The sequence below is a fragment of the Aulostomus chinensis genome, chromosome 1 (genome assembly GCF_037954235.1).
Source record: "Aulostomus chinensis isolate RoL2024-O1b breed Wild chromosome 1, RoL_Achi_v1.0, whole genome shotgun sequence".
In the NCBI taxonomy this organism is placed as follows: domain Eukaryota; kingdom Metazoa; phylum Chordata; class Actinopteri; order Syngnathiformes; family Aulostomidae; genus Aulostomus; species Aulostomus chinensis.
Window position 1 is genome coordinate 41,123,054 of NC_141320.1, and position 72,089 is coordinate 41,195,142.

Consider the following 72,089-nt stretch of genomic DNA (forward strand, 5'->3'; position numbering starts at 1 on the left):
AGTCCACCTGGTGCCTAAAGACCAGTTCAGCATGGACTACGTTGAACCTTCAGTCCGCTGCATCAGCACCCATGGACGGTTCCCCCCTGACAGGAGGATTCTGGTGAAGAACATTAGTGGGACAGCGCTCTTGTTAGAACGGTTCTGATCCACCTTCCCTACCCCTGTAGCTCCTCCTGTGTCCCCTCAGCGCTCTTGTTAGAACGGTTCTGATCCACCTTCCCTCCCCCTGTAGCTCCTCCTGTGTCCCCTCACGTTTCCAAACTCCCTCCCACGTTTGACACTTTTGAACTCCTTCATGATGTTCAAATCTCATGACTGAGATTCGTGATTGGAAACATCGGCGGTTCAGGAAAGAAAACATGTAGCATTGAACATCGCTCTCATCCTTCTACTCAGAACGCTGCGGTGGACTCCACCGTGTCCAGGCTTTGGGCAGATAGGTCTTCATCCTCCACCACCACCAGCCGCTCCACCCCACCCACCCTGTGCAGGTCTACATTACCAGGGTCGGATCTGGCAGGGTGGAGGATCTTTGATTCATCTTAGCTTTCCTGCTCCGGCTGTTTGAGAAACATTAAAATGGAGATGGTTGTTTGTGTCTTTCAGGCCACGCCAACGCCTCCTTCTGTCCCCACGCTTACGGCTGCCGAAACGTGCCGGTGTCTGAAAACCAGATCATTGTGGATGTGCCGGACCACCAGGTCCTCCTCACCTGCAGGTTCCTGCAGGCAGAGCCCTGTGGTGGTAGGTTTCCTGCTCCTCTGCTGGACTGATACCCTCTCCCTTTCCCCACACGTATCTGCTGTTTCTACTCTGTGCCTCCTTCTCCTCTGTCAGGCCTGGACTTCTTCCTTCTGTCTCTCCAGGATCACGTCCTGGTGGTGCCTGAGAGCAGCTCCAGCTCCAGCTCCCTGAACCAAGAACCACTGGAAAAATCTGACCACTTCATCAGCAACTGTGGCCTCAACAGCTTTCATGTCAAGTCAGTGTCTCCAAGCCTGAGTTGGTCCCTGTTCTGTATCCCTGAATGTTCTAAAGGAACTAAACTGGGCCTGACTGGGACGCTTCTGTCTGCTCAGATTTGGGTTGTGAATGCATTCAGATGTCATTTACAAGCATTGGAACAAAAGACCTGAGCCTCAAGAATATTTAGTTCTTGATTTACTTTCTCTTGCAGGGTTTCATTTTGTGCAAATTTTCTTTTGAAGATCTTTGGGGTTTTTTTTGTCCTTCCATTTAGCAAGTTTGGCTAAGAACCTTTTCCCCACTCAACTAATTTTCCTAAAATGTCTCGCTAACGTTTCCTTTTTCTCTGTCGTCCCTCTTGTCCTTCGTCTCCATTCTGTCTCAGCTCAGCTGTGTCTCTTGGGCTCTCTTCAACAACGGCGCCCTGCCTTGTGCCTGCCATGAGGTTGGAGCTGAGAGTGACACCTGCGAGTCATTTGCTGGTCGGTGCCGCTGCAGGCCCCACGTGATTGGCCGAGACTGCTCCATGTGGGCCGCGGGCTGCTGGGGATTCCCCACTGCAGACGTGAGTGTCAGATTGGATGAATGATGAGTAATAAGGGCTTTTAATGATGAGTGAGAGGACGGACGAAACTAACCTGTCCGACCATCAGAGGACAGTTTGTTGTTCTCGTTTCAACTATCACTACATTACTGTCAGCATCATTTTGGGATCTTTAGCAATTCTTACTACATCACTGTCAGCATCATTTTGAGTTTATTATCAATTCTTACTACATCACTGTCAGCATCATTTTTGAATTCATTAACAATTCTTCCTACATAACTGTAGCATTATTTTGAGGTTTTTAGCAGCTCTTACTAGATTACTGTTAGCATCATTTTGAGGTTATTCGAAAATTTCACTCCATTACTGTTAGCATCATTTTGAGTTCATTAGCAATTCTTACGCCAGCACTGTCACATCATTTTGAGATCAATAGCAATTCTTCCAACATCACTGTAGCATTATTTTGAGGTTATTAGCAACACTTACTACATGACTCTCAGCATCATTTTTAGGTTACTCGCAACTTTCACTACATTACTGTTAGCATCATTTTGAGTTCATTAGCAATTATTACTACATCACTGTCGCATCATTTTGAGATCATTAGCAATTCTTCTGACATCACTGTCCCATCAGTTTGAGATCATTACCAATTCTTCCGACATCACTGTCGCAATATTTTGAGGTTCGTAGCAACTTTTACTACATTAATGTCGCATTATTTTTAGGTTCGTAGCAACACTTAGTACATGACTGTCAGCATCACTTTGAGGTTATTCGAAACGTTCACTCCATTACTGCTAGCATCATTTTGTGTTCATTAGCAATTCTTACTAAATCACTGTCGCATCATTTTGAGATCTTTAGCAATTCTTCTGACATCACTGTCGCATTATTTTGAGGTTCGTAGCAACTCTTACTACATGACTGTCACCATCACTTTGAGGTTATTCGAAACACTTACTACATTACTGCAAGCATCACTGAGTTGATTAGCAACTATCACTAGATTACTGTTAGCATCATTTTGAATTCATTAGCAATTCTTACTACATCACTGTCGCATCATTTTGAGATCATTAGCAATTCTTCCGACATCACTGTCGCATTATTTTGAGGTTCGTAGCAACTCTTACTACATTACTGTCAGCATCACTTTGAGTTTATTAGCAACTATCACTACATTACTGTTAGCATCATTTTGAGTTCATGAGCAATTCTTACTAAATCACTGTCGCATCATTTTTAGATCTTTAGCAATTCTTCTGACATCACTGTCGTATTATTTTGAGGTTCGTAGCAACTCTTCCGAATGACTGTCACCATCACTTTGAGGTTATTCGAAACACTAACTACATTACTGTAAGCATCACTGACTTGATTAGCAACTATCACTACATTACTGTTAGCATCATTTTGAGTTCATTCGCAATTCTTCCGACATCACTGTCGCAATATTTTGAGGTTTGTAGCAACTCTTACTACATTATTGTTGCATTATTTTAAGGTTCGTAGCAACTCTTACTACATTACTGTCAGCATCACTTTGAGGTGATTAGCAACTATCACTACATTACTGTTAGCATCATTTTGAGTTCATTAGCAATTCTTCTGACATCACTGTCGCATTATTTTGAGGTTCGTAGCAACAATAACCACATGACTGTCAGCAATACTTTGAGGTTTTTTGAAACTTTCACTCCATTACTGTTAGCATCATTTTGAGTTCATTAGCAATTCTTACTCCATCACTGTCACATCATTTTGAGATGATTAGCAATTCTTCCGACATCACTGTCGCATTATTTTGAGGGTCGGAGCAACTCTTACTACATGACTGTCAGCATCACTTTGAGGTTATTTGAAACCTTCACGACATTACTGTTAGCATCATTTTGAGTTCATTAGCAATTCTTACTACACCACTGTCGCATCATTTTGAGATCATTAGCAATTCTTCCGACATCACTGTCGCATTATTTTGAGGGTCGTAGCAACTCTTACTACATGACTGTCAGGATCACTTAGAGGTTATTCGAAACTTTCACTAGATTACTGTTAGCATCATTTTGAGTTCATGAGCAATTCTTATGATATCACTGTCGCATCATTTTGAGGTAAGTATCAACTTTTACTACATTACTGTTGCATTTTTTTGAGATTCGTAGCAACTCTTAGTACATGACTGTCAGCATCACTTTGAGGTTGTTCGAAACGTTCACTCCATTACTGTTAGCATCATTTTGAGTTCATTCGCAATTCTTACGACATCACTGTCGCATCATTTTGAGATCATTTGCAATTCTTCCGACATCACTGTCGCAATATTTTGAGGTTCGTAGCAACTCTTACTACATTACTTTTGCATTATTTTAAGGTTCGTAGCAACTCTTACTACATTACTGTCAGCATCATTTTGAGTTTATGAGCAACTATCACTACATTACTGTTAGCATCATTTTGAGTTTTTGAGCAATTCTCACGACATCACTGTAGCATTAAATTGAGTTCATTAGCAACTCTTACTACATGACTGTAAGCATCACTTTGAGGTTATTCTAAAGTTTCACTCCATTACTGTTAGCATCATCTTGAGTTCATTGGCAATTCTTCCGACATCACTGTCGCAATATTTTGAGGTTCGTTGCAACTTTTACTACATTACTGTTGCATTATTTTGAGATTCGTAGCAACTCTTAGTACATGACTGTCAGCATCACTTTGAGGTTTTTTGAAACATTCACTCCATTACAGTTAGCATCATTTTAAGTTCATTAGCAATTCTTCCGACATCACTGTCGCAATATTTTGAGGTTCGTAGCAACTTTTACTACATTACTGTCGCATTATTTTGACGTTCGTAGCAACTATCACTACATGACTGTTCGCATCATTTTGAGTTCATTAGCAATTCTTCTGACATCGCTGTCACATCATTTTGAGATCATTAGCAATTCTTCCGACATCACTGTTGCAATATTTTGAGGTTCGAAGCAACACTTACTACATGACTGTCAGCATCACTTTGAGGTTATTCGAAACTTTCACTACATTACTGTTAGCATAATTTTGAGATCATTAGCAATTCTTCTGACATCACTGTCGCATTATTTTGAGGTTCGTAGCAACTTTTATTGCATTACTGTTGCATTATTTAAAGGTTCGTAGCAACAATAACCACATGACTTTCAGCAATACTTTGAGGTTTTTTGAAACTTTCACTCCATTACTGTTAGCATAATTTTAGTTCATGAGCAATTCTCACGACATCACTGTAGCATTAAATTGAGTTCATTAGCAACTCTTACTAAATGACTGTCAGCATCACTTTGAGGTTGTTCGAAACTCTTCCTACATTACTGTAAGCATCACTGAGTTGATTAGCAACTATCACTACATTACTGTTAGCATCATTTTGAGTTGATTAGCAATTCTTACTACATCACTGTCGCATCATTTTGAGATCATTTGCAATTCTTCCGACATCACTGTCGCAATATTTTGAGGTTCGTAGCAACTCTTACTACATTACTGTCAGCATCACTTTGAGTTTATTAGCAACTATCACTACATTACTGTTAGCATCATTTTGAGTTCATGAGCAATTCTTACTAAATCACTGTCGCATCATTTTTAGATCTTTAGCAATTCTTCTGACATCACTGTCGTATTATTTTGAGGTTCGTAGCAACTCTTCCGAATGACTGTCACCATCACTTTGAGGTTATTCGAAACACTAACTACATTACTGTAAGCATCACTGACTTGATTAGCAACTATCACTACATTACTGTTAGCATCATTTTGAGTTCATTCGCAATTCTTCCGACATCACTGTCGCAATATTTTGAGGTTTGTAGCAACTCTTACTACATTATTGTTGCATTATTTTAAGGTTCGTAGCAACTCTTACTACATTACTGTCAGCATCACTTTGAGGTGATTAGCAACTATCACTACATTACTGTTAGCATCATTTTGAGTTCATTAGCAATTCTTCTGACATCACTGTCGCATTATTTTGAGGTTCGTAGCAACAATAACCACATGACTGTCAGCAATACTTTGAGGTTTTTTGAAACTTTCACTCCATTACTGTTAGCATCATTTTGAGTTCATTAGCAATTCTTACTCCATCACTGTCACATCATTTTGAGATGATTAGCAATTCTTCCGACATCACTGTCGCATTATTTTGAGAGTCGGAGCAACTCTTACTATTTGACTGTCAGCATCACTTTGAGGTTATTTGAAACCTTCACGACATTACTGTTAGCATCATTTTGAGTTCATTACCAACTCTTACTACATGACTGTCAGCATCACTTTTAAAGTTGTTCGAAACACTTACTAAATTACTGTAAGCATCACTGAGTTTATTAGCAACTATCACTACGTTACTGTAAGCATCATTTTGAGTTCATTAGCAATTCTTACTACATGACTGTCAGCATCACTTTGAGGTTATTGAAACTTTCACTACATTACTGTTAGCATCATTTTGAGTTCATTAGCAATTCTTCCGACATCACTGTCGCATTATTTTGAGGTTCGTAGCAACTCTTACTACACTACTGTTGCATTATTTTGAGGTTGTTCGAAAAACTTACTACATTACTGTAAGCATCACTGAGTTTATTAGCAACTATCACTACTTTACTGTTTGCATCATTTTGAGTTTAATAGCAACTCTTACTACATTACTGTAGCATCATTTTGAGGTTCGTGGCAACTCTCACCACATCACTTCAGCATCATTTTTAGATTTTTAGCAACTCCTACTACATTACTGTGGCATCATTTTTAGGTTTTTAGCAACTCTCACTACATTACTGTAGCATCATTTGGAGGATAGTAGCAACTCTCACCACATCACTGTCGCATCATTTTAAGATTATAAGAAACTCTCACCACATAACTTTAGCATCATTTTGAGGTTTTTAGCAACTTAATACATGACTGTAGCATCATTTTGAGGATCGTAGCAACTCTCACTACATCACTGTAGCATCATTTTGAGGTTCGTAGCAACTCTCACCACATTACTGTCGCATCATTTTGAGGATAGTAACAACTCTCACTACATTTCTGTAGCATCATTTTGAGTATCGTAGCAACTCTCACTACATTACTGTCAGCATCATTTTGAGGTTTTAAGCAACTCTTACTGCATCACTGGAGCATCATTTTGAGGTCCGTAGCAACTCTCACTACATCACTGTCGCATCATTTGGAGATATTAAGCAACTCTAACTTCATCACTGTAGCATCATTTGGAGGATAGTAGCAACTCTCACCACATCACTGTCGCATCATTTTGAGTTTTTTGAGAAACTCTCACCATATCACTGTCGCATCATTTTGAGATTTTTGTAGAAACTCTCACCACATCACTGTTGCATCATTTTGAGATTTTAAGCAACTCTCACAACATCACTGTAGCATCATTTTGAGGTTCGTAGCAACTCTCACAACATCACTGTAGCATCATTTTGAGGTTTTCAGCAACTCTCACTACATCACTGTAGCATCATTTTGAGGTTCTTAACAACTCTCACTACATCACTGTAGCATCATTTTGAGGTTCTTAACAACTCTCACTACATGACTGTCAGCATCATTTTGAGGTTTTAAGCAACTCTGACTGCATCACTGGAGCATCATTTTGAGGTCCGTAGCAACTCTCACTACATGACTGTAGCATCATTTGGAGATTTTAAGCCACTCTCACAACATCACTGTAGCATCATTTGGAGGAAAGTAGCAACTCTCACCACATCACTGTCGCATCATTTTGAAATTTGAAGAAACTCTCACTACATCACTGTAGCATCATTTCTTAGATGAGTAGCAACTCTCACTATATCACTGGAGCATCATTTTGAGGTTTTTACCAACACTTACTACATGACTGTAGCATCATTTTGAGGTTCGTAGCAACTCTCACTACATGACTGGAGCATCATTTTTAGGATCATAGCAACTCTCACCACATTACTGTTGCATCATTTTGAGGTTCGTGGCAACTCTCACTACATCACTGTAGCATCATTTTGAGATTTTTAGCAACACTTACAACATTACTGTAGCATTATTGAGGTTCGTAGCAAGTCTCACTACATTACTTACAGCATCATTTTTAGATTTTTAGCAACTCTCACCACATCACTGTAGCATCATTTCTTAGGTTTGTAGCAACTCTCATTACATCACTGTTGCATCATTTGGACATTTGTAGCAACTCTCACTATATCACTTTAGCATCATTTTGAGATTTTTACCAACTCTTACTACATTACTGACACTATCATTTTTAGGTTTTTAGCAACTGTCACCACATCACTGTCGCATCATTTTGAGATTTTAAGCAACTCTCACTACATCACTGTAGCATCATTTGGAGGATAGTAGCAACTCTCACCACATCACTGTCGCATCATTTTAAGATTTTAAGAAACTCTCACCACATCACTGTAGCATCATTTTGAGATTTGAAGCAACTCTCACTACATCACTTTAGCATCATTTCTTAGATTAGTAGCAACTCTCACTACATCACTGCAGCATCATTTTGAGGTTTTTCGTAACTTAATACATGACTGGAGCATCATTTTTAGGATCGTAGCAACTCTCACTACATCACTGTAGCATCATTTTGAGGTTTTTAGCAACTTAATACATTACTGGAGCATCATTTTTAGGATCGTAGCAACTCTTACTACATTACTGTAGCATAATTTTGAGGTTCTTAGCAACTCTCACCACATTACTGTCGCATCATTTTGATGTTCGTAGCAACTCTCACTACATTACTGTAGCATCATTTTTAGATTTTTAGCAACTCTCACTACATGAATGTCAGCATCATTTTAAGGTTTTAAGCAACTCTTACTGCATCACTGGAGCTTCATTTTGAGGTTCGTAGCAACTCTCACTACATCACTGGAGCATCATTTTGAGGTTTTTACCAACACTAAATACATCACTTTAGCATCATTTTGAGATTTTTAGCAACTCTTACTACATTACTGTAGCATCATTTTGAGGTTCGTAGCAACTCTCACTACATAACTGTAGCATCATTTTGAGGTTCGTAGCAACTCTCACTACATCACTGTAGCATCATTTTGAGGTTTTTAGCAACTCTCACTACATTACTGGAGCATCATTTTTAGGATCGTAGCAACTCTCACTACATTACTGTAGCATCATTTTGAGGTTCCTAGCAACTCACGCCACATTACTGTCGCATCATTTTGAGCTTCGTAGCAACTCTCACTACATTACTGTAGCATCATTTTGAGGTTCCTAACAACTCTCACAACATCACTGGGGCATCATTTTGAGGTTCATAGCAACTCTCACTACATTACTGGAGCATCATTTTGAGGTTTTGAGCAACTCTCACTACATTTCTGTAGCATCATTTTGAGGTTCCTAGCAACTCTCACAACATCACTGGGGCATCATTTTGAGGTTCATAGCAACTCTCACTACATTACTGGAGCATCATTTTGAGGTTTTGAGCAACTCTCACTACATTACTGTCGCATCATTTTAAGATTTTAAGCAACTCTCACCACATCACTTTAGCATCATTTTGAGGTTTTTAGCAACTTAATACATTGCTGTAGCATCATTTTGAGGTTTGAAGCAACTCTTACAATATTAGTGTAGCATCATTTTTTAGGTTTCTAGCAACTCTAAATCCATCACAAGAGCATCATTTTGAGGTTAGTAGCAACTCTCACTTCATAACAGTCAGCATCATTTTAACTTTTTAAGCAACTCTCACTACATGACTGTGGAATCATTTTGAGGTTTAAAGCAACTCTTACCACATCACTCTAGCATCATTTATAGGTTCGTAGCAACTCTCACTTCATTACTGGAGCATCATTTTTAGGTTCGTAGCAACTCTCAATTCATCACTTTTGCATCATTTTGAGATTTTTAGCAACTCTTCCTACATCACTCCAGCATCATTTATAGGTTCGTAGCAACTCTCACTTCATTACTGGAGCATCATTTTTAGGATAGTAACAAATCTCACTTCATGACTGTCAGCATCATTTTGAGGTTCGTAGCAACTATTACCACATCACTGTCACATCATTTTGAGATTTTAAGCAACTCTCACTACATCACTGTAGCATCATTTGGAGGATAGTAACAACTCTCACTACATCACTGTAGCATCATTTTTAAAGGTTTTAAGCAACTCTTACTGCATCACTGGAGCTTCATTTTGAGGATCATAGCAACTCTCACGATATCACTGGAGAATCATTTTGAGATTTTTAGCAACTCTTACTACATCACTTTAGCATCATTTGGAGGATAGTAGCAACTCTCACTACATCACTGCAGCATCATTTTGAGGTTGTAGCAACTCTCACTACATTACTGACAGCATCATTTTTAATTTTTTTGCAACTTTCACCACATCACTTGAGCATCATTTTGAGATTTTTAGCAACTCTTACTACATTACTGTAGCATCATTTTGAGGTTCGTAGCAAATCTCACTACATAACTGTAGCATCATTTTGAGGTTCGTAGCAACTCTCACTACATCACTGTAGCATCATTTTGAGGTTTTTAGCAACTTAATACATCACTGGAGCATCATTTTTAGGATCACAGAAACTCTCACCACATTACTGTAGCATCATTTTGAGGATTTTAGCAACTCTCACCACATCACTTTAGCAACATTTTGAGATTTTTAGCAACACTTACAACATTACTGTAGCATTATTGAGGTTCGTAGCAAGTCTCACTACATCACTGGAGCATCATTTTGAGGTTCGTAGCAACTCTCACTACATGACTGACAGCATCATTTTGAGATTTTTAGCAACTCTCATCACATCACTTTAGCATCATTTTGAGATTTTTAGCAACTCTCACCACATCACTGAAGCATCATTTTGAGATTAGTACCAACTCTCATTACATCACTGTAGCATCATTTCTTAGATTAGTAGCAACTCTCACTACATCACTGGAGCATCATTTTGAGTTTTTTACCAACACTAAATACATCACTGCAGCATCATTTTTATTTTTTTTGCAACTCTCACCACATCACTTTAGCATCATTTTGAGATTTTTAGCAACTCTTCCTACATTACTGTAGCATAATTTTGAGGTTCATAGCAACTCTCACTACATAACTGTAGCATCATTTTGAGGATCGTAGCAACTCTCACTACATTACTGTAGCATCATTTTGAGGTTCTTAGTCACTCTCACCACATTTCTGTCACATCATTTTGAGGTTCGTGGCAACTCTCACTACATCACTGTCGCATCATTTTGAAGATTTTAGCAACTCTCACCACATCACTTTAGCATCATTTTGAGATTTTTAGCAACACTTACAACATTCCTGTAGCATTATTGAGGTTCGTAGCAAGTCTCACTACATTACTCACAGCATCATTTTTAGATTTTTAGCAACTCCTACTTCATTACTGTAGCATCATTTTGAGGTTCGTAGCAACTCTCACTACATCACTGGAGCATCATTTTGAGGTTTTTTGCAACTCTTACTACATCACTGTAGCATCATTTTGAGGTTTTTTGCAACTTAATACATTACTGTAGCATCATATTGAGGATAGTAGCAAATCTCACTTCATGACTGTCAGCATCATTTTTAGGTTCGTAGCAACTCTCAATTCATCACTTTCGCATCATTTTGAGGTTTTTAGCAACTCTCACCACATCACTTGAAGCATCATTTTGAGATTTTTAGCAACTCTTCCTACATCACTGTAGCATCATTTTGAGGATAGTAGCAAATCTCACTTCATGACTGTCAGCATCATTTTTAGGTTCGTAGCAACTCTCACTTCATCACTGTAGCATCATTTTGAGGTTTTTAGAAACCTAATACATTACTGTAGCATCATTTTGAGGATCGTAGCAACTCTCACTACATCACTGTAGCATCATTTTGAGGTTCGTAGCAACTCTCACTACATTACTGTAGCATCATTTTGAGGTTCGTAGAAACTCTCACTACAATACTGTAGCATCATTTCTTAGGTTTGTAGCAACTCTCATTACATCACTGCAGCATCATTTTGTGATTCGTAGCAACTCTCACTACATTACTGTCAGCATCATTTTGATGTTTTTAGAAACCTAATACATTCCTGTAGCATCATTTTGAGGATCGTAGCAACTCTCACTACATCACTGTTGCATCATTTTGAGGTTCGTAGCAACTCACCACATTAGTGTCGCATAATTTTTTTCGGATTTTATCAACTCTCACCACATCACTTTTGCATCATTTTGACATTTTTAGCAACTCCTACTCTATTACTGTAGCATCATTTTGAGGTTCGTAGAAACTCTCACTACAATACTGTAGCATCATTTCTTAGGTTTGTAGCTATTCTTATTACATCACTGGAGCATCATTTCTTAGATTAGTAGCAACTCTCATTACATCACTGCAGCATCATTTTGTGATTCGTAGCAACTCTCACTACATTACTGTCAGCATCATTTTGATGTTTTTAGCAACTCTTACTACATCACTGTAGCATCATTTTGAGGTTCTTCACAACTCTCACTACATTACTGTCAGCATCATTTTGAGGTTTTTAGCAACTCTCACTACATCACTGGAGCATCATTTTGAGGTCCGTAGCAACTCTCACTACATCACTGTAGCATCATTTTGAGATTTTAAGCAACTCTCACTCCATCACTGTAGCATCATTTGGAGGATAGTAGCAACTCTCACCACATCACTGTCGCATCATTTTGAGTTTTTTAAGAAACTCTCACTACATCACTGTAGCATCATTTAGAGGTTTCTAGCAACTCTCACTACATCACTGTAGCATCATTTTGAGGTTTTAAGCAACCCTCATTACATCACTTTAGCATCATTTTTAGTTTAATAGCAACTCTCACGACATCACTATAAGCATCATTTTGATGTTTTTAGCAACTCTTACTACATCACTGTAGCATCATTTTGAGGTTCTTCACAACTCTCACTACATTACTGTCAGCATCATTTTGAGGTTTTTAGCAACTCTCACTACATCACTGGAGCATCATTTTGAGGTCCGTAGCAACTCTCACTACATCACTGTAGCATCATTTTGAGATTTTAAGCAACTCTCACTCCATCACTGTAGCATCATTTGGAGGATAGTAGCAACTCTCACCACATCACTGTCGCATCATTTTGAGTTTTTTAAGAAACTCTCACCACATCACTGTCGCATCATTTTGAGATTTTAAGCAACTCTTACTGCATCACTGGAGCATCATTTTGAGGTTCGTAGCAACTCTCACTACATCACTGTTAGCATCATTTTTAGCATAGTAGCAACTCTCACTACATCACTGTAGCATAATTTCTTAGGTTTTTAGCAACTGTCATTACATCACTTTAGCATCATTTTGAAATATGTAGCAACTCTCATGTCATCACTGAAGCATCATTTTGAGATTAGTAGCAACTCTCACCACATCACTGTAGCATCATTTCTTAGGTTTTTAGCAACTCTAACCAATCACTGTAGCCTTATTTTGAGATTTTTAGCAACTATCACTACATCAATGTAGCATCATTTTGAGATTAGTAGCAACTCTCATTACATCACTTTAGCATCATTTTGAGGTTAGTCGCAACTCTCACTACATCACTGACAGCATCATTTTTAGGATCGTAGCAACTCTCATTACATCACTGTAGCATAATTTTGAGGTCTTTAGCAACTCTCACTACATCACTGGAGCATCATTTCTTAGTTGAGAAGAAACTCTCATTACATCACTTTAGCATCATTTTGATCTTAGTCGCAAGTCTTACTGTATTATTGACAGCATCATTTTGAGGTTTGTAGCAACTCTCACTACATCACTGGAGCATCATTTTATCCTTGAGATTGGGGACCAATAATTTTAATGTCCATTTTGGGGACATGTACTGTACACAGACACACAGATTTATGAAAGTCACTTTCAGGTGCCTGAAATTCCTTTGGGGACTAAAGTCTAGAAAAGTAATTTGAACATTTGTGTGTACTTTGTTTATTGATGATAAGATTTGCACCGACCAAGTCAGCCATATTGGCACCACAATCCAATTGGCATGTCAATAAACATCACCCAATAAACCCAGGTCTTCTGTCTCAATGTATGTCACTGAAACATACTGTATTGTATTGCCTCACACTTACAGCATACAAGGATGCATGGCGTGGGTGGAACTGCCTGAATCTCTTCTGCAATGGAAGTTTGGTCAACCGTGTGGAACATTCCTGCACGATCCCCTTTGAGTGGGAAAGTAGCATCAACACAGCACCACGTGGTCCACCAGCAGCTTGGATTTCTGCTCCTTGTCTTGTAGTTCCACTTGACTTCTCCAAGGGAAGAGACCGCAAATAGTCAAGAACTCTGGGAAATTTGGTGGCTGTGGCCTCCTCAGATTCCACATTGATGTGGACACCAGTTCAAAGTTTGAAGTGCAGTTATCAACTCTGCACTGAAGTTGTTTCGTTAAAGGATAAATGATTTCCATTGTCCAATGATTATTTTACATTCCAATCCTCTAAAGTGATGGACTGATACCTTAAATATGCAGAAATTCTCTATTGTTCCAAGTACAGATTCTGTGTTTATACATTGTTGTAGTTTTTATACTTGGAGAAACCAGAATCTAACAGGAAATCACTGTAGAAAGTTGGCTCAGTTTCATAAAGTAACAACTAAATAGCTTCAATTGACAGTGATTGACCTTAAACTTGGCTATTTTGATGGACTATGCTTGCTTTTCCACTGTCAAATGAACTTTTTAATGGGAAATTCCTGCTCATAGACTGGTTTGTTTCATAAATGAACCAGTAAGAGCCCTGAACTTAGAGAAGAACCTGAAAGGTCCTTGTTCTTCATGTGTTTTTCCATGATGGGCCTGTTTTCCTGCAGTTGAATGCACATTTATCAACACTAAATGGACTGTAATTTAATGAGTTGGGACTGTGAAACCTGCTGTGTATTTTTACAGTTTATTCCATGTAATTTTGTGGAACAGTTCATTACTGTAATTTGACGGTATTCGTCTGGAAACTCTGCTGCCAGACTTTTTACTGTTTTTTTATAGTTTTTTTTCTTGACAGTGTACACAGAGGTCTGGTGGTTGAGCCGGGGCATTTTTACAAGCTGCTACCCGCATTTCTTCATTCAAAAGACAAAACGGTCCCAGAGCTGATTGACCCAGAATGGAAATGGCACCTCGCATTTTGTGTTTGTGCCCCACAACATTGTCTGGCAGACAGTTGACCTGTCAATCACACACAGAGTCCCGCCCCCACACAGCTGAGAAACGCAGCTCTCAGCAGCTGCCCCAGTCACACAGAAGATAGACGCGTTTCCTGGTTGGCGAGTGCAGACACAACTTCTCTGAGTGCAGGGTTCACTTCTCTCATTGCTGTTTGTTCACTGTTGAGGTTTTATTCCTTCACCAACCTGCTTCTGTCTGGAAAGAAACAAATAACTGGAGTGCTGTACATCAACAGACGTGGAGTTTGGACACGGACGAATGAAGTTTGGCTTTTTGTTTCTTCCATCAGATCAGAGCTGATAGGAAAAACAATCAGGTGGTTTATTAAACCAGCAGTGAGCTGGACTTCAGCCCAGGTCCTCAGTCCCACTGTCAGTTCACTTCAACATGAACGAACAAAATCCAACCCTCACCTGGCCTGGAAATAAATAACAATTACATAACTCCTTTATTTCTCTCCTGTTCAGGTCCAGTTGGACTCCATCCATCGTCCATAGTCATCTTCCGCTTATTCCTTACTATTAAGGGTCGCGGGGGCGCTGGAGCCTATCCCAGCATCTACGGGCAAGAGGCGGGGTACACCCTGGACAGGTCGCCAGTCCCAGTTGGACTCATTCATGTCTATATGGTAGGATTTCACTTCATGAGTTCAGAAGCATCTTCACATGAGACGCTGGTTCCTCACATTGATTGATCGTTGAATTCTGTCTTTGATCTCTGAATTCTGTGTTTGATGTCGGAATTCTGTGTTTGATCTCTGGGTTCTGAGCATTGATCTCCTGCTTCAGTCTTTGATCTCTGACTGATTCTAAACTCATCAAAGGATCACATCAGCATCTTGGTCCAGACTCCAGATGGTGGTTTTACCAAGTGCACCACAGTCCTTGTTGCTGTCTGCTGTTGGGTCACAGCAAAGTAAGGAAACAGCCTGACGGTCCTCAGGAGGAAATTCAACAGCCTCCAAAGATGGAGGTGAATCTAGACCCTCTCATGTTGGCCATCCTTGATGAACTTGGGCGGTACTCTGGTGCAGGGATGAGGTCATGGAGCTGATCTGGGAGCAGTCCTGATGTTAAATGCTGTGATGAAGGACAGTGTGGAGGCAAAATGGACAAAATGTGTCAACATCAAATAAAGTTGTAAACCTGTTTGAAGTCTTATTTTGTGTCTGATGGCCATTTTTGAAATCACTTATGATTTTTTTGACTGAACGTCCTGGATCCTGTGGTGCCTGATGAGGAGACAACTTGAGTACAGAGTTGGAGAAGAGGGTTTTTGGAGGGGGGATGATTTTTGCAGTGCTACAAGTCAATAAAATGTCATCATGTTTCAAAATGTCCTCACTAAGATGGTTATTAATCCCTCATTCTCAGCTGCTACAGCCTTTAAAGAAAACCTTTGACTGGTGGATCTAACAAAGATCAGATGTTGTCTCCTCTAGAACATCAACAGCTTAACGTTGTGGGCAGGACTCCTACCTGAGCAGGGAGACCCCAATGGATTTCTAGTCCTGATAGGGAGAGGGAGCCTCCTGGGTCACGGAGTGGGGAACCTGATAGGGAGTGGGACGATCCGCCCATTGTGGGTGATTGACAGGGCAGGTTTGATCCATGTTTTCATTTTCAAAAGTAATTTTGAACATTTGTGGAAAGTTCGCCCACCTTGAACATGTAGAAGATGTCTTCTGATAGTTAATCGACTGTTGTCACATTTAAGGATCACTTTAGCTGACAAGATGAAGGTTACAAAGGACCAGCTGGAGATACCGGGGATTGAACCCAGGGCCTCACACATGCTCAGCATGCGCTCTACCACTGAGCTACACCCCCTGTGGTAGAGTCACTGTTTAACTGGTGAATGAATTTCCAGTTGATTTTAGGAAACCTAGAAGTTCCTCAGGTGCCATCAATCTTAAGTCTCTCCTTCACTTTGTGTGTGGTTCAAAGTCAGTGGTTTCATCAGAGCTCAACAACAGAACAAGCTGAAGTCTTCTGGAGAACGAGGGCACCGATCCCACCACCTCTCACATGCTAAGCTAGCGCTCTACCATTGAGCTCCTTCCTCTGCTCAGCAACATAACAGATAATGCAGGTTGACCTTCAGGCTGCTGGGAGGTCAACACCTGAAATATTTCCAGGATTCTGTCGTGTTGGTAGAAACAGTTTGAGGGAAGAAAACCCTCAAACATGATGATGTCATTATTAAAGGCTTTACTGCTTCAAACCTTTGCTTGTTCTTCTGGGGTTGTGAGAGGTTCTGAGTGATGCATGGAAACTGAAGGTTTAGGCATCAGTTCAAAGTAGCAGGAGCTTAAGGGGACATTTCAGATTTGTTGAAGTTGAGTCCGACATCCTTCTTGTTCATGATGATGGTGATGTCAGAGTTCTTGCTCAGAACGATCCATGCTGTTCCTCCTATTAGTTCTGGAAAGTTGGAGCAAAACGTCATGCAGGGTCACAAGGTCACGTGTTTTGTGTTATCAGCAGATTTAATCTATAGAGTGAGTGACGTGTGGTGTGTTTGTCAGCTTAAAGACCAAAGTTGTTGATGCACAAGAGAAGTAAACACGTCAAAGCTGCTTCATTTTAATGAGTGAAACTGAACATTAAGAGAAGAGTGACAACAAAAATGGAGTCAAGAAGTCTTCTTCAAAACACACACACACTCACACACACTCACACACACACACACACACACTCACACACACACTCACATAGTCATATACGTGCAGTCAAATGCCAGTAAATTCTGAGTATTTTTGAATCCATTTTCATTTCACTCTTCTCTTTATGTTGCCCCCTGCTGGACAATAGGTTTAAGGTTAATGTGGAAAAAAAGCAGACAATAAAAGCGACTATTATTGAAATGCCGGCGACTTCATTCGATCTGAAAGTTCATTGTTGACCAAACAGACACTGATACAACAGGCTTAAAGTCTACCTCCATCGGCTAAAGATGCCCCTGGATCATAAAGCACAGCTCGACTGCTGGCTAACATGCAGGCGTGGGCCCATCACTGAAATCAGCAGTCATGAAAAACTGTGCTAGGCCTCCAGACCCAAGCTTGAAGAGGTTTGAAAACTGGACCCAGGAGAATTTTAACTGAAAACCCCTGCTGTAGAGGATCTGAGGGATGCATGACTGCCCTCTGTTGACCTGTTTAATACAGGAATATCTGAGAAGTACTGAGGACGGCAAAGGGTGCTGATTGGCCAGCAGCCCCACACAGGTCAAAGGTCACCCCCACGGCGGACCAGTTTATTATAATAGTCACGACACCATCCGTTACAGTTGGGTTGGGTTCAGGCTCTTCAGCGCTTCTTATTTTTCCATGAGCTCCTCCAGCTGCTGGTCCGTCTCTCCTCTTTTCTTTCTCTTCTGCTTACTTTTTTGTTTCTTTGTTCTTTAACTTTAAACAGAACTTCTCCTCTCCCCCTTTTCACGGTCACAATACTGTTGACCTCCCGTGAGCCTTGAATCTCCATCCTGACCAGTGGAGAGAAACCACCTTGTGCCTGAGAAGAGCATCGCGGATCCCAGTGGGAGCCACGGTCGTTGAGATGGAGGCTTGGTAGGCCGTCCCCCCACCAGTTCATTGGAGAGGTTCCGTACATTGATGAGAACAATCCAGCTGAGAACGTGAGCAGGTCCTGTTGGTTGTCGTGCTGTCACAGTAACAAAGACCAGTGCTGCATCTGTTCAGGCCTCAACTCCTGTCTCACTGCCAGCTCCACCTGACTCCCCAGACTCTGCTCAACCTCCATTCAGGAGTCTTCTTTGTTTGGAGGTCACTGACCCTTCATCCTGAACACCTTCTCACCTGCTACCTTTGCCGTCCACTTGAGTCTCAGATAAATCTTATGATTCATGTCTGATCCTCCATGTGCCTTCATTGCTTTACTGGTATTATTACTCTGTCTTACGCGCTTCCTTGTTTGTATTCAATCCTCTTAAAATTCCAGGAAGTGTTTCAACTGGTTTTTATATTTGTATGTAAGCCTCTGACCCTCAAAGAACTCACTGACAAGCTGGAACCTGAGACTGAGCGTTTCTCATTGGACTCTAAATTACAACCAGCGGTGCCCTGAGTAACAACTGTGTTAGCATCCTAAAGCTACATCATCACCACCAGCTGATCAAGTCACTACTCTGTACACAAGTCACTGTAACCTAGCAAAGTTGAACCTAGAGGAAAAGTACAGTTGAAGCCAGATGCAAACAGATGTTGATGTTTCCTCTGTAGTCCTGGCAGCAATTGTCCTTGGAGACGTCACTCCAGACACTCGCAGAACTGACAGAGATGGTTTGACACAACTCATGATGTTACTGCACTGCAACAGTAACGGACCATCGATGGCATCGCGGTGCTGGAGGAGGACAAAGAATTCTGTCATCAAGTTTTGTTCATGTTTTGTAAATGTTCTTCTTGATCTCAGAATTTAGTCTTTGATGTCACAGTGCCAGAACGGACCAAACCTGCCTGTGTCAGAGGAAGCAGAATGACATCAGCATCAGGACATTCAGAGCCTTCAGAAACGTGGTGATGGTTTCACCAAAGAGGGACCAGTTCAGTAAATGTGGTCAGGCTTCTGAGAGTCTGGGTTCAAGATGGAGTTCGGGGTTTTAGCGACTCAGAAAAACTGTTTGTGGCTCAGAAAGCAGAGGAGGGCTGATGAAGAGACCTCACAATGAGTGTCATCAAGGAGGAGGAGGTAGTAGACATCACATGGGGGGGGTAGAGCAGCAAGAAGAGAGAGAGGAGGAACAACTTGATTGAATAAAACAAAGACAAACAATCAAAGAGAGTCAGAGCAGAGGGAGCGGCCCTGAGGAACAGTGAATGGTGGAGTTTGATGATCCATCATTCATCTCCTTTAAATGCTGTCAGGGAGGGAGAGCTGTCTGCTGCTGCTGGTGTTCATTCCTCAGAGGGAGCCTCTATGGTTAATGTTCTACTGCCCTCTGGTGGTGAGGCAGTGGGGATGCAGGTGATCTGCTGGTCTGGTTGAACGTGAGTGGACAGAAACCTTGTTTAGGTGACTGGGAGTTCCTGACTGTGGTGAGCTGCCTTGCTCCTCCTCAGGTCTTAATGGTGGCTTTCTGCTGGACTGTTGTTGAAGGGAACATGGCATCGTATCATTTTCAGCTCTGACATCTGGACAGTGGACAGATGTGACATCATCATGGTCTCACTGCCTGCTTTGTTCATGGATCAATGGAACGTTGTGTTGGAACCTTTATTGTAGAACTGCTATGAGCTGAGAGCTCAGTGTTGTTGGAACAACGCAGCTCCACATGGGACTGATGTGATGAAGAGGTTTTTATTGAGCTGAAGCTGGAGAGCAACAATCAAAATGGAGCAGCAAACATAATGTCTGGTCTCTCTCTCTTCTCTTCCCCACCTCTCTGTCTCCTCTCCTCCCTCACCTCCATCTCTCTCCAGCCCTTTTTAGACAGAAAATGTGCCAAATTTGCCGTCTTGTCTGTGTGAAATGGAGGCGTAATATTCCTCTTTTTAAAAAGACACCCCTTGGTGGGCATCAACACTTGATGTGATGTGCAGCTCACACAACCTCAGTCATTGACAACGCAATGACTGAGGTTGGCAGAGCGGGGCAACAACAGACTCTTGAACTGAAACCCAAGATGGAAACCATCTCGGAGCAGTTGGCCGCTCTGCAAAGAGGAGAGTGATGTTGAAGACCAGAAATTTAACTTTACAATTTGGATTGGACTGAAAGAGAAGACAGATTGGAATGTGTGCTCCTCCGCCCAAACCCACAGCTTCCTTATCGGCTGCCCCATTGTTTATCCTCCAGGAGAACTCCTTCTGCCTTGGTGACGTAAATGGCGCGTACTATCCTCCCCTCCCCCATGTGTTCCTGACCCCTGCCTCTGCCCTCTCCACCTCCCTTGGGGTGGCAGCGCCGACCTTGTAGTCTGGCTGCAGGCCTCACTCTCACTTGCCTCCATTGGGACAACGGACTGTTCAAGTTCAGCGTACATACACAACAAATGTATATGTGCTGTCGTTAATTCTGAAGTGTACCATTATTACGATTAAACTGTGCATTCAGGGAACATTAAAGTGGTTTCAATCGTATTCATCAGGTTGATTTCAGTTTGTAGACGTTAATGATAAATCTTCTATACAAACCAAAGTTAAACACGGTGTTCCTCAAGGTTCAGTGCTGGGGCCAATACTCTTCACTTTATGTATGCTTCCTTTAGGTCATATTATTGGGAAACAGTCCATAAATTTCCATTGTTACACAGATGATACTCAATTATATTTATCAATAAAGCTGGATGAAGGCCAGCAGTTGTCTAAAACTCCATGCATGAGTTCCATCTAGGCTGGACTTTTGTAATTCTTTATTATCAGGCTGCACCAACAAGTGATTAAAGACTTGACAGCTGCACATGTATTGACAGGAACCAGGAAGAGAAACCATCGTAACAATAACATACACTCATGTAAGATAGTCTGAAGACACTCAAAGATAATTCAGTGTTTGATCAGTGATCAATACGTCAATACAAAGATCAGTAAGTGGTCCCAGGTGGATCTTTCCATGGTGACCTCAGAGAAAATAAGCTCAGCCCCCTCACCGTCATATCCAATGATGGCTCCATTATGTCAGGTTAACTGAGTTCATTTCCTGCTGCATTATCTGAAAAACGCTTTCTAAAACCAGAACCTCCAAGTTGGGTCTGAACGACCATGATAAATTGCATTATCTACTCAGTTTGAGTCACACCAACACAGAATGGACAAAGGACATTTTTCTGTTGTGTTGTTTCATGTTTTCCTGATCTGGGAAGATTTGCAAGACAAATGTCTCTCAAGTGTGTGTTCTCCTCATGAGTGTGTTTACATGCAGACTTCCTCTTGTGACAACTGATGTCATTGGAAACCATCTTGAGGACATTTGGAGAAAGTTCAATCTTTTAGCTGCAGGTACAGTGACTTACAACACTGCAACAACAACAAAAACACCCTCCACAAACACTCTTGTCCAACATTTGTGCCCAAATTTTCTCCTCATGAGGCATCAAATCACTACAAAAACTGCCATTAAGTTGATCTGGTTGGCACTGGTATTTGTTCTTGCTGCATCATCGTCCAGCCTCCAACCAGAGGTCCCTCAGTTATCATGGAGCCACAGGTGGAGTCTGGATTCTTTTCTGGAATGAGACGGCAATGAGAGTCCTGCCAAGTGACATCACTGACATGAATGGATGACTTCAGTCACGTGACTGGATGACTTCAGTCACATGACTGGATGACAGTGTAGATGCCAATATAGAGGTTGGGGAAATCGTCTCTGAGAATCAAGCTTGAACCCACGCCCTCCTTGTCCTTCAAAAACCCAAACAGCGACCATCAGTCTCCCTCCAATCCTGTACTTGGTTCAATGTTGCTGTTCCATTTTGCAGCAGTAGGTGTCGCTGTGATACCAGGTTCAGTTCAAGAGTCCCAACTCCAGCTCATGTTGGTGACCTCAGTGGCAGGTAAAATGGTGCTTCAGTAGATCATGTGATCAACTCATGTGTGTCCTCACTGCTCCACAGGTTTGTCAAATGTTCTGTAAAATAGTTGGACCCAGCAGAGCTGGTAGATTAGGAGTTGATGGAGTCGTTGCAGATACCAGGGTCCAGTTCCATCCTCACTACCCCTGGTGACCATGTCAAAGTGTCCTTGAGTGAGATACTGAACCCCCAAATACTTCTGATGAGTAGATTGGCTCCTTGCATGGCAGCCTTCAGCATCAGTGTGTGACTGTGTGAATGAGAGGACATTGTTCAGCTCCTTGAGTGCTGCTGAGGTAGAAAGGCTCTGTACAAACTGAGTCCTTTTACCATTTCTTTCCTGCCTCTAGCGGCGCTGTTGTCACTTCCTGTGACCGTGGGAGGAAAGGGGTCCCCCTTCAGAATAAGTTTTATATCATGATGTTACTTCCTCTTCAACATGCCTTTAGCAGACCAACTCAGAGAACAGCTCAGTGAGGTAGTGTGGCCGAGCGGTCTAAGGCGCTGGATTTAGGCTCCAGTCTCTGAGGAGGCGTGGGTTCAAATCCCACCACTGCCATCATGTCCCAGGTCACTGGAGAGGTGTGGCAGGTTTCTCACAGCCTCTCCTCTCTCTTCCACTGAGGTCTTCAAACCTGTGACCAGAAGAAGAATCCTCCTGTGAGTCCACAGACCTGAGCATCGCTGCTCTGACTACCAGGTTACCGCCTGGTTATCAGAGTGAAGTCATGGTGAGGTAGTCAGTTGTTCATTTTGTTTTATGACAGAGGCCTCATTGTGAATTAAATAATTTTAATTCTTTACTTGAAGTTTCACGCTGTTTCGATTGAAAAAGGCGAGTTCCTGGAGAAGATCCTCCAGGGCGTCCAGGTTAAAGCGGTGCCCCAGCTGGCACCAGGTGCTGACCCAGGTCCTGCATGGGAGATACTGTCAGTTCTGTTCTGCCCTGCTCACAACCACAGGCTGGTGTTGAGGCCTGCAGCAACCAGGGCCCCAGTCACCAAGAGTATAAAGGCTGGACATTGTGGCAGTGGGAGGAGTCAAAATGAAGACAGACCAATGAGAGCAGGACGTTACTGGAGAAGTCATCCATCCACTTTCTGTTCTTATCCTTTAAGGGTCACGGGGGGGGGGGGGGGGCGATCCCAGGTGACATTGTTCAAGAGGCAGGGTTCACCCTGGACAGGTCACCAGTCCATCAGGAGAAATGAGGTGGTCGGTATCATGCAACCTAAACTAAAACATTAGTCAGATCAAATTCAGATTAAAGCAAGAGTCTCCAGATCAAAGTCAGAATTCCTGATGATGTCATCAGGGCTTTGACAGTAGCTAGAATTCTGTCTTTGATCTCAGGAGGACATGAAAGAAACCCAATTGAGGAAAGTAGAAGAGAACATTCAGCTTCATTAGAAACACTTGAACTGTTGAACAGTAGAATTTGTTTGAAACAGTTTACAACACTGAGTGACAGGTTTGAAGAGGGAAGAGTTTTCTACTTTAAATTTAAATCTAACTTCAAAGTCGTCAAGTCAATTTTATTTATTTTGTGCCAAATCCCAACAGAAGTTATCTCATGACACTTTACAAGTTTATCTAATGAGACAGGTACCCTGGAAGGTATCACCTTGGCCCCCAGCACCACCCTAAGGAACCTAGGAGTTCTCTTTGATCAGGATCTGTCCTTTCATGCCCACATGAAGCAAATTTCTAGGACTGCTTTCTTTCATTTGTGAAACATTGCTGAGACCAGACACATCCTGTCTCAAAAAGATGCAGAAGAACTAGTCCATGCCTTTGTCACTTCCAGGCTGAATTACTGCAATTCCCTCCTATCAGGCTGCACCAGGAGGTCCCTAAAGACTCTCCAGCTGGTCCAGAACGCTGCTGCCTGACTAGAACTAGTAGAAGAGACCATGTCTCTCCTGTACTGGCCTCTCTGCATGGCTCCCTGTCAAATTTAGAAGAGAATTCAAAATTCTCCTTCTACCATCAAAGTCCTCAACAGTCAGGCTCCTTCATACCTGACAGAGCTCCTAGTCCCCTATTATCCAGCTAGAACCCTTCGCTCCCAGGATGCAGGGTTACTGGTGGTTCCTAGAGTTTCTAAAAGTAGAATGGAGCCAGAGCCTTCAGCTATCAGGCTCCCCTCCTGTGGAACCGTCTCACAGTTTCAGTCCAGGATGCAGACACCCTCTTGACCTATAAGAGCAGACGAAAGACCTTCCTTTTTGATCAGGCTTATAGTTGGGCTGCTTAGGCTGGCCCTTAGATATGCTGCTAAAGGCTTAGACTGCTGGGGGATCTCCCATGGTGCACTGGGCTTCTCTCTCCTCCTCTCTGTCCTCCTATATGTGTCATACATAAATCATACTCATATGTATTACTAACTCGTCTCCTTCTCCAGAGCCTTCAGGCTCCCCTCATCCCAGATGTGGGTGCTGCTGGAGGAGGCTGCAGACCTGAAGAGGCTCAAGCTGCCACCCGTAGCTCCACCTTCTCACCGTCTGTTCATCAGTCTCTTCACTTCTCTCTCTCTTTATCTCTGTCCCACTCTTTCCTTCTGCATATCTGTCTTCCTCCATTATCTGTCTTTGTCTCTGCCCCGCTCTCCTGCTCTCTTTCCCTCCAACCGGTCAAAGCAGAAGGCCGTCCCCACTGATCCTGGATCTGCTCGACGTTCCTGTCTGTTAAAAGGAAGGTTTTTGTCGCCGCTGTTGCAGGATGTGCTGCTGGTGGAGAATTGTTGGGTGGAGGTTCATTGAAGGAGTTTGGTGCTGGACCTGCTCTACTAGTAAAGAGTCATGAGAGAACTTTTGTTGTGATTTGGCGCAATACAAATAAAACTGACTTGACCAGTGTCATTTGTGGTCTTTTGTTAATTGCATGCCACATGAAATTATTATTGGTCACTTTTCTAGCGACTGTCTCACAGCATCAAGACAAGAACACTTCTACTTTTGATGATGACAGTTTGTTCAACACTAAACTTCATCCAGTACCATGTTGTCAAACACTGGAACCTCCACAGCACCTGAACAGGGACTTGAACCCTGGACCCTCAGATTAAAAGTCTGATGCTCTACCGTCTGAGCTCCTCAGGCTCTTTCTACAGCATTGAGACAGGAACAGAAACACCTGTGAAGGTCAAACTGATGCTTTCTTGACTTGTTCAGTCCTCCATGTTAAAGTCCACCATGCTTTTGATTGGCTCTGATTCTCTGTGGCAAAATCCAACAAGAGGCTCCAAAAATGTCCTGAATGTCACAAGAATGCACAGGACAAGATGTTAGTTTCCTTCATGTCTGCAGTTCCTCCACTGGAAAGTAAAGTCAATGCTGCTCCTCTGCTGAAACCTGGGATCGGACCAGGGACCTTTAGATCTTCAGTCTAAGGCTCTCCCAACTGAGCTGGTTCAGTTCTGAGTGAGGGCCCTGCTTCTCTCATTTATAATCTCTTCCACTCTCACTGGACCTTAGAGAGGATTGGAGCTTCTGAAGTCCTGACACAAATCAAACCAGGGACTTTGAACTACACAGTGAAGGAGTTGGTCATCAAGGTCGATGGCAGCTTATTAAGTTCTATCTTTGATCAAATATAAGAAATGTAAATGAATTCAACATTGATTGCATTTCCCTCCTTTCTTTGGTGCCCTCAGACTTTCTGAGAACTGTAGGAGGAACTGCTCTCTGTTCTGTGTTTGTTCTGCTCAATGGAGGAAGGAACCAAGGACCGAAGCTCTAAGTTTTCCAGTTCCTACATCAGTGAATGGACTTTCTGTGCTGCAAGGAGCCAAAGCTACAAAGGAGGATTACAGAGTTTGTCCTTGCAGGAGTCAGTGACTTCATGGGGTCTAACAAAGGGTTGGACCTGAATGAGACAGTCACCCTTCAACATGGGGCCATGGCAGAGTGAACCAAGAACTCTACAATGGGGGTGAGAGTGGAGCCATGATGGATTCACACTTCATCACCTCCACCATCATGTGGACCACCTGATCACCTCTCCCTCAACCTCTAATTAACTCATTCCCTGACCGGGAATCGAACTCAGGCCATGGCGGTGAGAGTGCCAAATCCTAGCCACTTGACCATCAGGGACCACACTGAGCTCTCCAACAACAGAGACTATAGACAATGACTCAAGAACACAGGACTCTGTGGTCTCAGCTTGAGATGCAGAGGGTCCACCAAGACCACCAGACACCTCAGCCCCCTAAAGACAGTCCACCCCCAGGATCAGCTTCTATCACTCAGTGGTCCAGAACCATTATGGAGCCTGATCAGGAATGTGAGCAAAGCTCTTGGAACAGGCCTGCTGCCACCACAACTAAGATCCTGCAGGTCACTAGAAACTCCAGTGTCCAGCTGACAGTGGACGTTCCTCTGATCTGTGGTGGTGCTGAGTTTAGCAAACACCTCCAACAAGAAGATGAAGGAGGCCATCAACTCCTCCAAGCTCAACATCTATACTGGCTTTACTGGGAGATCAGGAGGTCAAAGCAGATCTTCCCCCTCCACCTCAGATGGTTTCTACTCACAGAGATGAGGGACCAGTTCAAACCAGCTCCCTGGAGCTCCCTTAAGCCATTGTCCCCCTCAGCTAACATCTGGATCTGGACCTGCACCGGTGCTGACTTGTGTCTTGAGTCCCCAGAGTTTGTTGAACCAGAGAAGCTTCAACTGGTGGCGGTCGTACAACCAAGCGTGAAGGTGAGCCTGCATTGTCTGATCTGGAGCTAACAGGAATTAGCAAGTTAGCGACTGTTCTAGAGTTGCTGCTGAGTTGAATTTGAATTTATTTGTTAAAAGGTTCCAGTTTCTATGAGGTCAGGGAAGATTGGTGTGGATCTAAAGGTCCCTGTTGATCCCAGGACATTGTTTTGACTCATTTGAACATTTTCAAACCCTCGTTGCTCAGATTTTACATGAATTTGATCATGACTTCAGACAAATGTTCTGTTTATTAATTAAATAATCACTTTAGTTATGAATTTAGTGAGTCAACCAGACTTGGTCAAAGATAAAAGTTAGTCTGGTTATTATTCAGTTTCCAGTCAGTAGGGACACACACACACACACACACACACACACACAGCCTGTCTTTGGTATAAAATGGTCTGTCACGTTCTCTCACGTTGGAAGATTTCTCTGACTCCATTGTGAATACAGAGACTCTTCATCTGCCACCTGAGTCTTGATCCACTGATTCCTCTGATCCACCTCTTTCTGCTCCAACAAGGCTGACATGGATCAGGTGGGTCCATGTCATCCAATCAGGAGGTTTCTCCTCTCAGTTAATTTTCTTCATCCCAGTTTAGATTGATTCTTCTCAGCCTGATGAAGGAGCATCTGATCAGGTGTTTGACTGCTTGTTGGTTGTAATTCCATAGATTTTAATCTCAGATGTTATAGAATTAAGAATGCAATGGCAGTCCTGCCAAGTGACATCACTGACATGACAGGATGGCCCAGTCATGTGACTGAAGGAGCTGAGAGCTTCTACACACCATTGTTGATGGTGTCTTCCACTGTAGTCAGCAGCCACAACTCCTCTATCAACACCTGTCAGAGACCTGCTGGAGGCCCCACTGAGGTTTGAACTGGGATCACTGGATTCAGAGTCCAGAGTGCTCACCATTCCACCATGGAACCATCAAAGATGAAACAAGTGAGACAAACTATGGCACTAATCATGTATGAGGGACTGCAGTGGTTTTCTGGATCTAATTTCCACAAACAAATGATGATTTGGGTAAAAGTCTGACAAACATACCCTGATTTTTTCACAAACAAATGATAATTTTTAGACAGTGAGACAGTGCTCTTATTTTGGAGGGCCATCAGGATGTGAAATATCCCAGACCTCTGAGATCAGAGTGTTCACTTTGATCTCAGGGTCCTGAATTTGGAGGTTCTTCCTTTGGTCTCCAAGTTCTAACTCCCATCTTACTGAATCCTTTTTTTAATGAGCTCCTCAGACCCTGATGATGTCAGGAAGAAATCCAGACATTCAGTTCTCATCTCAGCTGTTCTGACTGAGACGTCAAGCAGTCAGGAAAAAAGTGTTACGACCCAAAGTGGGACCTTTACAGGAGCTAACAAAGTGTCTTTTTTCCTAAACTACTTGAGGAACTGGTTAAACCAGAAAAATATGCATTTCTGTGTGCAGACCAGTGAGGAACCTGGGTGAGTGGAAGGATGTTTACCACCAACACAGAACCCAGACTTTAGTCATGTGATGAGATGGAGACTCTGATGATGAAGTTAATGGACAAAATGTGAATTGAAGGATGAACACAAATGGGTTTTTGAACCAAACACATTCCTTCAGCAGACTTTGATCCAACATTGAAGTTAGAGTTTGGTGGCTGCTCCATGTTGGAGGAAACCAGGCGATGTTGGACTGTCACAGGGAAGCTCTTTTGCCTCCTCTGCTGCCAGTTCAACCACTCACTCCCATCAGTGGAGAGCAGCTTCAACTGGGTTTGGAATTTACCACTGTGGATGCATAGGAATGTGGAGAAAATGTCCTTTGTCAGAAGTGGGATTTGAACCCACGCCTCCAGGAGAGACTGCGACCTGAACGCAGCGCCTTAGACCGCTCGGCCATCCTGACAGAAACTGAAAGTTGGAGACTGAATTACTTCACTGACAAAGTAGAATTTTTGTTAACATTAAACACACAGTCTGTGTTCATGGCAGGAAGAAATGAATGTGTGTGTGTGTGTGTGTGTGTGTGTGTGTGTGTGTGTGTGTGTGTGTGTCAAGTCACAACAAAAGTTCTCTCATGACTCTTTACTAGTAGAGCAGGTCCAGCACCAAACTCCTTCAATGAACCTACACCCAACAATTCTCCACCAGCAGCACATCCTGCAACAGTGGTGATGAAAACCTTCCTTTTAAAAGGCAGGAACGTGGAGCAGATCCAGGATCAGTGGGGACGGCCTTCTGCTTTGACCGGTTGGGGGGAAAGAGAGCAGGAGAGCAGGGCAGAGACAAAGACAGATAAGGCTCTCCTAAAACAAGGCCTGTTCAGTCAATGGTAGAGCAGAGTGGCGCAGAGGAAGCGTGCTGGGCCCAGAACCCAGAGGTTAACCTAACTTTCGAATAACCTCAAAGTGATGCTGAGAGTCATGTAGTAAGAGTTGCTACGAACCTCAAAATAATGTGACAGTAATGTAGTAAAAGTTGCTACGAACCTAAAAAAAATGCGACAGTAATGTAGGAAAAGTTGCTACGAACCTCAAAATATTGCGACAGTGATGTCGGAAGAAATGCTAATGAACTAAAAATGATGCTAACAGTAATGTAGTGATAGTTGCTAATCAATTCAGTGATGCTTACAGTAATGTAGTAAGTGTTTCGAATAACCTTAAAGTGACGCTTACAGTCATGTAGTAGAATTGCTACGAACCTCAAAATAATGCGACAGTAATGTAGTAAAAGTTGCTACGAACCTCAAAATATTGCGACAGTGATGTCGGAAGAATTGCTAATGAACTCAAGATGATGCTAACAGTAATGTAGTGATAGTTGCTAAGAAACTCAGTGATGCTTACAGTAATGTAGGAAGAGTTTCGAACAACCTCAAAGTGATGCTGACAGTAATTTAGTAAGAGTTGCTAATGAACTCAATTCAATGCTACAGTGATGTCGTGAGAATTGCTCAACAACTCAAAATGATGCTAACAGTAATGTAGTGATAGTTGCTAATAAACTCAAAGTGATGCTGACAGTAATGTAGTAAGAGTTGCTACGAACCTTAAAATAATGCAACAATAATGTAGTAAGAGTTGCTACGAACATCAAAATATTGCGACAGTGATGTCGGAAGAATTGCTAATGATCTCAAAATGATGCGACAGTGATGTAGTAAGAATTGCTAATGAACTCAAAATGATGCTAATAGTAATGGAGTGAAACTTTCGAATAACCTCAAAGTGATGCTGACAGTCATGTAGTAAGAGTTGCTACGAACCTCAAAATATTGCGACAGTGATGTCGGAAGAATTGCTAATGATCTCAAAATGATGTGACAGTGATGTAGTAAGAATTGCTAATGAACTTAAAAAGATGCTAACAGTCATGTAGTGATAGTTGCTAAGAAACTCAGTGATGCTTACAGTAATGTAGTAAGAGTTGCTACGAACCTTAAAATAATGCAACAATAATGTAGTAAGAGTTGCTACGAACCTCAAAATATTGCGACAGTGATGTAGTAAGAATTGCTAATGAACTCAAAATGATGCTAACAGTAATGGAGTGAAACTTTCAAATAACCTCAAAGTGATACTTACAGTTATGTAGTAAGTGTTGCTACGAACCTCAAAATAATGGAACAGTAATGTAGTAAAAGTTGCTACGAACCTCAAAATATTGCGAAAGTGATGTCGGAAGAATTGCTAATGAACTCAAGATGATGCTAACAGTAATGTAGTGATAGTTGCAAAGAAACTCAGTGATGCTTACAGTAATGTAGGAAGAGTTTCGAACAACCTCAAAGTGATGCTGACAGTCATGTAGTAAGAGTTGCTAATGAACTCAATTCAATGCTACAGTGATGTCGTGAGAATTACTCATGAACTCAAAATGATGCTGACAGTAATGTAGTAAGAGTTGCTACGAACCTCAAAATATTGCGACAGTGATGTCGGAAGAACTGCTAATGATCTCAAAATGATGTGACAGTGATGTAGTAAGAATTGCTAATGAACTTAAAATGATGCTAACAGTAATGTAGTGATACTTGCTAAGAAACTCAGTGATGCTTACAGTTATGTAGTAAGAGTTGCTACGAACCTTAAAATAATGCAACAATAATGTAGTAAGAGATGCTACGAACCTCAAAATATTGCGACAGTGATGTAGTAAGAATTGCTAATGAACTCAAAATGATGCTAACAGTAATGGAGTGAAACTTTCGAATAACCTCAAAGTGATGCTGACAGTCATGTAGTAAGAGTTGCTACGAACCTCAAAATAATGTGACAGTGATGTCGGAAGAATTGCTAATGATGTCAAAATGATGCGACAGTGATGTAGTAAGAGTTGCTACGAACCTCAAAATAATGTGACAGTGATGTCGGAAGAATTGCTAATGATGTCAAAATGATGCGACAGTGATGTAGTAAAAGTTGCTACGAACCTCAAAATATTGCGACAGTGATGTCGGAAGAATTGCTAATGAACTCAAAATTATGCTAACAGTAATGTAGTGATAGTTGCTAAGAAACTCAGTGATGCTTACTGTAATGTAGTAAGAGTTTCGAACAACCTCAAAGTGATGCTGACAGTCATTTAGTAAGAGTTGCTAATGAACTCAGTTCAGTGCTACAGTGATTTTGTGAGAATTGCTCAACAACTCAAAATGATGCTAACAGTAATGTAGTGATAGTTGCTAATAAACTCAAAGTGATGCTGACAGTAATGTAGTAAGAGTTGCTAGGAACCTTAAAATAATGCAACAATAATGTAGTAAGAGTTGCTACGAACCTCAAAATAATGTGAGTGTGATGTCGGAAGAATTGCTAATGATCTCAAAATGATACGACAGTGATGGAGTAAGAATTGCTAATGAACTCAAAATGATGATAACAGTAATGGAGTGAAACTTTCGAATAACCTCAAAGTGATGCTAACAGTCATGTAGTAAGTGTTGCTACGAACCTCAAAATATTGCGACAGTGATGTCGGAAGAATTGCTAATGAACTCAAGATGATGCTAACAGTAATGTAGTGATAGTTGCTAAGAAACTCAGTGATGCTTACAGTAATGTAGTAAGAGTTTCGAACAACCTCAAAGTGATGCTGACAGTCATTTAGTAAGAGTTGCTATGAACCTTAAAATAATGCAACAATAATGTAGTAAGAGTTGCTACGAACCTCAAAATAATGTGACAGTGATGTCAGAAGAATTGCTAATGATGTCAAAATGATGCGACAGTGATTTAGTAAGAATTGCTAATGAACTCAAAATGATGCTAACTGTAATGGAGTGAAACTTTCGAATAACCTCAAAGTGATGCTGACAGTCATGTAGTAAGAGTTGCTACGAACCTCAAAATAATGCGACAGTCATGTAGTAAAAGTTGCTACGAACCTCAAAATATTGCGACAGTGATGTCGGAAGAATTGCTAATGAACTCAAGATGATGCTAACAGTAATGTAGTGATAGTTGCTAATCAACTCAGTGATGCTTACAGTAATGTAGTAAGTGTTTCGAATAACCTCAAAGTGATGCTTACAGTCATGTAGTAAGAGTTGCTACAAACCTCAAAATAATGCGAAAGTAATGTAGTAAAAGTTGCTACGAACCTCAAAATATTGCGACAGTGATGTCGGAAGAATTGCTAATGAACTCAAGATGATGCTAACAATAATGTAGTGATAGTTGCTAAGAAACTCAGTGATGCTTACAGAAATGTAGGAAGAGTTTCGAACAACCTCAAAGTGATGCTGACAGTCATTTAGTAAGAGTTGCTAATGAACTCAGTTCAATGCTGCAGTGATTTCGTGAGAATTGTTTAACAACTCAAAATGATGCTAACAGTCATGCAGTGATAGTTGCTAATAAACTCAAAGTGATGCTGACAGTAATGTAGTAAGAGTTGCTAATGAACTTAAAATGATGCAACAATAATGTAGTAAGAGTTGCTACGAACCTCAAAATATTGCGACAGTGATGTCGGAAGAATTGCTAATGATCTCAAAATGATGCGACAGTGATGTAGTAGAATTGCTAATGAACTCAAAATGATGCTAACAGTAATGGAGTGAAACTTTCGAATAACCTCAAAGTGATGCTGACAGTCATGTAGTAAGAGTTGCTACGAACCTCAAAATAATGCAACAATAATGTAGTAAGAGTTGCTACGAACCTCAAAATATTGCGACAGTGATGTCGGAAGAATTGCTAATGATGTCAAAATGATGCGACAGTGATGTAGTAAAAGTTGCTACGAACCTCAAAATATTGCGACAGTGATGTCGGAAGAATTGCTAATGAACTCAAGATGATGCTAACAGTAATGTAGTGATAGTTGCTAAGAAACTCAGTGATGCTTACAGTAATGTAGGAAGAGTTTCGAACAACCTCAAAGTGATGCTGACAGTCATTTAGTAAGAGTTGCTAATGAACTCAATTTAATGCTACAGTGATGTCGTGAGAATTGCTCAACAACTCAAAATGATGCTAACAGTATTGAAGTGATAGTTGCGAATAAACTCAAAGTGATGCTTACAGTAATGGAGTAAGAGTTGCTACGAACCTTAAAATAATGCAACAATAATGTAGTAAGAGTTGCTACGAACCTCTAAATATTGCGACAGTGATGTCGGAATAATTGCTAATGATCTCAAAATGATGCGACAGTGATGTAGTAAGAATTGCAAATGAACTCAAAATGATGCTAACAGTAATGGAGTGAAACTTTCGAATAACCTCAAAGTGATGCTGACAGTCATGTAGTAAGAGTTGCTAGGAACCTCAAAATAATGTGACAGTAATGTAGTAAAAGTTGCTACGAACCTCAAAATAATGCGACAGTAATGTAGTAAGAGTTGCTACGAACCTCAAAATATTGCGACAGTGATGTCGGAAGAAATGCTAATGAACTCAAAATGATGCTAACAGTAATGTAGTGATAGTTGCTAATCAACTCAGTGATGCTTACAGCAATGTAGTAAGTGTTTCGAATAACCTTAAAGTGATGCTTACAGTCATGTAGTAAGTGATGCTACGAACCTCAAAATGTTGCAACAGTGATGTCGGAAGAATTGCTAATGAACTCAAGATGATGCTAACAGTAATGTAGTGATAGTTGCTAAGAAACTCAGTGATGCTTACAGTAATGTAGTAAGAGTTTCGAACAACCTCAAAGTGATGCTGACAGTCATTTAGTAAGAGTTGCTAATGAACTCAGTTCAGTGCTACAGTGATTTTTTGAGAATTGCTCAACAACTCAAAATGATGCTAACAGTAATGTAGTGATAGTTGCTAATAAACTCAAAGTGATGCTGACAGTAATGTAGTAAGAGTTGCTAGGAACCTTAAAATAATGCAACAATAATGTAGTAAGAGTTGCTACGAACCTCAAAATAATGTGAGTGTGATGTCGGAAGAATTGCTAATGATGTCAAAATGATGCGACAGTGATGGAGTAAGAATTGCTAATGAACTCAAAATGATGATAACAGTAATGGAGTGAAACTTTCGAATAACCTCAAAGTGATGCTGACAGTCATGTAGTAAGTGTTGCTACGAACCTCAAAATATTGCGACAGTGATGTCGGAAGAATTGCTAATGAACTCAAGATGATGCTAACAGTAATGTAGTGATAGTTGCTAATCAACTCAGTGATGCATACAGCAATGTAGTAAGTGTTTCGAATAACCTTAAAGTGATGCTTACAGTCATGTAGTAAGTGATGCTACGAACCTCAAAATGTTGCAACAGTGATGTCGGAAGAATTGCTAATGAACTCAAGATGATGCTAACAGTAATGTAGTGATAGTTGCTAAGAAACTCAGTGATGCTTACAGTAATGTAGTAAGAGTTTCGAACAACCTCAAAGTGATGCTGACAGTCATTTAGTAAGAGTTGCTAATGAACTCAGTTCAGTGCTACAGTGATTTTTTGAGAATTGCTCAACAACTCAAAATGATGCTAACAGTAATGTAGTGATAGTTGCTAATAAACTCAAAGTGATGCTGACAGTAATGTAGTAAGAGTTGCTAGGAACCTTAAAATAATGCAACAATAATGTAGTAAGAGTTGCTACGAACCTCAAAATAATGTGAGTGTGATGTCGGAAGAATTGCTAATGATCTCAAAATGATGCGACAGTGATGGAGTAAGAATTGCTAATGAACTCAAAATGATGATAACAGTAATGGAGTGAAACTTTCGAATAACGTCAAAGTCATGCTGACAGTCATGTAGTAAGTGTTGCTACGAACCTCAAAATATTGCGACAGTGATGTCGGAAGAATTGCTAATGAACTCAAGATGATGCTAACAGTAATGTAGTGATAGTTGCTAAGAAACTCAGTGATGCTTACAGTAATGTAGTAAGAGTTTCGAACAACCTCAAAGTGATCCTGACAGTCATTTAGTAAGAGTTGCTACGAACCTTAAAATAATGCAACAATAATGTAGTAAGAGTTGCTACGAACCTCAAAATAATGTGACAGTGATGTCAGAAGAACTGCTAATGATGTCAAAATGATGCGACAGTGATGTAGTAAGAGTTGCAACGAACCTCAAAATATTGCGACAGTGATGTCGGAAGAACTGCTAATGATCTCAAAATGATGTGACAGTGATGTAGTAAGAATTGCTAATGAACTTAAAATGATGCTAACAGTCATGTAGTGATAGTTTCTAAGAAACTCAGTGATGCTTACAGTAATGTAGTAAGAGTTGCTACGAACCTTAAAATAATGCAACAATAATGTAGTAAGAGTTGCTACGAACCTCAAAATATTGCGACAGTGATGTCGGAAGAATTGCTAATGATGTCAAAATGATGCGACAGTGATGTAGTAAAAGTTGCTACGAACCTCAAAATATTGCGACCATGATGTCGGAAGAATTGCTAATGAACTCAAAATGATGCTAACAGTAATGTAGTGATAGTTGCTAATCAACTCAGTGATGCTTACAGCAATGTAGTAAGTGTTTCGAATAACCTTAAAGTGATGCTTACAGTCATGTAGTAAGTGTTGCTACGAACCTCAAAATGTTGCAACAGTGATGTCGGAAGAATTGCTAATGAACTCAAGATGATGCTAACAGTAATGTAGTGATAGTTGCTAAGAAACTCAGTGATGCTTACAGTCATGTAGTAAGAGTTGCTACGAACCTCAAAATAATGTGACAGTAATGTAGTAAAAGTTGCTACGAACCTCAAAATAATGCGACAGTAATGTAGTAAAAGTTGCTACGAACCTCAAAATATTGCGACAGTGATGTCGGAAGAAATGCTAATGAACTCAAAATGATGCTAACAGTAATGTAGTGATAGTTGCTAATCAACTCAGTGATGCTTACAGCAATGTAGTAAGTGTTTCGAATAACCTCAAAGTGATGCTTACAGTCATGTAGTAAGTGTTGCTACGAACCTCAAAATATTGCAACAGTGATGTCGGAAGAATTGCTAATGAACTCAAGATGATGCTAACAGTAATGTAGTTATAGTTGCTAAGAAACTCAGTGATGCTTACAGTAATGTCGTAAGAGTTTCGAACAACCTCAAAGTGATGCTGACAGTCATTTAGTAAGAGTTGCTATGAACCTTAAAATAATGCAACAATAATGTAGTAAGAGTTGCTACGAACCTCAAAATAATGTGACAGTGATGTCAGAAGAATTGCTAATGATGTCAAAATGATGCGACAGTGATTTAGTAAGAGTTGCTAATGAACTCAATTTAATGCTACAGTGATGTCGTGAGAATTGCTCAACAACTCAAAATGATGCTAACAGTAATGTAGTGATAGTTGCTAATAAACTCAAAGTGATGCTGACAGTAATGTAGTAAGAGTTGCTAGGAACCTTAAAATAATGCAACAATAATGTAGTAAGAGTTGCTACGAACCTCAAAATAATGTGAGTGTGATGTCGGAAGAATTGCTAATGATCTCAAAATGATGCGACAGTGATGTAGTAAGAATTGCTAATGAACTCAAAATGATGATAACAGTAATGGAGTGAAACTTTCGAATAACCTCAAAGTGATGCGAACAGTCATGTAGTAAGTGTTGCTACGAACCTCAAAATATTGCGACAGTGATGTCGGAAGAATTGCTAATGAACTCAAGATGATGCTAACAGTAATGTAGTGATAGTTGCTAATCAACTCAGTGATGCTTACAGCAATGTAGTAAGTGTTTCGAATAACCTCAAAGTGATGCTTACAGTCATGTAGTAAGTGTTGCTACGAACCTCAAAATATTGCAACAGTGATGTCGGAAGAATTGCTAATGAACTCAAGATGATGCTAACAGTAATGTAGTGATAGTTGCTAAGAAACTCAGTGATGCTTACAGTAATGTCGTAAGAGTTTCGAACAACCTCAAAGTGATGCTGATAGTCATTTAGTAAGAGTTGCTAATGAACTCAGTTCAGTGCTACAGTGATTTTGTGAGAATTGCTCAACAACTCAAAATCATGCTAACAGTAATGTAGTGATAGTTGCTAATAAACTCAAAGTGATGCTGACAGTAATGTAGAAAGAGTTGCTACGAACCTTAAAATAATGCAACAGTAATGTAGTAAGAGTTGCTAGGAACCTTAAAATAATGCAACAATAATGTAGTAAGAGTTGCTACGAACCTCAAAATAATGTGAGTGTGATGTCGGAAGAATTGCTAATGATGTCAAAATGATGCGACAGTGATGGAGTAAGAATTGCTAATGAACTCAAAATGATGATAACAGTAATGGAGTGAAACTTTCGAATAACCTCAAAGTGATGCTAACAGTCATGTAGTAAGTGTTGCTACGAACCTCAAAATATTGCGACAGTGATGTCGGAAGAATTGCTAATGAACTCAAGATGATGCTAACAGTAATGTAGTGATAGTTGCTAAGAAACTCAGTGATGCTTACAGTAATGTAGTAAGAGTTTCGAACAACCTCAAAGTGATCCTGACAGTCATTTAGTAAGAGTTGCTACGAACCTTAAAATAATGCAACAATAATGTAGTAAGAGTTGCTACGAACCTCAAAATAATGCGACAGTGATGTCAGAAGAACTGCTAATGATGTCAAAATGATGCGACAGTGATGTAGTAAGAGTTGCAACGAACCTCAAAATATTGCGACAGTGATGTCGGAAGAACTGCTAATGATCTCAAAATGATGTGACAGTGATGTAGTAAGAATTGCTAATGAACTTAAAATGATGCTAACAGTCATGTAGTGATAGTTTCTAAGAAACTCAGTGATGCTTACAGTAATGTAGTAAGAGTTTCTACGAACCTTAAAATAATGCAACAATAATGTAGTAAGAGTTGCTACGAACCTCAAAATATTGCGACAGTGATGTCGGAAGAATTGCTAATGATGTCAAAATGATGCGACAGTGATGTAGTAAAAGTTGCTACGAACCTCAAAATATTGCGACAGTGATGTCGGAAGAATTGCTAATGAACTCAAAATGATGCTAACAGTAATGTAGTGATAGTTGCTAATCAACTCAGTGATGCTTACAGCAATGTAGTAAGTGTTTCGAATAACCTTAAAGTGATGCTTACAGTCATGTAGTAAGTGTTGCTACGAACCTCAAAATGTTGCAACAGTGATGTCGGAAGAATTGCTAATGAACTCAAGATGATGCTAACAGTAATGTAGTGATAGTTGCTAAGAAACTCAGTGATGCTTACAGTAATGTAGTAAGAGTTTCGAACAACCTCAAAGTGATGCTGACAGTCATTTAGTAAGAGTTGCTAATGAACTCAGTTCAGTGCTACAGTGATTTTGTGAGAATTGCTCAACAACTCAAAATGATGCTAACAGTAATGTAGTGATAGTTGCTAATAAACTCAAAGTGATGCTGACAGTAATGTAGTAAGAGTTGCTACGAACCTTAAAATAATGCAACAGTAATGTAGTAAGAGTTGCTAGGAACCTTAAAATAATGCAACAATAATGTAGTAAGAGTTGCTACGAACCCCAAAATAATGTGAGTGTGATGTCGGAAGAATTGCTAATGATCTCAAAATGATGCGACAGTGATGTAGTACGAATTGCTAATGAACTCAAAATGATGATAACAGTAATGGAGTGAAACTTTCGTATAACCTCAAAGTGATGCTAAAAGTCATGTAGTAAGTCTTGCTACGAACCTCAAAATATTGCGACAGTGATGTCGGAAGAATTGCTAATGAACTCAAGATGATGCTAACAGTAATGTAGTGATAGTTGCTAAAAAACTCAGTGATGCTTACAGTCATGTAGTAAGAGTTGCTACGAACCTCAAAATAATGTGACAGTAATGTAGTAAAAGTTGCTACGAACCTCAAAATAATGCGACAGTGATGTCAGAAGAATTGCTAATGATGTCAAAATGATGCGACAGTGATTTAGTAAGAGTTGCTAATGAACTCAATTTAATGCTACAGTGATGTCGTGAGAATTGCTCAACAACTCAAAATGATGCTAACAGTAATGTAGTGATAGTTGCTAATAAACTCAAAGGGATGCTGACAGTAATGGAGTAAGAGTTGCTACGAACCTTAAAATAATGCAACAACAATGTAGTAAGAGTTGCTACGAACCTCAAAATATTGCGACAGTGATGTCGGAAGAATTGCTAATGATCTCAAAATGATGCGACAGTGATGTAGTAAGAATTGCTAATGAACTCAAAATGATGCTAACAGTAATGGAGTGAAACTTTCGAATAACCTCAAAGTGATGCTGACAGTCATGTAGTAAGAGTTGCTACGAACCTCAAAATAATGTGACAGTAATGTAGTAAAAGTTACTACGAACCTCAAAATAATGCGACAGTAATGTAGTAAAAGTTGCTATGAACCTCAAAATATTGCGACAGTGATGTCGGAAGAAATGCTAATGAACTCAAAATGATGCTAACAGTAATGTAGTGATAGTTGCTAATCAATTCAGTGATGCTTACAGCAATGTAGTAAGTGTTTAGAATAACCTTAAAGTGATGCTTACAGTCATGTAGTAAGTGTTGCTACGAACCTCAAAATGTTGCAACAGTGATGTCGGAAGAATTGCTAATGATCTCAAAATGATGTGACAGTGATGTAGTAAGAATTGCTAATGAACTTAAAATGATGCTAACAGTAATGTAGTGATACTTGCTAAGAAACTCAGTGATGCTTACAGTAATGTAGTAAGAGTTGCTACGAACCTCAAAATAATGTGACAGTGATGTCAGAAGAATTGCTAATGATGTCAAAATGATGCGACAGTGATTTAGTAAGAATTGCTAATGAACTCAAAATGATGCTAACAGTAATGGAGTGAAACTTTCGAATAACCTCAAAGTGATGCTGACAGTCATGTAGTAAGAGTTGCTACGAACCTCAAAATAATGTGACAGTGATGTCGGAAGAATTGCTAATGATGTCAAAATGATGCGACAGTGATGTAGTAAGAGTTGCTCCGAACCTCAAAATAATGTGACAGTGATGTCGGAAGAATTGCTAATGATGTCAAAATGATGCGACAGTGATGTAGTAAAAGTTGCTACGAACCTCAAAATATTGCGACAGTGATGTCGGAAGAATTGCTACGAACCTCAAAATATTGCGACAGTGATGTCGGAAGAACTGCTAATGATCTCAAAATGATGTGACAGTGATGTAGTAAGAATTGCTAATGAACTTAAAATGATGCTAACAGTAATGTAGTGATAGTTGCTAAGAAACTCAGTGATGCTTACAGTAATGTAGTAAGAGTTTCGAACAACCTCAAAGTGATGCTGACAGTCATTTAGTAAGAGTTGCTAATGAACTCAGTTCAGTGCTACAGTGATTTTGTGAGAATTGCTCAACAACTCAAGATGATGCTAACAGTAATGTAGTGATAGTTGCTAATAAACTCAAAGTGATGCTGACAGTAATGTAGTAAGAGTTGCTAGGAACCTTAAAATAATGCAACAATAATGTAGTAAGAGTTGCTACGAACCTCAAAATAATGTGAGTGTGATGTCGGAAGAATTGCTAATGATCTCAAAATGATGCGACAGTGATGGAGTAAGAATTGCTAATGAACTCAAAATGATGATAACAGTAATGGAGTGAAACTTTCGAATAACCTCAAAGTGATGCTAACAGTCATGTAGTAAGTGTTGCTACGAACCTCAAAATATTGCGACAGTGATGTCGGAAGAATTGCTAATGAACTCAAGATGATGCTAACAGTAATGTAGTGATAGTTGCTAAGAAACTCAGTGATGCTTACAGTAATGTAGTAAGAGTTTCGAACAACCTCAAAGTGACGCTGACAGTCATTTAGTAAGAGTTGCTACGAACCTTAAAATAATGCAACAATAATGTAGTAAGAGTTGCTACAGACCTCAAAATAATGTGACAGTGATGTCAGAAGAATTGCTAATGATGTCAAAATGATGCGACAGTGATGTTATAAGAGTTGCTACGAACCTCAAAATATTGCCACAGTGATGTCGGAAGAACTGCTAATGATCTCAAAATGATGTGACAGTGATGTAGTAAGAATTGCTCATGAACTTAAAATGATGCTAACAGTCATGTCGTGATAGTTGCTAAGAAACTCAGTGATGCTTACAGTAATGTAGTAAGAGTTGCTACGAACCTTAAAATAATGCAACAATAATGTAGTAAGAGTTGCTACGAACCTCAAAATATTGCGACAGTGATGTCGGAAGAATTGCTAATGATGTCAAAATGATGCGACAGTGATGTAGTAAAAGTTGCTACGAACCTCAAAATATAGCGACAGTGATGTCGGAAGAATTGCTAATGAACTCAAGATGATGCTAACAGTAATGTAGTGATAGTTGCTAAGAAACTCAGTGATGCTTACAGTAATGTAGGAAGAGTTTCGAACAACCTCAGAGTGATGCTGACAGTCATTTAGTAAGAGTTGCTAATGAACTCAATTTAATGCTACAATGATGTCGTGAGAATTGCGCAACAACTCAAAATGATGCTAAAAGTAATGTAGTGATAGTTGCTAATAAACTCAAAGTGATGCTGACAGTAATGGAGTAAGAGTTGCTACGAACCTTAAAACAATGCAACAATAATGTAGTAAGAGTTGCTACGAACCTCAAAATATTGCGACAGTGATGTCGGAAGAATTGCTAATGATCTCAAAATGATGCGACAGTGATGTAGTAAGAATTGCTTATGAACTCAAAATGATGCTAACAGTAATGGAGTGAAACTTTCAAATAACCTCAAAGTGATGCTGACAGTCATGTAGTAAGAGTTGCTACGAACCTCAAAATAATGTGACAGTAATGTAGTAAAAGTTGCTACGAACCTCAAAATAATGCGACAGTAATGTAGTAAAAGTTGCTACGAACCTCAAAATATTGCGACAGTGATGTCGGAAGAAATGCTAATGAACTCAAAATGATGCTAACAGTAATGTAGTGATAGTTGCTCAGAAACTCAGTGATGCTTACAGCAATGTAGTAAGTGTTTCGAATAACCTCAAAGTGATGCTTACAGTCATGTAGTAAGTGTTGTTACGAACCTCAAAATATTGCAACAGTGATGTCGGAAGAATTGCTAATGAACTCAAGATGATGCTAACAGTAATGTAGTGATAGTTGCTAAGAAACTCAGTGATGCTTACAGTAATGTAGTAAGAGTTTCGAACAACCTCAAAGTGATGCTGACAGTCATTTAGTAAGAGTTGCTAATGAACTCAGTTCAGTGCTACAGTGATTTTGTGAGAATTGCTCAACAACTCAAAATGATGCTAACAGTAATGTAGTGATAGTTGCTAATAAACTCAAAGTGATGCTGACAGTAATGTAGTAAGAGTTGCTACGAACCTTTAAATAATGCAACAGTAATGTAGTAAGAGTTGCTACGAACCCCAAAATAATGTGAGTGTGATGTCGGAAGAATTGCTAATGATCTCAAAATGATGCGACAGTGATGTAGTACGAATTGCTAATGAACTCAAAATGATGATAACAGTAATGGAGTTAAACTTTCGTATAACCTCAAAGTGATGCTAAAAGTCATGTAGTAAGTCTTGCTACGAACCTCAAAATATTGCGACAGTGATGTCGGAAGAATTGCTAATGAACTCAAGATGATGCTAACAGTAATGTAGTGATAGTTGCTAAGAAACTCAGTGATGCTTACAGTCATGTAGTAAGAGTTGCTACGAACCTCAAAATAATGTGACAGTGATGTCAGAAGAATTGCTAATGATGTCAAAATGATGCGACAGTGATTTAGTAAGAATTGCTAATGAACTCAAAATGATGCTAACAGTAATGGAGTGAAACTTTCGAATAACCTCAAAGTGATGCTGACAGTCATGTAGTTAGAGTTGCTACGAACCTCAAAATAATGTGACAGTGATGTCGGAAGAATTGCTAATGATGTCAAAATGATGCGACAGTGATGTAGTAAGAGTTGCTCCAAACCTCAAAATAATGTGACAGTGATGTCGGAAGAATTGCTAATGATGTCAAAATGATGCGACAGTGATGTAGTAAAAGTTGCTACGAACCTCAAAATATTGCGACAGTGATGTCGGAAGAATTGCTACGAACCTCAAAATATTGCGACAGTGATGTCGGAAGAATTGCTAATGATGTCAAAATGATGCGACAGTGATGTAGTAAGAGTTGCTCCAAACCTCAAAATAATGTGACAGTGATGTCGGAAGAATTGCTAATGATGTCAAAATGATGCGACAGTGATGTAGTAAAAGTTGCTACGAACCTCAAAATATTGCGACAGTGATGTCGGAAGAATTGCTACGAACCTCAAAATATTGCGACAGTGATGTCGGAAGAACTGCTAATGATCTCAAAATGATGTGACAGTGATGTAGTAAGAATTGCTAATGAACTTAAAATGATGCTAACAGTAATGTTGTGATAGTTGCTAAGAAACTCAGTGATGCTTACAGTAATGTAGTAAGAGTTTCGAACAACCTCAAAGTGATGCTGACAGTCATTTAGTAAGAGTTGCTAATGAACTCAGTTCAGTGCTACAGTGATTTTGTGAGAATTGCTCAACAACTCAAGATGATGCTAACAGTAATGTAGTGATAGTTGCTAATAAACTCAAAGTGATGCTGACAGTAATGTAGTAAGAGTTGCTAGGAACCTTAAAATAATGCAACAATAATGTAGTAAGAGTTGCTACGAACCTCAAAATAATGTGAGTGTGATGTCGGAAGAATTGCTAATGATCTCAAAATGATGCGACAGTGATGGAGTAAGAATTGCTAATGAACTCAAAATGATGATAACAGTAATGGAGTGAAACTTTCGAATAACCTCAAAGTGATGCTAACAGTCATGTAGTAAGTGTTGCTACGAACCTCAAAATATTGCGACAGTGATGTCGGAAGAATTGCTAATGAACTCAAGATGATGCTAACAGTAATGTAGTGATAGTTGCTAAGAAACTCAGTGATGCTTACAGTAATGTAGTAAGAGTTTCGAACAACCTCAAAGTGACGCTGACAGTCATTTAGTAAGAGTTGCTACGAACCTTAAAATAATGCAACAATAATGTAGTAAGAGTTGCTACAGACCTCAAAATAATGTGACAGTGATGTCAGAAGAATTGCTAATGATGTCAAAATGATGCGACAGTGATGTTATAAGAGTTGCTACGAACCTCAAAATATTGCCACAGTGATGTCGGAAGAACTGCTAATGATCTCAAAATGATGTGACAGTGATGTAGTAAGAATTGCTCATGAACTTAAAATGATGCTAACAGTCATGTCGTGATAGTTGCTAAGAAACTCAGTGATGCTTACAGTAATGTAGTAAGAGTTGCTACGAACCTTAAAATAATGCAACAATAATGTAGTAAGAGTTGCTACGAACCTCAAAATATTGCGACAGTGATGTCGGAAGAATTGCTAATGATGTCAAAATGATGCGACAGTGATGTAGTAAAAGTTGCTACGAACCTCAAAATATTGCGACAGTGATGTCGGAAGAATTGCTAATGAACTCAAGATGATGCTAACAGTAATGTAGTGATAGTTGCTAAGAAAGTCAGTGATGCTTACAGTAATGTAGGAAGAGTTTCGAACAACCTCAGAGTGATGCTGACAGTCATTTAGTAAGAGTTGCTAATGAACTCAATTTAATGCTACAATGATGTCGTGAGAATTGCGCAACAACTCAAAATGATGCTAAAAGTAATGTAGTGATAGTTGCTAATAAACTCAAAGTGATGCTGACAGTAATGGAGTAAGAGTTGCTACGAACCTTAAAACAATGCAACAATAATGTAGTAAGAGTTGCTACGAACCTCAAAATATTGCGACAGTGATGTCGGAAGAATTGCTAATGATCTCAAAATGATGCGACAGTGATGTAGTAAGAATTGCTTATGAACTCAAAATGATGCTAACAGTAATGGAGTGAAACTTTCGAATAACCTCAAAGTGATGCTGACAGTCATGTAGTAAGAGTTGCTACGAACCTCAAAATAATGTGACAGTAATGTAGTAAAAGTTGCTACGAACCTCAAAATAATGCGACAGTAATGTAGTAAAAGTTGCTACGAACCTCAAAATATTGCGACAGTGATGTCGGAAGAAATGCTAATGAACTCAAAATGATGCTAACAGTAATGTAGTGATAGTTGCTCAGAAACTCAGTGATGCTTACAGCAATGTAGTAAGTGTTTCGAATAACCTCAAAGTGATGCTTACAGTCATGTAGTAAGTGTTGTTACGAACCTCAAAATATTGCAACAGTGATGTCGGAAGAATTGCTAATGAACTCAAGATGATGCTAACAGTAATGTAGTGATAGTTGCTAAGAAACTCAGTGATGCTTACAGTAATGTAGTAAGAGTTTCGAACAACCTCAAAGTGATGCTGACAGTCATTTAGTAAGAGTTGCTAATGAACTCAGTTCAGTGCTACAGTGATTTTGTGAGAATTGCTCAACAACTCAAAATGATGCTAACAGTAATGTAGTGATAGTTGCTAATAAACTCAAAGTGATGCTGACAGTAATGTAGTAAGAGTTGCTACGAACCTTAAAATAATGCAACAGTAATGTAGTAAGAGTTGCTACGAACCCCAAAATAATGTGAGTGTGATGTCGGAAGAATTGCTAATGATCTCAAAATGATGCGACAGTGATGTAGTACGAATTGCTAATGAACTCAAAATGATGATAACAGTAATGGAGTGAAACTTTCGTATAACCTCAAAGTGATGCTAAAAGTCATGTAGTAAGTCTTGCTACGAACCTCAAAATATTGCGACAGTGATGTCGGAAGAATTGCTAATGAACTCAAGATGATGCTAACAGTAATGTAGTGATAGTTGCTAAGAAACTCAGTGATGCTTACAGTCATGTAGTAAGAGTTGCTACGAACCTCAAAATAATGTGACAGTAATGTAGTAAAAGTTGCTACGAACCTCAAAATAATGCGACAGTAATGTAGTAAAAGTTGCTACGAACCTCAAAATATTGCGACAGTGATGTCGGAAGAATTGCTAATGATCTCAAAATGATGCGACAGTGATGTAGTAAGAATTGCTTATGAACTCAAAATGATGCTAACAGTAATGGAGTGAAACTTTCGAATAACCTCAAAGTGATGCTGACAGTCATGTAGTAAGAGTTGCTACGAACCTCAAAATAATGTGACAGTAATGTAGTAAAAGTTGCTACGAACCTCAAAATAATGCGACAGTAATGTAGTAAAAGTTGCTACGAACCTCAAAATATTGCGACAGTGATGTCGGAAGAAATGCTAATGAACTCAAAATGATGCTAACAGTAATGTAGTGATAGTTGCTCAGAAACTCAGTGATGCTTACAGCAATGTAGTAAGTGTTTCGAATAACCTCAAAGTGATGCTTACAGTCAAGTAGTAAGTGTTGTTACGAACCTCAAAATATTGCAACAGTGATGTCGGAAGAATTGCTAATGAACTCAAGATGATGCTAACAGTAATGTAGTGATAGTTGCTAAGAAACTCAGTGATGCTTACAGTAATGTAGTAAGAGTTTCGAACAACCTCAAAGTGATGCTGACAGTCATTTAGTAAGAGTTGCTAATGAACTCAGTTCAGTGCTACAGTGATTTTGTGAGAATTGCTCAACAACTCAAAATGATGCTAACAGTAATGTAGTGATAGTTGCTAATAAACTCAAAGTGATGCTGACAGTAATGTAGTAAGAGTTGCTACGAACCTTAAAATAATGCAACAGTAATGTAGTAAGAGTTGCTACGAACCCCAAAATAATGTGAGTGTGATGTCGGAAGAATTGCTAATGATCTCAAAATGATGCGACAGTGATGTAGTACGAATTGCTAATGAACTCAAAATGATGATAACAGTAATGGAGTGAAACTTTCGTATAACCTCAAAGTGATGCTAAAAGTCATGTAGTAAGTCTTGCTACGAACCTCAAAATATTGCGACAGTGATGTCGGAAGAATTGCTAATGAACTCAAGATGATGCTAACAGTAATGTAGTGATAGTTGCTAAGAAACTCAGTGATGCTTACAGTCATGTAGTAAGAGTTGCTACGAACCTCAAAATAATGTGACAGTAATGTAGTAAAAGTTGCTACGAACCTCAAAATAATGCGACAGTAATGTAGTAAAAGTTGCTACGAACCTCAAAATATTGCGACAGTGATGTCGGAAGAAATGCTAATGAACTCAAAATGATGCTAACAGTAATGTAGTGATAGTTGCTAATCAACTCAGTGATGCTTACAGCAATGTAGTAAGTGTTTCGAATAACCTCAAAGTGATGCTTACAGTCATGTAGTAAGTGTTGCTACGAACCTCAAAATATTGCAACAGTGATGTCGGAAGAATTGCTAATGAACTCAAGATGATGCTAACAGTAATGTAGTGATAGTTGCTAAGAAACTCAGTGATGCTTACAGTAATGTCGTAAGAGTTTCGAACAACCTCAAAGTGATGCTGATAGTCATTTAGTAAGAGTTGCTAATGAACTCAGTTCAGTGCTACAGTGATTTTGTGAGAATTGCTCAACAACTCAAAATCATGCTAACAGTAATGTAGTGATAGTTGCTAATAAACTCAAAGTGATGCTGACAGTAATGTAGTAAGAGTTGCTACGAACCTTAAAATAATGCAACAGTAATGTAGTAAGAGTTGCTAGGAACCTTAAAATAATGCAACAATAATGTAGTAAGAGTTGCTACGAACCTCAAAATAATGTGAGTGTGATGTCGGAAGAATTGCTAATGATCTCAAAATGATGCGACAGTGATGTAGTAAGAATTGCTAATGAACTCAAAATGATGATAACAGTAATGGAGTGAAACTTTCGTATAACCTCAAAGTGATGCTAAAAGTCATGTAGTAAGTGTTGCTACGAACCTCAAAATATTGCGACAGTGATGTCGGAAGAATTGCTAATGAACTCAAGATGATGCTAACAGTAATGTAGTGATAGTTGCTAAGAAACTCAGTGATGCTTACAGTAATGTAGTAAGAGTTTCGAACAACCTCAAAGTGATGCTGACAGTCATTTAGTAAGAGTTGCTATGAACCTTAAAATAATGCAACAATAATGTAGTAAGAGTTGCTACGAACCTCAAAATAATGTGACAGTGATGTCAGAAGAATTGCTAATGATGTCAAAATGATGCGACAGTGATTTAGTAAGAGTTGCTAATGAACTCAATTTAATGCTACAGTGATGTCGTGAGAATTGCTCAACAACTCAAAATGATGCTAACAGTAATGTAGTGATAGTTGCTAATAAACTCAAAGTGATGCTGACAGTAATGGAGTAAGAGTTGCTACGAACCTTAAAATAATGCAACAATAATGTAGTAAGAGTTGCTACGAACCTCAAAATATTGCGACAGTGATGTCGGAAGAATTGCTAATGATCTCAAAATGATGCGACAGTGATGTAGTAAGAATTGCTAATGAACTCAAAATGATGCTAACAGTAATGGAGTGAAACTTTCGAATAACCTCAAAGTGATGCTGACAGTCATGTAGTAAGAGTTGCTACGAACCTCAAAATAATGTGACAGTAATGTAGTAAAAGTTACTACGAACCTCAAAATAATGCGACAGTAATGTAGTAAAAGTTGCTACGAACCTCAAAATATTGCGACAGTGATGTCGGAAGAAATGCTAATTAACTCAAAATGATGCTAACAGTAATGTAGTGATAGTTGCTAATCAATTCAGTGATGCTTACAGCAATGTAGTAAGTGTTTAGAATAACCTTAAAGTGATGCTTACAGTCATGTAGTAAGTGTTGCTACGAACCTCAAAATGTTGCAACAGTGATGTCGGAAGAATTGCTAATGATCTCAAAATGATGTGACAGTGATGTAGTAAGAATTGCTAATGAACTTAAAATGATGCTAACAGTAATGTAGTGATACTTGCTAAGAAACTCAGTGATGCTTACAGTAATGTAGTAAGAGTTGCTACGAACCTCAAAATAATGTGACAGTGATGTCAGAAGAATTGCTAATGATGTCAAAATGATGCGACAGTGATTTAGTAAGAATTGCTAATGAACTCAAAATGATGCTAACAGTAATGGAGTGAAACTTTCGAATAACCTCAAAGTGATGCTGACAGTCATGTAGTAAGAGTTGCTACGAACCTCAAAATAATGTGACAGTGATGTCGGAAGAATTGCTAATGATGTCAAAATGATGCGACAGTGATGTAGTAAGAGTTGCTCCGAACCTCAAAATAATGTGACAGTGATGTCGGAAGAATTGCTAATGATGTCAAAATGATGCGACAGTGATGTAGTAAAAGTTGCTACGAACCTCAAAATATTGCGACAGTGATGTCGGAAGAATTGCTACGAACCTCAAAATATTGCGACCGTGATGTCGGAAGAACTGCTAATGATCTCAAAATGATGTGACACTGATGTAGTAAGAATTGCTAATGAACTTAAAATGATGCTAACAGTAATGTAGTGATAGTTGCTAAGAAACTCAGTGATGCTTACAGTAATGTAGTAAGAGTTTCGAACAACCTCAAAGTGATGCTGACAGTCATTTAGTAAGAGTTGCTAATGAACTCAGTTCAGTGCTACAGTGATTTTGTGAGAATTGCTCAACAACTCAAGATGATGCTAACAGTAATGTAGTGATAGTTGCTAATAAACTCAAAGTGATGCTGACAGTAATGTAGTAAGAGTTGCTAGGAACCTTAAAATAATGCAACAATAATGTAGTAAGAGTTGCTACGAACCTCAAAATAATGTGAGTGTGATGTCGGAAGAATTGCTAATGATCTCAAAATGATGCGACAGTGATGGAGTAAGAATTGCTAATGAACTCAAAATGATGATAACAGTAATGGAGTGAAACTTTCGAATAACCTCAAAGTGATGCTAACAGTCATGTAGTAAGTGTTGCTACGAACCTCAAAATATTGCGACAGTGATGTCGGAAGAATTGCTAATGAACTCAAGATGATGCTAACAGTAATGTAGTGATAGTTGCTAAGAAACTCAGTGATGCTTACAGTAATGTAGTAAGAGTTTCGAACAACCTCAAAGTGATGCTGACAGTCATTTAGTAAGAGTTGCTATGAACCTTAAAATAATGCAACAATAATGTAGTAAGAGTTGCTTCGAACCTCAAAATAATGTGACAGTGATGTCAGAAGAATTGCTAATGATGTCAAAATGATGCGACAGTGATTTAGTAAGAATTGCTAATGAACTCAAAATGATGCTAACTGTAATGGAGTGAAACTTTCGAATAACCTCAAAGTGATGCTGACAGTCATGTAGTAAGAGTTGCTACGAACCTCAAAATATTGCGACAGTGATGTCGGAAGAATTGCTAATGATGTCAAAATGATGCGACAGTGATGTAGTAAAAGTTGCTACGAACCTCAAAATATTGTGACAGTGATGTCGGAAGAATTGCTAATGACCTCAAGATGATGCTAACAGTAATGTAGTGATAGTTGCTAAGAAACTCAGTGATGCTTACAGTAATGTAGGAAGAGTTTCGAACAACCTCAAAGTGATGCTGACAGTCATTTAGTAAGAGTTGCTAATGAACTCAATTTAATGCTACAGTGATGTCGTGAGAATTGCTCAACAACTCAAAATGATGCTAACAGTAATGTAGTGATAGTTGCTAATAAACTCAAAGTGATGCTGACAGTAATGGAGTAAGAGTTGCTACGAACCTTAAAATAATGTAACAATAATGTAGTAAGAGTTGCTACGAACCTCAAAATATTGCGACAGTGATGTCGGAAGAATTGCGAATGATCTCAAAATGATGCGACAGTGATGTAGAAAGAATTGCTAATGAACTCAAAATGATGCTAACAGTAATGGAGTGAAACTTTCGAATAACCTCAAAGTGATGCTGAATGTCATGTAGTAAGAGTTGCTACGAACCTCAAAATAATGTGACAGTAATGTGGTAAAAGTTGCTACGAACCTCAAAATAATGCGACAGTAATGTAGTAAAAGTTGCTACGAACCTCAAAATATTGCGACAGTGATGTCGGAAGAAATGCTAATGAACTCAAAATGATGCTAACAGTAATGTAGTGATAGTTGCTAATCAACTCAGTGATGCTTACAGCAATGTAGTAAGTGTTTCGAATAACCTTACAGTGATGCTTACAGTCATGTAGTAAGTGTTGCCACGAACCTCAAAATGTTGCAACAGTGATGTCGGAAGAATTGCTAATGAACTCAAGATGATGCTAACAGTAATGTAGTGATAGTTGCTAAGAAACTCAGTGATGCTTACAGTAATGTAGTAAGAGTTTCGAACAACCTCAAAGTGATGCTGACAGTCATTTAGTAAGAGTTGCTAATGAACTCAGTTCAGTGCTACAGTGATTTTGTGAGAATTGCTCAACATCTCAAAATGATGCTAATAGTAATGTAGTGATAGTTGCTAATAAACTCAAAGTGATGCTGAAAGTAATGTAGCAAGAGTTGCAAGGAACCTTAAAATAATGCAACAATAATGTAGTAAGAGTTGCTACGAACCTCAAAATAATGTGAGTGTGATGTCGGAAGAATTGCTAATGATCTCAAAATGATGCGACAGTGATGTCGTAAGAATTGCTAATGAACTCAAAATGATGATAACAGTAATGGAGTGAAACTTTCGAATAACCTCAAAGTGATGCTAACAGTCATGTAGTAAGTGTTGCTACGAACCTCAAAATATTGCGACAGTGATGTCGGAAGAATTGCTAATGAACTCAAGATGATGCTAACAGTAATGTAGTGATAGTTGCTAAGGAACTCAGTGATGCTTACAGTAATGTAGTAAGAGTTTCGAACAACCTCAAAGTGATGCTGACAGTCATTTAGTAAGAGTTGCTATGAACCTTAAAATAATGCAACAATAATGTAGTAAGAGTTGCTACGAATCTCAAAATAATGTGATAGTGATGTCAGAAGAATTGCTAATGATGTCAAAATGATGCGACAGTGATTTAGTAAGAATTGCTAATGAACTCAAAATGATGCTAACTGTAATGGAGTGAAACTTTCGAATAACCTCAAAGTGATGCTGACAGTCATTTAGTAAGAGTTGCTAATGAACTCAATTTAATGCTACAGTGATGTCGTGAGAATTGCTAATGAACTCAAAATGATGCTAACAGTAATGGAGTGAAACTTTCGAATAACCTCAAAGTGATGCTGACAGTCATGTAGTAAGAGTTGCTACGAACCTCAAAATAATGTGACAGTAATGTAGTAAAAGTTGCTACAAACCTCAAAATAATGCGACAGTAATGTAGTAAAAGTTGCTACGAACCTCAAAATATTGCGACAGTGATGTCGGAAGAATTGCTAATGAACTCAAGATGATGCTAACAGTAATGTAGTGATAGTTGCTAAGAAACTCAGTGATGCTTACAGTAATGTAGTAAGAGTCTCGAACAACCTCAAAGTGACGCTGACAGTCATTTAGTAAGAGTTGCTACGAACCTTAAAATAATGCAACAATAATGTAGTAAGAGTTGCTACGAACCTCAAAATAATGTGACAGTGATGTCAGAAGAATTGCTAATGATGTCAAAATGATGCGACAGTGATGTAGTAAGAGTTGCTACGAAACTCAAAATATTGCGACGGTGATGTCGGAAGAACTGCTAATGATCTCAAAATGATGTGACAGTGATGTAGTAAGAATTGCTAATGAACTTAAAATGATGCTAACAGTCATGTAGTGATAGTTGCTAAGAAACTCAGTGATGCTTACAGTAATGTAGTAAGAGTTGCTACGAACCTTAAAATAATGCAACAATAATGTAGTAAGAGTTGCTACGAACCTCAAAATATTGCGACAGTGATGTCGGAAGAATTGCTAATGATGTCAAAATGATGCGACAGTGATGTAGTAAAAGTTGCTACGAACCTCAAAATATTGCGACAGTGATGTCGGAAGAATTGCTAATGAACTCAAAATGATGCTAAAAGTAATGTAGTGATAGTTGCTAATCAAGTCAGTGATGCTTACAGTAATGTAGTAAGTGTTTCGAATAACCTCAAAGTGATGCTGACAGTCATGTAGTAAGAGTTGCTACGAACCTCAATATAATGCGACAGTAATGTAGTAAAAGTTGCTACGAACCTCAAAATATTGCGACAGTGATGTCGGAAGACTTGCTAATGAACTTAAAATGATGCTAACAGTAATGTAGTTTATAGTTGCTATTCAACTCAGTGATGCTTCCAGTAATGTAGTTAGAGTTTCGAACAACCTCAGAGTGATGGTGACAGTCATGTAGTAACAGTTGCTACGAACCTCAAAATAATGCGAAAGTAATGTAGGAAAAGTTGCTACGAACCTCAAAATATTGCGACAGTGATGTCGGAAGAATCGCTAATGAACTCAAGATGATGCAAACAGTAATGTTGTGAGAGTTGCTAAGAAACTCAGTGATGCTTACAGTAATGTAGTAAGAGTTGCTACGAACCTTAAAAAAATGCAACAATAATGTAGTAAGAGTTGCTACGAACCTCAAAATATTTCGACAGTGATGTCGGAAGAATTGCTAATGAACTCAAAATGATGCTAACAGTAATGTAGTGATAGTTGCTAATCAACTCAGTGATGCTTACAGTAATGTAGTAAGTGTTTCGAACAACCTCAAAGTGACGCTGACAGTCATGTAGTAAGAGTTGCTTCTAACCTCAAAATGATGCTAAAAGTAATGTAGTGATAGTTGCTAATGAACTCAAATTGATGCTGACAGTAATGTAGTAAGAATTGCTAATGAACTCAAAATGATGCAAACAGTAATGGAGTGAAAGTTTCGAATAACCTCAAAGTGATGCTGACGGTCATGTAGTAAGAGTTGCTACGAACCTCAAAATATTGCGACAGTGATGTCGGAAGAATTGCTGATGAACTCAAAATGATGCTAACAGTAATGTAGTGATAGTTGCGAATCAACTCAGTGATGCTTACAGTAATGTAGTAAGTGTTTCGAATAACCTCAAAGTGATGCTGACAGTCATGTAGTAAGAGTTGCAACGAACCTCAAAATAATGCGACAGTCATGTAGTAAAAGTTGCTACGAACCTGAAAATATTGCGACAGTGATGTCGGAAGAATTGCTAATGAACTCAAAATGATGCTAACAGTAATGTAGTGATAGTTGCTAATCAACTCAGTGATGCTTACAGTAATGTAGTGAGTGTTTCGAATAACCTCAAAATAATGCAACAATAATGTAGTAAGAGTTGCTACGAAACTCGAAATATTGCGACAGTGATGTCGGAAGAACTGCTAATGATCTCAAAATGATGTGAAAGTGATGTAGTAAGAATTGCTAATGAACTCAAAATGATGCTAACAGTAATGGAGTGAAAGTTCCGAATAACCTCAAAGTGATGCTGACAGTCATGTAGTAAGTGTTGCTACGAACCTCAAAATAATGCGACAGTAATGTAGTAAAAGTTGCTACGAACCTCAAAATATTGCGACAGTGATGTCGGAAGAATTGCGAATGAACTCAAAATGATGCTAAAAGTAATGTAGTGATAGTTGCTAATCAAGTCAGTGATGCTTACAGTAATGTAGTAAGTATTTCGAATAACCTCAAAGTGATGCTGACAGTCATGTAGTAAGTGTTGCTACGAACCTCAATATAATGCGACAGTAATGCAGTAAAAGTTGCTACGAACCTCAAAATATTGCGACAGTGATGTCGGAAGAATTGCTAATGAACTCAAAATGATGCTAAAAGTAATGTAGTGATAGTTGCTAATCAACTCAGTGATGCTTACAGTAATGTAGTTAGAGTTTTGAACAACCTCAAAGTGATGGTAACAGTCATGTAGTAACAGTTGCTACGAACCTCAAAATAATGCGACAGTGATGTCGTAAGAATTGCTAAAGATCTCAAAATGATGCGACAGTGATTTAGAAAGAATTGCTCATGAACTCAAAATGATGCTAACAGTAATGGAGTGAACGTTTCGAATAACCTCAAAGTGATGCTGATAGTCTTGTACAAAGAGTTGCTACGAACCTCAAAATAATGCGACAGTGATGTCGGAAGAATTGCTAATGATCTCAAAATGATGCGACAGTTATGTAGTAAGAATTGCTAATGAACTCAAAATGATGCTAACAGTAATGGAGTGAAACTTTCGAAAAACCTCAAAGTGATGCTGACAGTCATGTAGTAAGTGTTGCTACAAACCTCAAAATAATGCGAAAGTAATGTAGTAAAAGTTGCTACGAACCTCAAAATATTGCGACAGTGATGTCAAAAGAATCGCTAATGAACTCAAGATGATGCTAACAGTAATGTTGTGAAAGTTGCTAAGAAACTCAGTGATGCTTACAGTAATGTAGTAAGTGTTTCGAACAACCTCAAAGTGACGCTGACAGTCATGTAGTAAGAGTTGCTTCTAACCTCAACAAGTGATAGTTGCTAATGAACTCAAAGTGATGCTGACAGTAATGTAGTAAGAGTTGCTATGAACCTTAAAATAATGCAACAATAATGTAGTAAGAGTTGCTACGAACCTCAAAATAATGTGACGGTGATGTCAGAAGAATTGCTAATGATCTCAAAATGATGCGACAGTGATTTAGTAAGAATTGCTAATGAAATCAAAATGATGCTAAAAGTAATGGAGTGAACGTTTCGAATAACCTCAAAGTGATGCTGACAGTCATGTACTAAGAGTTGCTACGAACCTCAAAATAATGCGACAGTAATGTAGTAAAAGTTGCTACGAACCTCAAAATATTGCGACAGTGATGTCTATGAATTGCTAATAAACTCAAAATGACGCTAACAGTAATGTAGTGATAGTTGCTAATAAACTCAAAATGATGCTAAAAGAAATGTAGTGATAGTTGCTAAACAACTCAGTGATGCTTACATTAATGTAGTAAGTGTTTCGAACAACCTCAAAGTGATGCTGACAGTCATGTAGTAAGTGTTGCTACGAACCACAAAATAATGCGACAGTAATGTAGTAAAAGTTGCTACGAACCTCAAAATATTGCGACAGTGATGTCGGAAGAATTGCTAATGAACTCAAAATGATGCTAACAGTAATGTAGTGATAGTTGCTAATCAACTCAGTGATGCTTCCAGTAATGTAGTTAGAGTTTCGAACAACCTCAAAGTGATGGTGACAGTCATGTAGTAACAGTTGCTACGAACCTCAAACTAATGCGACAGTCAAACAGCCGGAGCAGGAAAGCTAAGATGAATCAAAGATCCTCCACCCTGCCAGATCCGACCCTGGTAATGTAGACCTGCACAGGGTGGGTGGGGTGGAGCGGCTGGTGGTGGTGGAGGATGAAGACGTATCTGCCCAAAGCCTGGACACGGTGGAGTCCACCGCAGCGTTCTGAGTAGAAGGATGAGAGCGATGTTCAATGGTACATGTTTTCTTTCCTGAACCGCCGATGTTTCCAATCACGAATCTCAGTCATGAGATTTGAACATCATGGAGGAGTTCAAAAGTGTCAAACTGGGCCGGTCTCCATTTTATGAGTCCAGAGACCGAGGATAAAACTACAAGTCCCTGGTTCAGATTTGACTCGTCTGAATCCAAACACAGCAGCGTTCTTCCACCAGGCCAGATGAGTTGATCATGATAACAAGATATCTTCATGCTACTACAACACACAAACTCATCACCAGAAAAGACTTCATGGTGGAACAACAAATCTCCTCCCAATGGGAAAAACATTGAGTTGAACAATCAACTTTTCCATGATGACATGGAGAGCTTGGCAGCAGCAGCAGGCTTCCATTGGGGGCTGATATGCCAGCTCCACTTAGCCTTCTTTGGAATGGTTTCACCTGGAGTGATGCTGTTATTGAGACCTTTTATCTGGAACAACACCACCTGCATGGAGACTGAGGACTTCAACAGATGCAGATGTATGATGCGGACTTTGTGCTAAAAACAGCAGAAAAAAAAGACAAAAAGGGGAGAATTTTAACAAAAGTATGCAAATGAGCTGAAGATCAAAATACAAAAAGTAAATCAAGGTTTTTTTTTTCAAATGATTGCCAGCTATTTAGCTAAGAGAAGGACAAATGTCAATCAAGATGTCAGAATGGAACGATCCCACTGGCTTCTGGTCAAGGGAACCATGGAGATGCTAACTTCCTGTTGGACTATCAGGGTGTCTCATCCCTGACATGCTAACTTCCTGTTGGACTATCAGGGTGTCTCATCCCTGACATGCTAACTTCCTGTTGGACGATAAGCGTGTCTCATCCCTGACATGCTAACTTCCTGTTGGACGATAAGCGTGTCTCATCCCTGACATGCTAACTTCCTGTTGGACGATAAGCGTGTCTCATCCCTGACATGCTAACTTCCTGTTGGACGATAAGCGTGTCTCATCCCTCACATGCTAACTTCCTGTTGGACGATAAGCGTGTCTCATCCCTCACATGCTAACTTCCTGTTGGACGATAAGCGTGTCTCATCCCTGACATGCTAACTTCCTGTTGGACGATAAGCGTGTCTCATCCCTGACATGCTAACTTCCTGTTGGACGATAAGCGTGTCTCATCCCTCACATGCTAACTTCCTGTTGGACGATAAGCGTGTCTCATCCCTCACATGCTAACTTCCTGTTGGACGATAAGCGTGTCTCATCCCTCACATGCTAACTTCCTGTTGGACGATAAGCGTGTCTCATCCCTCACATGCTAACTTCCTGTTGGACGATAAGCGTGTCTCATCCCTCACATGCTAACTTCCTGTTGGACGATAAGCGTGTCTCATCCCTCACATGCTAACTTCCTGTTGGACGATAAGCGTGTCTCATCCCTGACATGCTAACTTCCTGTTGGACAATAAGTGTGTCTCATCCCTGACATGCTAACTTCCTGTTGGACTATGAGGGTGTCTCATCCCTGACATGCTAACTTCCTTTTGGACTATGAGGGTGTCTCATCCCTGACATGCTAACTTCCTTTTGGACTATCAGGGTGTCTCATCCCTGAGATGCTAACTTCCTGTTGGACTATAAAGCCTGATCTAAGCCTGATTTATGCTTCTGTGTCGAGTAGTATTCGTACCTACGCCGTCGACGCAGACCGTACGCCGTAGCCTGAAACGCGCCTCCAAAAAATCCTACTTACGCATCGCGTCGACGCGTGGTGACGTCAACGTCGAGGACTGTGATTGGTCCGCTCAGAACGTTATTTCCGGTTCAGTCGCAGCACAGCAACACCGCCATTTTCAAAGTTTCTGTGGTGAAGGCTCCAAGAAAAAAATGGACCAAGCTGAAGAAAGGATTATCGAGGAGGTGCTCAAGTACGACCACCTCTACAACGCCTCTTCGCGGCACTACAAAGACTGACAAATGGCCAACAATTGTTGTCTGTGACCGGAAGAAAACCAAGGAATCCGACAAGAGCCCCGTAAACAATACAAAGACAAAGCCACACCCCCTAGCGGCTTGGATGTGAATTGCAGAGCAACGACGCAGAATAAACCAGGCTTTCCAGTCGCACCTGTTTTACGCCCCCGTGCCAGATAAGGACCCCCATCGGGCTGTGCCACTCTGGAGGGAGCGCGTCTCACAGTCAGTCAGCGGAACCATGCGGATCCGGGCCGGAGCTGTGGGAAGGAGCGCCAATTGTATCGGGTTGTTGTTTTTTGGACTGCAGCAGAACAGGAGCAGCCGGGACTGGAATGTAGAAGTAGGTTGTCTTGAAGTTGACTCAGTTATGGTGAACGATATTGTGGTTCAACACTTTAATGAGCTTTAAGGCAAACATATTTCATGAGGAAACAACGCCGGAATTGGACGGATTTCAGCGGCACACAACAACGTATCCGATACACCTCATTGGAAACCTGGTGGTCTAAGACTAAGAAACACCAAGTCACCATGAAGAAAGGAACTTTTAGCTGAGTACTCATGTTCTTTTCTGCAGGTTGAATGTGGCATTTGTTGGACAGAAGCGTCTCATCTCAACAAAAGCACCTCTTCAGTGCTGAGGCATGATGGGACCAGGCATGAGAATGAAGTCCCAGATCCACCAGGATGAACTCAGGTATACAGCCACTCTCCAACTGACTCACAGTTGCTTCATTGATCATTAATTCCTATTCATTTCTTCTCTCCTTCATCTTTAACCATCCAGCTTCCAGGAAGCAGATGCTGGATGAGGCTCTGCTGAATTTGATCCTGAAGGACTGCCAGCCCCTCAGCACTGTTGAGAGGGAAGGGTTCAGGGAACTGGTTCAGGTCCTTGAGCCTCATATGTTTGCCAACCAGAAAGGTTTGTGTGGAAATGATCTAAAGCAGTAGTTGATATCTCCAGTTTATTTCATCTCTAATTTCAATGTATTGATTTACTCTGGGTGTCATTTTTAGACCATCAAACAAACGGTGGCTAAAAAGTACCAGGAGGAACGGGAAGGAGTGAAAAAGGAAGTCCAGCTGCCATGTGGACATCTGTGGACATGGAGGCTCCCTTGGCTCTGACCTGTCACTGCATTCGTGAGAATGAATGTGTTGGGAGTGCAAGACTTTCCACAAAGTCACCCTGCATCGTTTTGAGGTTCGTAGCAACTCTCACTACATCACTTTCAACATCATTTTGAGGTTTGTCGAAACTCTCACGAAATGACTGTAGCATCATTTTGAGGTTTTAAGCAACTCTCATTACATCACTGTTGCAACATTTTGAGGTTCGTAGCAACTCTCACCACATCACTGTAGCATCATTTCTTAGGTTTGTAGCAACTCTCATTACATCACTTTAGCATGATTTTGAGATTAGTATCAACTCTCACTACATCACTGTCGCATCATTTTGAGGTTCGTAGCAACTCTCACCACATCACTGTAGCATCATTTTGAGATTCGTAGCAACTCTCACCACATCACTGTAGCATCATTTATTAGGTAAGTAGCAACTCTCACCACATCACTGTAGCATCATTTCTTAGGTATGTAGCAACTTTCATTACATCACGTTAGCATGATTGTGAAATTACTATCAACTCTCACCACATGAATGTAGAATCATTTTGAGAATCGTAGCAACTCTCACTACATCAGTCGCATCATTTTGAAATTTGTAGCAACTCTCAATTCATCACTGTAGCATCATTTCTTAGGTCAGTAGCAACTCCCATGACATCACTGTAGCATCATTTTGAGGTTTGTAGCAACTCTTACAACATTACTGGAAGCATCAGTTTGAGCATCGTAGCAACTCTGCCTACATCACTGTAGCATCATTTCTTAGGTAAGTAGCAACTCTCATGACATCACTTTAGCATGATTTTGAAATTACTATCAACTCTCACCACATCACTGTAGCATCATTTCTTAGGTTTGTAGCAAATCTCATTACATCACTCTAGCATCATTTTGAGATTAGTAGCAACTCTCATTACATCACTGTAGCATTATTTTTAGGTTCGTAGCAACTCTCACAACATCTCTGTAGCATCATTTCTTAGGTTTGTAGCAAATCTCATTACATCACTCTAGCATCATTTTGAGATTAGGAGCAACTCTCATTACATCACTGTAGCATTATTTTGAGGTTCGTAGCAACTCTCACCACATCACTGTAGCATCATTTCTTAGGTTTGCAGCAAATCTCATTACATCACTCTAGCATCATTTATAGGTTCGTAGCAACCCTCATTACATCACTGTAGCATCATTTTGCGGTTCGTAGCAACTCTCACTACATCACTGTAGCATCATTTCTTAGGGAAGAATCAACTCTCATTACACCGCTATAGCTTTATTTTGAAATTACTATCAACTCCCATGACATCACTGTAGCATCATTTTGAGGTTTGTAGCAACTCTCACTACATTACTGGAAGCATCAGTTTGAGCATCGTAGCAACTCTGCCTACATCACTGTAGCATAATTTCTTCGGTTAGAAGCAACTCTCATGAAATCACTTTAGCATGATTTTGAGATTAGTATCAACTCTCACTACATCACTGTCGCATCATTTTGAGGTTAGTAGCAACTCTCACTACATCACTGTCGCATCATTTCTTAGGTTAGTCGCAACTCTCACTACATCACTGTCGCATCATTTCTTAGGTTCGTAGCAACTCTCACCACATCACTGTAGCATCATTTTGAGGATCGTAGCAACTCTCACCACATGACTGGAGCATCATTTTGAGGATCGTAGCAACTCTCAATACATCATTGTCGCATCATTTTGAGGATAGTCGCAACTCTCACGACATTACTGTAGCATCATTTCTTAGGTTTGTAGCAAATCTCGTAACATCACTCTAGCATCATTTTGAGATTCGTAGCAACTCTCATTACATCACTGTAGCATCATTTTGCGGTTCGTAGCAAACCTCACTACATCATTTTTGCATCAGTTCTCAGGGAAGTATCAACTGTCATTACACCACTTTCGCTTTATTTTGAAATTACTATCAACTCTCACCACAACACTGTCAGTATAATTTCTTAGGTTAGTAGCAACTGTCATAACATCACTGTAGCATCATTTTGAGGTAAGTAGCAACTCTCACTACATCACTGTCGCATCATTTTGAGGATAGTCGCAACTCTCACGACATTACTGTCGCATCATTTTGAGGTAAGTAGCAACTCTCACTACATTACTGGAAGCATCATTTTGACATTCGTAGCAACTCTCATTTCATCACTGTAGCATCATTTCTTAGGTTAGTAGCAACTCCCATGACATCACTGTAGCATCATTTTGAGGTTTGTAGCAACTCTCACTACATTACTGGAAGCATCATTTTGACATTTGTAGCAACTCTCATTTCATCACTGTAGCATCATTTCTTAGGTTAGTAGCAACTCCCATGACATCACTGTAGCATCATTTTGAGGTTTGTAGCAACTCTCACTACATGAATGTAGCATCATTTTGATGTTCGTAGCAACTCTCATTACATCACTGTTGCATCATTTTGAGGATCGTAGCAACTCTCATGACATCACTTTAGCATGATTTTGAAATTACTATCAACTCTCACCACAACACTGTCAGTATAATTTCTTAGGTTAGTAGCAACTGTCATAACATTACTGTAGCATCATTTTGAGGATCGTAGGAACTCTCACCACATCACTGTAGCATCATTTTGAGGATCGTAGCAACTCTCAATACATCATTGTCGCATCATTTTGAGGATAGTCGCAACTCTCACGACATTACTGTAGCATCATTTCTTAGGTTTGTAGCAAATCTCATTACATCACTCTAGCATCATTTTGAGATTCGTAGCAACTCTCATTACATCACTGTAGCATCATTTTGCGGTTCGTAGCAAACCTCACGACATCACTGTAGCATCATTTCTTCGGGAAGTAGCAACTCTCATTACACCGCTTTAGTATCATTTTGAAATTACTATCAACTCTCACCACATCACTGTAGCATCACTTCTTAGGTTTGTAGCAACTCTCATTACATCACTGTAGCATCATTTATTAGGTAAGTAGCAACTCTCACCACATCACTTTAGCATCATTTCTTAGGTATGAAGCAACTCTCATTACATCACTTTAGCGTGATTTTGAAATTACTATCAACTCTCACCACATCACTGTCGCATTAAATTGAGGTTCGTAGCAACTTTTAAATAAATTGCCTTCTTTCTTTCTTTCTTAAATTGCCTTCATTCGCAATTCTTACTACATCACTGTCGCATCATTTTGAGATCATTAGCAATTCTTCTGACATCACTGACGCAATATTTTGAGGTTCGTAGCAACTCTTACTACATTACCGTTGCATTATTTAAAGGTTCGTAGCAACTCTTACTACATTACTGTCAGCATCACTTTGAGTTTATTAGAAACTATCACTACATTACAGTTAGCATCATTTTGAGTTTATTAGCAATTCATAGACATCACTGTACCATTAAATTGAGGTAAGTAGCAACACTTACGACATGACTGTCAGCATCACTTTTAGGTTATTCGAAACGTTCACTCCATTACTGTTAGCATCATTTTGAGTTCATTAGCAATTCTTACTAAATCACTGTCGCATCATTTTGAGATCTTTAGCAATTCTTCTGACATTACTGTCGCATTATTTTGATGTTCGGAGCAACTCTTACGACATGACTGTCAGCATCACTTTGAGGTTGTTCGAAACACTTACTACATTACTGTTATCATCATTTTGAGTTCATTAGCAATTCTTACTAAATCACTGTTGCATCATTTTGAGATCTTTAGCAATTCTTCTGACATCACTGTCGCATTATTTTGAGGTTAGTGGCAACTCTTACTACATGACTGTCGGAATCACTTTGAGGTTTTTCGAAACACTTACTACATTACTGTAAGCATCACTGAGTTTATTAGAAACTATCACTACATTACTGTTAGCATCATTTTGAGTTCATTAGCAATTCTTCTGACATCACTGTCGCGATATTTTGAGGTTCGTAGCAACTTTTACTACATTACTGTCGCATTATTTTGAGGTTCGTAGCAACTCTTAGTACATGACTGTCAGCATCACTTTGAGGTTATTCGAAACTTTCACTCCATTACTGTTAGCATCATTTTGAGTTCATTAGCAATTCTTACTACATCACTGTCGCATCATTTTGAGATCATTAGCAATTCTTCTGACATCACTGTCGCATTATTTTGATGTTCATAGCAACTCTTACTACTTTACTGTTGCATTATTTTAAGGTTCGTAGCAACCCTTACTACATGACTGTCATAATCACTTTGAGGTTGTTCGAAACACTTACTACATTACTGTCAGCATCACTTTGAGTTCATTAGCAACTATCACTACATTACTGTTAGCATCATTTTGAGGTTAGTAGCAACTCTTATTACATGCCTGTCAGCATCACTTTGAGGTTGTTCGAAACACTTACTACATGACTGTCAGCATCACTTTGAGGTTATTCGAAACGTTCACTCCATTACTTTTAGCATCATTTTGAGTTCAGTAGCAATTCTTCCGACATCACTGTCGCAATATTTTGAGGTTCGTCGCAACTTTTACTACATTACTTTCGCATTATTTTGAGGTTCGTAGCAACTGTTACTACATGACTGTCAGCATCACTTTGAGGTTATTCGAAACACTTACTACATTACTGTAAGCATCACTGAGTTGATTAGCAACTATCACTACATTACTGTTAGCATCATTTTGAGTTCATTAACAATTCTTCCGACATCACTGTCGCAATATTTTGAGGTTCGTAGCAACTTTTACTACATTACTGTCGCATTTTTTTGAGGTTCGGAGCAACTCTTACTACATGACTGTCAGCATCACTTTGAGGTTATTCGAAACGTTCACTCCATTACTGTTAGCATCATTTTGAGATCATGAACAATTCTTCTGACATCACTGTCGCATCATTTTGAGATCTTCAGCAATTCTTCTGACATCACTGTTGCATTATTTTGAGGTTCGTAGCAACTCTTACTACATGACTGTCAGCATCACTTTGAGGTTATTCGAAACACTTACTACATTACTGTAAGCATCACTGAGTTGATTAGCAACTATCACTACATTACCGTTAGCATCATTTTGAGTTCATTAGCAATTCTTCCGACATCACTGTCACAATATTTTGAGGTTCGTTGCAACTTTTACTACATTATTGTCGCATTATATTGAGGTTCGTAGCAACTCTTACTACATGACTGTCAGCATCACTTTGAGGTCATTCGAAACGTTCACTCCATTACTGTTAGCATCATTTTGAGATCATTACCAATTCTTCTGACATCACTGTCGCAATATTTTGAGGTTTGTAGCAACTTTTACTACATTACTGTCGCATTATTTTGAGGTTCGTACCAACTCTTAATACATGACTGTCAGCATCACTTGGAGGTTATTCGAAACTTTCACTCCATTACTGTTAGCATCATTTTGAGTTCATTAGCAATTCTTACAACATCACTGTCGCATCATTTTGAGATCATTAGCAATTCTTCCGTCATCACTGTCGCATTATTTTGAGGTTCGTAGCAACTCTTAGGACAAGACTGTCAGCATCACTTTGAGGTTATTCGAAACTTTCACTCCATTACTGTTAGCATCATTTTAGTTCATTCGCAATTCTTACTACATCACTGTCGCATCATTTTTAGATCATTAGCAATTCTTCCGACATCACTGTCGCATTATTTTGAGGTTCGTAGCAACTCTTACTACATGACTGTCAGCATCACTTTGAGGTTATTCGAAACACTTACTACATTACTGTAAGCATCACTGACTTGATTAGCAACTATCACTACATTACTGTTAGCATCATTTTGAGTTCATTAGCAATTCTTCCGACATCACTGTCGCATCTTTTTGAGATCATTAGCAACTCTTACTACATTATTGTTGCATTATTTTAAGGTTCGTAGCAACTCTTACTACATTACTGTCAGCATCACTTTGAGTTTATAAGCAACTATCACTACATTACTGTTAGCATCATTTTGAGTTCATGAGCAATTCTCACGACATCACTGTAGCATTGAATTGAGTTCATTAGCAAGTCTTACTAAATGACTGTCAGCATCACTTTGAGGTTGTTCGAAACTCTTACTACATTACTGTAATCATCACTGAGTTTCTTAGCAACTTTCACGACATTACTGTTAGCATCATCTTGAGTTCATTAGCGATTCTTCCGACATCACTGTTGCAATATTTTGAGGTTCGTAGCAACTTTTACTACATTACTGTCGCATTTTTTTGAGGTTCGTAGCAACTCTTACTACATGACTGTCAGCATCACTTTGAGGTTATTCGAAACGTTCACTCCATTACTGTTACCATCATTTTGAGATCATGACCAATTCTTCTGACATCACTGTCGCATCATTTTGAGATCTTTAGCAATGCTTCTGACATCACTGTCGCATTATTTTGAGGTTCGTCGCAACTCTTACTACATGACTCTCACCATCACTTTGAGGTTATTCGAAACACTTACTACATTACTGTAAGCATCACTGAGTTGATTAGCAACTACCACTACATTACTGTTAGCATCATCTTAAGTTCATTAGCAATTCTTCCGACATCACTGTTGCAATATTTTGAGGTTCGTAGCAACTTTTACTACATTACTGTCGCATTATATTGAGGTTCGTACCAACTCTTAGTACATGACTGTCAGCATCATTTGAGGTTAATCGAAACGTTCACTCCATTCCTGTTAGCATCATTTTGAGATCCTTACCAATTCTTCTGACATCACTGTCGCATCATTTTGAGGTTCGTAGCAACTCTTACTACATGACTGTCAGCATCACTTTGAGGTTATTCGAAACACTTACTACATTACTGTAAGCATCACTGAGTTGATTAGCAACTATCACTACATTACTGTTAGCATCATTTTGAGTTGTTGAGCAATTCTCACGACATCACTGTAGCATTAAATTGAGTTCATTAGCAACTCTTACGAAATGACTGTCAGCATCACTTTGAGGTTGTTCGAAACTCTTACTACATTACTGTAAGCATCACTGAGTTTCTTAGCAACTATCACTACATTACTGTTAGCATCATCTTGAGTTCATTAGCAATTCTTCCGACATCACTGTCGCAATATTTTGAGGTTCGTAGCGACTTTTACTACATTACTGTCGCATTATATTGAGGTTCGTAGCAACTCTTACGAAATGACTGTCAGCATCACTTTGAGGTTGTTCGAAACTCTTACTACATTACTGTAAGCATCACTGACTTGATTAGCAACTATCACTACATTACTGTTAGCATCATCTTGAGTTCATATGCATTTCTTCCGACATCACTGTCGCAATATTTTGAGGTTCGTAGCAACTTTTACTGCATTACTGTCGCATTATATTGAGGTTCGTAGCAACTCTTACTACATGACTGTCAGCATCACTTTGAGTTTATTCGAAACACTTACTACATTACTGTAAGCATCACTGAGTTGATTAACAACTATCACTACATTACTGTTAGCATCACTGAGTTTCTTAGCAACTATCACTACATTACTGTTAGCATCATTTTGAGTTCATTAGCAATTCTTCCGACATCACTGTCGCAATATTATGAGGTTCGTAGCAACTTTTACTACATTACTGTCGCATTATTTTGAGGTTATTTGCAACTCTTCCTCCATTACTGTCAGCATCACTTTGAGGTTATTTGAAAGTTTCACTCCATTACTGTTAGCATCATCTTGAGTTCATTAGCAATTCTTCCGACATCACTGTCGCAATATTTTGAGATCTTTAGCAATTCTTCCGACATCACTGTCGCATTATTTTGAGGTTCGTAGCAACTCTTCCTAATGACTGTCACCATCACTTTGAGGTTATTCGAAACACTTACTACATTACTGTAAGCATCACTGAGTTGATTAGCAACTATCACTACATTACTGTTAGCATCATTTTAAGTTCATTATCAATTCTTCCGACATCACTGTCGCAATATTTTGAGGTTCGTAGCCACTTTTACTGCATTACTGTCGCATTATATTGAGGTTCGTAGCAACTCTTACTACATGACTGTCAGAATCACTTTGAGGTTTTTCGAAACACTTACTACATTACTGTAAGCATCACTGAGTTGATTAGCAACTATCACTACATTACTGTTAGCATCATTTTGAGTTCATTAGCAATTCTTCCGACATCACTGTCGCAATATTTTGAGGTTCGTAGCAACTTTTACTACATTACTGTCGCATTTTTTTGAGGTTCGGAGCAACTCTTACTACATGACTGTCAGCATCACTTTGAGGTTATTCGAAACGTTCACTCCATTACTGTTAGCATCATTTTGAGTTCATTAGCAATTCTTCCGACATCACTGTCGCAATATTTTGAGGTTCGTAGCAACTTTTACTACATTACTGTCGCTTTATTTTGAGGTTCGTAGCAACTCTTACTACATGACTGTCAGCATCACTTTGAGGTTATTTGAAACACTTACTACATTACTGTAAGCATCACTGAGTTGATTAGCAACTATCACTACATTACTGTTAGCATCATTTTGAGTTCATTAGCAATTCTTCCGACATCACTGTCGCAATATTTTGAGGTTCGTAGCAACTCTTACTACATTACTGTCAGCATCACTTTGATTTTATTAGCAAGTATCACTAAATTACTGGAATCATCACTGAGTTTCTTAGCAACTATCACTACATTACTGTTAGCATCATCTTGAGTTCATTAGCAATTCTTCCGACATCACTGTCGCAATATTTTGAGGTTCGAAGCAACTTGTACTACATTACTGTCGCATTATTTTGAGGTTCGTAGCAACACTTACTACATTACTGTCAGCATCACTTTGAGGTTATTCGAAAGTTTCACTCCATTACTGTTAGATTCGTAGTAAGAGTTTCGAACAACCTCAAAGTGATGCTGACACTCATGTAGTGACAGTTGCTTCTAACCTCAAAATGATGCTAACAGTAATGTAGTGATAGTTTCTAATAAACTCAGTGATGCTGACAGTCATGTAGTAGGAGTTGCTATGAACCTCAAAATAATGCAACAGTAAAGTAGTAAAAGTTTCTTCGAACCTCAAAATAATGCGACAGTAAAGTAGTAAAAGTTGCTTCGAACCTCAAAATAATGCGACAGTGATGTCAGAAGAATTGGTAATGATCTCAAACTGATGGGACAGTGATGTCGTAGGAATTGTTAATGAACTCAAAATGATGCTAACAGTAATGTAGTGATAGTTGCTAATTAACTCAGTGATGCTTTCAGTAATGTAGTAAGTGTTTCGAACAACCTCAAAGTGATGCTGACAGTCATGTAGTAAGAGTTGCTACGAACCTCAAAATAATGTGACAGTGATGTCAGAAGAATTGCTAATGATCTCAAAATGATGCGACAGTGATGTAGTAAGAATTGCTAATGAACTCAAAATGATTTTAACAGTAATGGAGTGAAAGTTTCGAATTACCTCAAAGTGATGCTGACATTAATGTAGTAAAAGTTGCTACGAACCTCAAAATATTGCGACAGTGATTTCGGAAGAATTGCTAATGAACTCAAAATGATGCTCACAGTAATGTAGTGATAGTTGCTCATTAACTCAGTGATGCTTACAGTAATGTAGTAAGTGTTTCGAACAACCTCAAAGTGATGCTGACAGTCATGTAGTAAGAGTTGCTACGAACCTCAAAATAATGCGACAGTGATGTCAGAAGAATTGCTAAAGATCTCAAAATGATGCGACAGTGATTTAGTAAGAATTGCTAATGAACTCAAAATGATGCGACAGTAATGTAATAAAAGTTGCTACGAACCTAAAAATATTGCGACAGTGATGTCGGAAGAATTGCTAATGAACTCAAGATGATGCTAACAGTAATGTAGTGATAGTTGCTAAGAAACTCAGTGATGCTGACAGTAATGTAGTAAGTGTTTCGAACAACCTCAAAGTGATGCTGACAGTCATTAAGTAAGAGTTGCTACGAACCTCAATTTAATGCAACAGTGATGTCGTAAGAATTGCTGATAAACTCAAAATGATGCGAACAGTAATGTAGAGATAGTTGCTAATAAACTCAAAGTGATGCTGACAGTAATGTAGTAAGAGTTGCTACGAACCTTTTAATAATGCAACAGTAATGTAGTAAAAGTTGCTACGAACCTCAAAATATTGCTACAGTGATGTCGGAAGAATTACTAATGAACGCAAAATGATGCTAACAGTAATGTAGTGATAGTTGCTAATTAACTCAGTGATGCTTACAGTAATGTAGTAAGAGTTTCGAACAACCTCAAAGTGATGCTGACAGTCATGTAGTAAGAGTTGCTACGAACATCAAAATGATGCTAATAGTAATGTAGTGATAGTTGCTAATAAAGTTAAAGTGATGCTGACAGTAATGTAGTAAGGGTTGCTACGAACCTTAAAATAATGCGACAGTGATGTCAGAAGAATTGCTAAAGATCTCAAAATAATGCGACAGTGATGTCAGAAGAATTGGTAATGATCTCAAACTGATGGGACAGTGATGTCGTAAGAATTGCTAATGAACTCAACATGATGCTAACAGTAATGTAGTGATAGTTGCTAATCAACTCAGTGATGCTTACAGTAATGTAGTAAGAGTTTCGAACAACCTCACAGTGATGCTGACAGTCATGTAGTAAGAGTTGCGAATGAACTCAATTTAATGCTACAGTGATGTCGTGAGAATTGCTAAAGATCTCAAAATAATGCGACAGTGATGTCAGAAGAATTGGTAATGATCTCAAACTGATGGGACAGTGATGTCGTAAGAATTGCTAATAAACTCAAAATGATGCTGACAGTAATGTATGTGTAGGTTCTCATTCATCCAGGTCATCGTAGATCGAAGCGAAGTAAAATCTGGTCAACTGGACGTAAGTTTATCTTGAAGACGTTTCACCTCTCATCCGAGAGGCTTCTTCAGTTCTAGTGAAGAGTGTGGAAACTCCAGCTTATAAACCTATGTGGGAGTGGTCAGTGCTATTGTGGTGGAAACGACCCTCCCGAGACTCACCTGGCCTCCCCAAACGACATTTGTTGTGAGGTGTCAGGGATTTTCAGGGGTGGTCGTTAGGGAGTTTCACCGACCACTCAGATGCTAATGGGCTGTGCTGGCATCAGCCGTTCCACATGGGTCTTTCAGCTGAGCTCTTTGGGGAAGTTTTGAAAGGACTTGGTTGTAAATAGGTGAAAGGAAATGTCGCAGTCCACCTCCTCTGTTCAAAGATGGTTTCTCTATCCTGACGTGGATGGCTTCTTTAACTCCTCTTTCAAACCATCTGTCCTCTCTGTCCAGGATTTGGACATGGTCGTCCTGGAAGGAGTGGCTTTCCTCCTTGAGGTGGAGGAAAACCTCTGAGTCCTGTCCTCCAGAGTTGGCTCTTCTATGTTGGGCCATGCGCTTGTTGAGGGGCTGTTTGGTTTCCCCTATGTAGAGATCCGTGCAGGCCTCACTGCATCTGACAGCGTATAACAGATTGCTTTTCTGGCTGTGAGGGGTGGGTTTCTCCTTGTTCTGATCCAGAAATTCAACAGCTTCTATCATTGATTGACAGCAAATGTTGATGACACACTGGGATTTTTGTTCTCCTGCTGTCACTGTCAAGTGCAGCTTAACATGAGAGGTAGCAGGATCATTCATGTGTTCATGTTTCCAGCAGACAAGGAGGAAACCTGGGAGGACTTCAGTGACTTTGATCACTGGTTCTCACTTCATCTTCTCAGTATAAAGTTCAAAGCGAGCTGGCCAGGAGTTGAACCTAGAATCTTCTGATCCGTAGTCAGACTCGTTATCCATTGCGCCACCAGCCCTGTGAAGAAGCTGCTGTGTTCATGTGTCCTTGCTGTTACAGAAAAGCCCAACAAGGTGGTGGCATTTTCAGGGGACACAATGGTGCAGTGGTCAGCACTGTGGCCTCCCAACAAGAAGGTTCAGCTCTCCTCCTATTTGGTTGCTAGGAACCTGAATCAGGCCTCAGTGGAGTGGTGCTGCTGAGGCTGAGTGAGGCTGAGTGAGGGACTGAGCAGGAGCCAGCAG

The 72,089-nt window shown here is 39.5% G+C and overlaps 3 non-coding genes across 3 annotated transcripts; 1 reads left to right on the plus strand and 2 right to left on the minus strand.

Moving 5' to 3' along the window:
* Window positions 1–16,594: 16,594 nt before the first annotated feature.
* Window positions 16,595–16,666, minus strand: trnaa-agc (transfer RNA alanine (anticodon AGC)). Its single transcript has one exon. It is a non-coding gene; the product is annotated as a tRNA-Ala (tRNA).
* A 6,181-nt stretch (window positions 16,667–22,847) lies between these two features.
* Window positions 22,848–22,929, plus strand: trnal-uag (transfer RNA leucine (anticodon UAG)). Its single transcript has one exon. It is a non-coding gene; the product is annotated as a tRNA-Leu (tRNA).
* Window positions 22,930–28,902: 5,973 nt separating this feature from the next.
* trnal-cag (transfer RNA leucine (anticodon CAG)) lies at window positions 28,903–28,985 on the minus strand. Its single transcript has one exon. It is a non-coding gene; the product is annotated as a tRNA-Leu (tRNA).
* Between the last annotated feature and the right edge of the window lie 43,104 nt (window positions 28,986–72,089).